Genomic DNA, 72,089 nt, shown 5'->3' with positions numbered 1-72,089 from the left:
CAATTATAATTGAGTAGTGAGCTCTAGGCAGTGAGCCTGAATGTAAGTGCATTCCCCATTTATGTAATATTTATGTACTCTTGGCCATAGTATATGAATATTGTGGGTTCCAGCCCCACCATGGTTTTTCCCTTTCTGGGTTTCCACGTAAAAATTCTGGTGTTGTGGATTTGTGGATTATTTGTTGCATATTTATGTTCTTTTCTGTTATGCATTGATAATCGGTGGATAAAGAATAAGTTTGTGGCTTTGAATTCTAGTAGATCACTGATTCACCGCCCCCCCCCACCTCTTAGTGATCCTTGATTCTAACACTTGCTAAGTGACTAGTATGTTTAATTTTGAATGATTCTTTATTTAAATGTAATCAACTATGCACTCCTACAAGTTCCATGAAGGAAAATTTGATTAAAGAAAAATATAATGGTTGATTAGCTAGTCATTTTTGGGTTGATAAGTTAGTAGCATTAGTAAGTGGGAATTTTTATTGGCCACAAATGTATAAGGATATGATATATATAAACAGTATTGAATCCATCAATTAGCAAATGTTGGAGATCAAAATAGTTTATATTAAACATTGTTGATTTCTAAGAAACATTAGGATGATATAAGTGTGGATTTTGCATGAGGATTATTACAAACATTGAGAAAAAATGATTAAATATTTATTGAAGTTGATAGATTTCAAACATGACATATTTCATATCATGTAAGAAGACTAATGATGATTGAGAACTTTTTATTTATTTTTTGAGATTAAGAAATTACATGAATCCGCTAGAAGCTCAATCTCTAATAAACATGCCAATTTTGATGGTTATTTAATAAGAAAATTGTGGAAGAGAATAGAAACATATTTAAATTTAGTTTAGTACATTGCTTGTATATAGATGAATGAATAAAAGCAATAAACAAGAGTATGGGAAACTTACTAAAATGTTTAGTAGATTAAAAGATGAAAATTTGCGATATGATATTAATGCAAAAAAAAGTTTGCATATGATAATTTAGTAAAAATGAGTATAGGAAAAACAACATTTAAGATTGAGGGATTTCAAAGATGAACAAGTAATAAGTCTCGAAGAAAATGATTTCATAGATCATATGAAAGACTTACATAGGGAGGTGGGGAAAAAATCAAAGAAAATGAATGCCAAGTATAAAGAAAGAGATGATAAGAAAAGAAAAAATAGTGAACATTAAGTTAGAGATGAAGTGATGGTATATTTGAGAAAAAAGATATTTGTAAAAGGAGACTATAAGTTGAAAATGAGGGAATCTGGGTCATGAAAGATCATAAATAAATTTGATTCAAGCGATGCATATAAAGTTGAATTGTGTTGAGGATGGAGATTGGCATTTGAATAAAATTACCTTTCATTTATTACCTAAAAACCCTATCATAATAGTATTAATCTAATTATATGATGAACTATCAATGGATATCTTAGTTAATGATGTATGCATTCCCATTTTTCTTTTATGCATCAAAAAAATCTGTGGTGCTAAAAACATTGTGGAAAGATTTTTTTTATAAAGTAGGGTAATAAAAGGTGATTCAACTCCAAAAAATAGACTTTGGAAGAAATGTGAATGAATGCTTACATCTCAAGCAACTCCAAAATATTAGTGTGTGAGGGAAAATTGTGCTCGAATATGGAAGATTGAAATACCTGCGATGACAACCAAGCAAACACAATTAGCTCAAACACCTAAAGATAGGTATGTTAGAAATAAATGAACAAGACATAATTGACATAAAACAAATAATATGCACTCTATTCAACTCCTTGATTTGATTATTCCATGGTTGGATGTGTGCTCATGACGTAGCTTGTGCTCGATATTGCTCCATGATGTGTGATTTGAGGATGAGATTCAAGATATGAAGATTGGATGAGGGGATATGATGATGAAATTATGCATTATGATGGTGTGATTGTAAAAAAGGTGGATAAAATCCTGCATTATGACATTATGAGTGTATGAAGGTGGAGAGAATTCGGCATTATGAGGATGCAAATGTGAAAAAGTGGAGGATTTGAATGAAAATGAGGGGGGATTAAATAGGGGAAGGGAGGAGAGGAAAGGATTGGGAAAATGAAACATGTGTCCTCAAGGAGGACAAGTGACAATCCCACGAATGACAAGTGGAACAAGATTCCACACTTGGTTCAAGTGGAACAAGATTCCACAAGTGGTTCAAGATGGAAAGACAAGCGTCCAAAAAAGGGACACATGTCTTGGGGAAGGATGACATGTGTCCTCAAGGACACGTGTCTCTTTTGGAGGAAGCCACCCAAAATAGGCTTTAATTTCCTAAAATTAAGGAAATTAGGGAATATTTGTGTGCACACACATGTGAGGGGAGGTTAGGATAAGGTTAGTTTTGAGAGATAGGGTTTGTTAGAACCCAAGGTTTAGATTAGAGGTTAGGTTAGAAGGGGGTTAGTTAGGTAGTTAGAAGTTAGGAGACATGTGATCAAAAGGGAATATTTGAATTTTATTAATTAAAGTAAAAGGGATGAAAAGGGGAATTAATTAATTTGATTAATTAATTCATGGATTGGAAAGGGGGAAATTAATTAATTGAATTAATTAATTCAAGGCATTGGAAAGGGGGGAATTAATTAATTAGATTAATTAATTCAAGGGATTGGAAGGGGAAAATTAATTAATTAGATTAAATAATTCAAGGGATGGGCTTAATTAATTCAGATATTTAATTAATTAAATGGCTAAAGGAAATAAATTTGACTAAATTGATTAGTCAAATTTAAGTGTCTACATTTTGTCCCTCTTCACAATGGTGCTAGAATAGCGTCGATGCGAAGACAATAAGACACTTATGAGGGAAGAAAAAAAGAAGGGGGAGCGAGAAAATGCCCCACGTGGATGAAGGAATGGTTAGGGATGCCCCCTCGAGAGGATGTGCGGGGAGAAAGGGTCATGCAACATCTCGAAAGAAACATTGCCCTAGTGGACAGGATGGAAAGCGAGAGGCACAAGAAGAGGAAATAATGAAAAATACAATGGAGATTAAGATGAAAACATGATGGAGCGTGAGCACCTACAAAACAGGATGTCATGTAGCACTTATTTTGATTTAGCAGTGTATGTGAGTCGCCAAGGTATAAGGAACCAGGGTGGAATTTCACAACTAATGCATGGATTGACGCATATAAATAAACACACGGGTTAATGTAGCATCACATAGAGTTACAGAGATCTTGTAGGAAACAGTGTTAGAAAAACCCCAAGCAGATATATGCCCCAGTGTAACATGAGATAATTGAGACCTAATGAGGGCACAACAAGAAACATGTCACACCCCGCCATGAAGTCCAGAGGACAAAACAAAATAGAAAATGAAAAAGGGAATAATTTTTTTTATAAAGATTACATTACACATGCATGGAGATACATACTACAAGATGAATAATGATACACATATAACAACTAGCAACCATCCTCAAGGTCCCATAATGATGCTACACAAGGTTGAACATCATCCAATAAACCCAACAAAGAAATGCTATACAAATTACAACATTGATCAATTACATAGGTACAAGATACATATTACATTGTTGGAGAGTATACATATGAACATCAAATACATTACAATGGATCCACGTGATACAAATCTCCAAGAGTCCCATGATAGGATGAATACATGAATCTGGTACAATAGTAACAATCTTCAATCTTCTCATGAGCCTCCTCGAACATGAAGCAAGATGAGCCAAAACCCAATGGGTGCGAATAGCACTCCACCCAACCGTGTGGTACCATAAGGTCCACCCCCCGTGATAGGAGGTATCAACCAGACCCATAAGGCGGAAGCAAAACATACAAGGGTGCCATCATGAATAGCAAACGAATCAACGAAACTATACTCACAAGAGACTCACGGAAGATTCCACAAAACAAAAAACACATGAGGCTCACAACATAAACATCACAAGAGCCACAAATGCTAAACCACTTACTTCCAGAGGCTCAAAGCAATCCATAGGAGAAAGCATAAGTTACCACTAGGTAACAATAGGGAAGAGTGTCATCACTAGGTTGTCATTAGTTACTCTGGTAGGTCTTCACTAGGTCCCGACCCCCATCCTGGGTTATCCTGGTGACCTCTCCCGACCCCCAACCCCCATACATACACTAGTGGACCACACCAACCTTTCATGGAGACAATATTGGTGGAATTCATTTCAGACCCTTCTCTACTTACTCCAAACCTAAACAAGTGTTTGCGGGAAAAAGAGGCAATAGAGAATTATCTTTATTAATGTGAACTAAGTACCCACCCAAGTTCTTTAATTATGTTTTCACTTGAGTACAAACTCTCATCGAGTTACCCTAGCGATCACTTTGGGTCCTAAACCCCAATGAAAGCCACTCCCCCTTGACTTGCTCCTAGGAATCAAAATAAAATACAAGGTCATGATACCCAAAACACGAGGTGACAAGGTTCCAACCATAGCAAGGCTTATCCCTCTTTCTAGAAAATGATAACTATCCAATTGGTTCAAAGCAACAAGGAACAAAGAACCCAAGCAAGACCAATCTCATAACATTCAGGGACAATGAGAAACATGCACAAAAGGGACTCTAACACTATCCTAGCCTTTGGAGTTAAAATGCATTTAAACATCAAAACCAAGAGACCCACAAAATAGACAAAAAAAAATCAAGCGAAACAAGGTCTCATGAACCCAAGCATAAAAGAATACAATCTTAATTAAGATACCAAGAGAACTTAATCTTGTCTAAACAATAATTAATTCAAGTCATTATTAATTTCTATAAACCAAATTATAAACCATCATAGCTCATTTCATTCCTACTAATAGCATAATACAACTATTATTCGATCATTTATGAAAGCAATATACACTATTACCATTCACTATCATTATTAGGTCACTACATAATGAAAGAAGGAAACCAGAGTTGAAATGATTAAGTGAACATTTTAATAGTCTTAAACAAATCTTAACCACATGATGAAATAACATTAAAATAACTCTAATTACATTTACTCTCACAAGAATATGTCTAATTTATAATTAAGTATGTTTTCATATATAAATATATATAAAATTAAGGCATACGACAATCTCACAGTCTGGAGTAGCACCCCCACAGTCGTGGAGGGACCCACGGTCTGTGGGTGGGGCTTACCATAGCCGTGGGAGCCCATGGTCTATGGAAGCGCTCCCCACAACCATGGGAACCCACGATTATGGGTGAGCTCCCCATAGCCATGGGAACCCACAGACTGTGGGTTGAGCTCCCACAACCATGGGTGATACCACGGTGTGGGTGCTCCCCACTGTCATGGTCTCCCATGGTGTGGGTGAAGCCCCATGCAAATACACACACACACACACACACACACACACACACACACACACACACATATATATGTGTGTGTATATATATACATATGTGTATACATATACATATATGTACACACACACACACACACACACACACACACACACACATATGTATATATATATATATATATATATATATATATATATACGTACATGTACATGTACATATGTACATGTGTACATGTACATGTACACATGTACACATGTACATGTACACATGTACACATGTACACATGTACACATGTACATGTACACATGTACACATGTACATGTACATGTATGTATATATGTATACATGTATGTATATATATATACATGCATGTACATGTATGTATATATATATATATATATATGTATATACATGTATGTATATACATATGTATATATATGTATATACATATGTATATATATGTATATACATATGTATATATATGTATATACATATATATATATATATACATATATATATACATGCATGTACATATATATATATATATACATACATGTACATGCATGTATATATATATATGTACATATATAAATGTATGTATATGTACATGTATGTATATATGTATACATGTATACATATATGTATACATGTATATATACATGTATATATTACATGTATATATATATATACATGTATATATTACATGTATATATATATATATACATATATACATGTATATATACATACATACATGTATACATACTTGTATATATATACATACATGTATACATGTATATATATATACATACATATATACATACATATATATACATATATATACATACATATATACATACATATATACATATATGTATATATATGTATATATATGTATATACATGTATATACATGTATATACATGTATATATATACATGTATATACATGTATATACATGTATCTACATGTATATATATACATGTATATACATGTATATATATACATGTATATACATGTATATAGATACATGTATATACATGTATATACATATATATATATATATACATATATATATATATACATATATATATATATATGTATATATATATATATATATATATATTGAATCCAGCAGCATAGATTTTGAATAGAAGAAGCTCAAATACGCAGATTTATAAAAATACAAGATGAGTCTTTCTCATAAATAAATTTTAGATCTGGAATTAAATTTCGAAAATCTAGAAACCCCAATTTCTCCCATTTTCAGACAAAACCAATTCATTTTTTTCATTTCAAAATAAAATAATCAGACTGATCTTATTTCAGTAAAAACAAAATTTTAACATGCACGGGAGGGAAAAGGATTTGAGACCTACCTTATTCGCTATCCAGGAAACAACACAGAGAAGGAAGCTAAAAATTTCCAAGAGATTCTCAACAAGGCACACAAATCTAGATAAGAACTTCACAAGGAAAATAAATCCAGCGCTTTGCTAATTTTCTCTCCTCCAGATTACTTCCCAAAAAATTTCTTAAGAACCAAAAAATGCTTCTTGCAGAGAAAACTTCACGTGAATCCCCTCCATTTTTTTTCCAAAATCAATAGATGTGTTTTTTTTCCAAATGCAACTCCCATACACATGCAAGATTCCCCATTAATTACATGTCATTAATTACTTTATTTTAGTAACCCCCACACATGAAATCAGGAAAATAGAATAATTAAATATTATTCATTTTCTTTAAAATTAATTTTTACAATAATTAAGAAATAATTGTACTTTAATAGATTATTACAAGAGTGATGAAAAATACCAATTAAATATATATAATTTCCTATTTAATTATTCTTTCCAATTTAGATAAATAATTTAAGTCCTTAAGCTTGTCAGTTAATAAGTCAAAAGAAGCAACTATAATAAATTATTAATTGATTAATCTTTAAATACAAAAATAGATAATATTATTAATTCCCTTAATAAATACACTTTTTGAATTAATTAAATAATTTTAAATAATTTAAATCTTTAAGTTTCATAATTTCAACTTATTAATTAATCAAATAACGACATTCAAATATCATTAAAATATAATACTAATCTTTTTCACAAAATATTAAATAATTAATATACTACACATGGGAGCAGCAAAATACACCAAATCAAAACATGGAGGACCAACCGGGCTAAAGACTGGAATGACCAGACAAACATTATACAAGGATACCTAACAGGGGACTCGCTCCATAGGAACGATGGTACGACAAGGTCTGACTGATATCTCCCTTTCCACTTTACCATTGGGTTGTAGAGCACGATCAGAGCTGAAGATTCAAGTGGAGTCAATGCTCGGTACCCGCAACCCTGCATCACTGAGAAACATATATATCGATATCCAACATGAACAGGCACGCCGGTAGAGGAGAGTCATGACAGTCTGTGCCCTGTCAAAGTGGGTGATGAAAGATCATCCCCTCGCACCCCATATAGACTCATACCCATACAAGAAGACGAACACAAGAAATATTTCATACATAAAGAAGATATGTCAGTCCAAGGTTAGTATATACACATATAATCTAGCATCTAACTATCCTTCAAGATAAAATGCATAACCTACATGATAAAAGCCTTCACATAAGGGAGTATCATCTAGTCACATAAACCACTGAAGAAAACAACTATAATCAAACTAAGTTAGATGGAGTCTGATCAAGGGAGGGGCACTACATTCTCCCCCCTAGGATTCGACTTACTCTTGGAAGTCGCAAGGCTAAGGCAGGAACACATTAGTCATAACACATTAACTAATCCAAAAAGTCACCATTCCACAAATATTGTCACAAAACATAAATTCTCTACCGAATTCCTTATCCAAAAGTAGACATGTCATAATGTAAAACATCAAAATTTACTCTTTAAAAAAAATAAAAAAAAATGAAATCACTTCCTTAACACCTATAAGCACACACCAAGCAAAAAGCAAAAGTGACAAGATCACATCCTAAGCCTTGTTATTCCCAGTGCACCATGATATAAAGGATCGTGGCGACCAAGAGGAAACAAGACTCGAGGAGCTCAACAAGATAAACAAAGATAAAAAAGAATCAAAGCCAACATGAGGGCCTCAAATATCTTTTGCCAAAAGGATAACTGATTTGATGAGGATTTGATGATGTCTGACTTGAGGAAGGATACATCCTGCACAGACTAATGATGGGTGTTGTTGATTCGAGAATGATATATCTCAAAACACCACTAGGATAAAAGACTAATGATGATGGAACAACAAAAGATACCTGATGCGATCACGATGACAAAGATGCTCTAGGATGATTGTTGAAGAACCAGCTGATAAGATATGATCTCGATGACGCGATTGACACTATGTACAACACTATTTACAAGATGAACAAGAGTTATGGATGGCAGAGGAAGACCTAGGGATAGGCACAATGTTGCCCCAGTCAAGATGAAAAGCCATGAGAGATTGATGATTGATGGGGTGTTGTTGATGTGGGAATGATATCCCGAAACAAGACAATGATTGAGAAAGATGCATCTCGATGATGATGATTTAATTGCGATCAAGGCTGGGAAAAAGACCAAGGATATGATTGGATGATTTGAATGGCATTTTGACCTTGGATAGCTGAGGAAGATGGATATGATTAGATTGCAAGGAGAAATCAATTGATTGAATGGATGGCATCAGATTGTGTGGGGGTAGCTTAGAGCTAGATACCAATGACAAGGGATGCAAGAGGTGATGGAATGATATGAGATGAGGGATGGAAGGATGGAGGATAGTATGAAAAGTATTTGGAGATGCAAATATTGTGGATGTGGCTGCGAGATGAAAGGATGAGGGATGAAGGGATGGAGGAACTGAGAGATAAGGATTGGTGGATGGATGGATATGATAAGATTAGTGACAGAGGGATAGGAAGTTGAGGGGAGTGGATGGATAAGGATTATGAAGGTATGTGAAAGGATAAGTGTGATAGGGAAAGGGAGGCCAAGAGGTGTTCAAATCATGAATACATGGTAGCCTTTTCTTTTTATCAAGATCCAAAGGAGGATGGAGAAAGTAAACTGGATAGGATATGATGGGTATGGTAGGTAGATGGAGATGGAGGAGAAAATGGTCAGATGACCAAAAGAACTTGCCCCCAAGTGTGGAGAGAAAAAGAACGAAGGGAATTATGCATGACGCCTATTTGCCAGGTTTTCATCATGGTACTTATCCAAGGCGTCTGTTTGCCAAGTTTTCACCATTGGACGGATATTTCTCTTTACTTTTTTTTTGCTTTTTTTTTTTGTATTTTGAGAGGAAATTTATGGATGAGGATAAATGGATTTGGAGGATAGGTGACAAGGGAGATAGATGGAGGGATCGAGCATCAAGTTTCATATCAAGGTAATGGGAGCCCATTTGGAGTGATCACCAGGTGTTGGTACAACTTTATTAGGAAGGGGTGGATTATGCAAAGGCTTGGATTAGATGGTTTTGATGGGGGATGTATGTGGTGGATTAGATGGTTTTGATGTATGTATGTGGGGGACATGCTAGTGGCAAGTGTTCAGATGGAATGAAGGAAATTGATTGTGACGGGGGATGTTGTCAGGACCGACATTGGAACATGTTGTGGGGGATGTGAGATGAGTGGAGGGGAGATAGATGTAGCATGTGGATATGACAGAGGAATTATGATAGGGAGCTTTGGGACATAGGGACCCAAAATAGACTTAGGAGATGGAGGGGAGAATGTTTAGCTGGAGGACTAGCAACTTTGGATGCCATTGGAGATTTTTCTTTTGGATGCATTGCTTCTTTTTGCTTTGGGATTTACATTGTTTTTGCTTTTGATTTGGTGGGCCTTTGCGGCCATTGGGATTCATTGCCTTTTTGTATTAGCTTATTCTTTATGGTAGCATGTCTCTTTGAGTGGAGATGGTCATCTTTATATTGTTGTGGACGTATAGATTTATGCATTTTTGATTTGGCATCCAAATTGTTGCTAGTTAGCTTTGGAAGAAGTGTGCAAAGGTGTAGGAGATGGAGAAAATATGGATGAAGTGATGGATGTAGGATGGTGGATGGAATATGAGGATATGTGCCTTTGTTGATCCTGATTAGGAATAAAAGGAGAAGAAGGTTTATTGTGGGTGATGGGGATATAAGGGCCCAAAATGGATTTAACATGTGGGTGATATATGAAGGCAGATTTTGGGATATAGAGACCCAAAATGAATTTAGAGGATGAAGGAGGAAGTTGGATGGTTGTTTTGGCTTTATATAATGGAGAAGGGGGGATGATGATAAATGATTTGGAGGAGCGATGGGGAGATACAATGGTGTGTTTGGAAGCATACTTGGATTTTTCATTAGTTGTACCAACATTTTTGGATGAAGTGCCTTGGGATATGTAACTAAAACCATGAGATCTTGGATGTGCTTTGACATGGATGGGCTCCAAAGTACCTTGCTCATGTAGGCCCAAGCCCTTTCCTTGATAGTTCATTTTTTTGAGCATTTTATCTAAAGTAGGATACTTGTTCTTTAGGTAACAAGATGTGAGTCCATTATCAGATGGAGGAGAATGGGCGGTGTATATGAGATGTTCTTCTGCTACGACTGAACTGTCGTAGATGAATGCAAGTGTACCAAGGGGGTAGAGTGAAGGTGGTGGGATGGTTTGGATAGGAGGAGATGGATGATCAAGAGGTGGAGTATATGGGATGAGAGGATCTTGACTTGGCGAAGGTGGAATGGTTGGATCTTGATTTGGATCAATAAATTTTTCAGCATGCTCTAGAACAAGATCTTGACATGAGGGGATTGGTGTGGATGGTGTGATGAGGGGTGAGTAGGTAGACTCTTCAAATGGAATGGATGAAATGATGGAAGGTTCAATGACTTGGGTGGATGGACTGGATGGAAGGATGGGAAGTTATTCAACTAGGATAGATGGAGTAGATGGAAGGGTGAGAGATTCAACAATTGGGGTAGATGAGGTGGATGAAAGGATAGGAGATTCACCAACTGGGGTAGATGACGTGGATAAAAGGATGGGGGATTCACCAACTAGGGTAGACAAAGTGGATGAAAGGATGGGGGATTCATCGGATTGAGTTTGAATGATGGTAGGAGTAGGTGATGGGGATTGCAGTTGAACAGTCTCAATGGATGGGAGGTTTTTGATGGTGTTAGGAGGTGGGAGAGGAATGATAGTTGTGGGAGTTGAAAGTGAAGTTGGCGGATTGGAGGAGGGAATGGATGGTGGAGGATTGCAGTAGGATGAAGTGGATGGTGGTGGATTGAGGTAGGATGATATGGATGAATGTGGACTAAGGTAGGATGGGGGATTGTGACCAGTGCCACTTACTAATTGATGAATGTTTGTCACAATAATGGATGAAGGTGGTGCTTGTAGATAACTAAATTGTGGTCGTGAAATAACAGGTTGCGATATCACTTGAGGTTGGTATTGGAGGGCACTAACAACTTGTGGCACTGATTGGATGGGCGGGGGCACATATGATAATGGCTTTGTGTAATTCATGCCATCAATCATAGCTTGTGTGATAGATGATGGTGGATTAGGATTAGATGGAGGAGCGAGATAGGATGGGGGATTAGGATTGGATGGAGGATTTAGATTATGGATGTAAGTGGTAGGGTTTCTATGAAAAGATTGAAGTTGAGATAGGACCATGGGAGAAGATGGGGGTATGGATGTTGCATATGAGGGATACGTGGAGGTGATATATGAGGGAGTTGTAGGTGGAAGACTTGATGGATTTCCCTTGTTAAAGGTGTGATAAGGATTATGAGTGGATGCACATGGAAAAATGGTAGGGTAGCTAAAATGAAAAGATGGATTTTGGTATCTGACACTTGATGCAAGCTTGCTAAGGATGAGGACATCAAGATTTTCAATTTCATATTCATCTCGATCAACCATACTCTCATCATCATCATAATGGGATGCAGTGGAAGAAAATGAAGGACGACCAAACTCATCATAATAAAATTGCGACATGATGATTAGTTGATGAGTTGGAGAGATGAAAGATGAAAAAGGATGACCAAACAAAGCTCAAAATAGGATGAATGACAAGCTCGAGCTAGGATGGGGATTGACTTTGAGGAAATTGGAAAGAGGATGAAGTTTGATTTTCAATCTCTAACTCAGGAAGAAGACAATGACAATGCAAATTAGGAGACAAGGGATGATGATGGATGATAATGATGATGCAAGCTAGAAATGAGAATCGAGATCTAATTAGCGATGTTCGATTGGAATGAGGGACCAAAGTTATGACTTCTAATTGAGATGACAAAAGTTTGATTATGTAAGTCAAGATTCTTAGAGGACGATAGTAACGATGCAAGTTTGAAACAAATGACAAGGTAATGACTTAGCAATTGCGATGATGAAAGTTTGATTTCGCGAGTCAAAGACGTTAGTAGACGATAGTGATGACACAAGTTTGAAACAAATGGAAAGGTAATGACTTAGAAATTGTGATGACAAAAGTTTGATTATGTAAGTCAAAGACCTTAGTAGATGATAGTGACGATGTCAGATTTGAAATGAGACCAGGATGAAACGATTTGACACTTGACCTAGGTAAATTTTGACAGCGTAACAGGACAACTGACACAAAATTGATAGATCAAAAGGACAAGTGTTGAAGGATGAGACCAAGCTAGGACCTAGTGATGTGAGATTGTTTGATGTTTTGACTTAATATTTGCCAAAGATTATTTTGACACCAAACATGGAAAACACGCAAGTATGATAATGAAAAGTAGATAAGCACTTCCTAGGATAGTCAAAGACGATACTTGTTGAATCCCCTAACCATAAAATACCACATCCAACATGATAGACAAAAGCTTAGCAACACTGGCTCCACCCTCGACACACATTTCTTGGGCATGCCAAGCTTCTAATTTCTAGAGATCTGAGGATCTAAAGAAATTTTCTATCTCCAATTGGGGGGTACATGAGGGGTGTCTTTGGCATGCGCGTATCACAACGCCTGAGCCAACAAGTAGAAGGATTGGGGCCACTATAACATCAGTTCATAGTAATTTGTTGATGAGTTCAGTCCAACAACGATTTTGTGAAGCAAGCCACTAAAGACTCTAATTGAGCTTATCAATGCAGAGAAGGCCTCCACATACGACTAATTCACTCAACAATCCGATCGTTTGACCAAGTATTTGTATAGCAGCTCGAAAAACACCGCTCGAGTTCACACTAGGAGAGATGTTATCCCCAACATGCCCTTGTTTTGAAACACTGCCTTGATGTGATGAGGACCCAAGAGGTGATTCACTATTAAAGATAAAAGCGGACATCGTTAACCACCTTTATCATCACCCAAGTTTCATGAAGGCGAGGGGAGAGGATAATAGGTGTAACTGTTAGTCCACCCTATGAGTGCACAAGTGTGCCAAACACAAAGGACAAAAGGTTCATTTTTAAGCCCACATGTAAAGTTGTTTACTCTAAAAAGGCACTCTCCTAATCTACCTCTACAAGAAAAGCATTAGTAGTTTCATAATTGTCTTTCACTGCTCGAAACACCCCTGCAAGCAAAATGATTAGAAGTTTCAATGTAAGTCTTTGGTTGATCGAAATGTCTTTGTTATCCTTGCCACATGCTATCGACAAACCATTAGTAGTAGAAATCAAAATTACAACATCAAATTTTTTTGGGGGGAAATTTTTAAAATTAGAAACTTGCTAAAAATGGAAACTTGCTTAAATAGAAACCTACTAGATTTAGAAACCTTCTAAAAATGGCAACCTGCTAAAAATAGAAACTTGCTAAAGTTAGAAACCTACCAGATGTAGAAACCCGCTAAAAATGGAAACCTTCTATAAATAGAAACCTGCTAAAATGACAGCCTGCTAAAAATGGAAATCTACTAAAAATAGAAACCTACCAGATTTAGAAACCTGCTAAAAATGGCAACATGCTAAAAACAAAAACCTAATAAAAATAGAAACTTGCTAGATTTAGAAACCTGCTAAAAATGGCAACTTGCTAAAAATAGAAACTTGCTAAAAATGGCACCCTGCTAAAAATAGAAACCTGCTAAAAATGGAAACCTGCAAATAGAATTAAATCAACCCATGAAGTGGGTCCCACCGGGGGCGTGCCAGAAAATGAGGAAAAATTGCGCTCGAATATGGAAGTTTGAAATACCTGTGATGACAACCAAGCAAACACAATTAACTCAAATACCTCAAGATAGGGATGTTAGAAAGAAATGAACAAAGCATAATTGACATAAAACAAATAATATATTCAAACTCTATTCAACTCCCTGATTTGATTATCCCATGGTCAGATGTGTGCTCATGATGTAGCTTGTGCTCGATATTGCTCCATGATGTGCGATTTGAGGATGAGATTCAAGATATGAAGATTAGAAGAGGGGATATGAGGATGAATTTTTGCATTATGATGGTGTGATTGCAAAAAAGGTGGATAAAATCCTGCATTATGACATTATGAGTGTATGAAGGTGGAGAGAATTTGGCATTATGAGGATGCAAATGTGAAAAAGTGGAGGGTTTGAATGGAAATGATGGGGGATTAAATAGGAGAAGGGAGGAGAGGAAATGATTGGGAAAATGCAACACTTGTCCTCAAGGAGGACAAGTGGCAATCCCAGGAATGACAAATGGAACAAGATTCCACACTTGTGACTCAAGAGGGGAAAACAAGTGTCCAAAAGAGGGACACATGTCTCTTTTGGGAGGAAGCCACCTAAAATAGGCTTTAACTTCCTAAAATTAAGGAAATTAGGGAATATGCATGTGCACACACATGTGAGGGAGGTTAGGATAAGGTTAGTTTGGAGAGATAGGGCTGGTTAGAACCCAAGGTTTAGATTGGAGGCTAGGTTAGAAGGGGGTTAGTTAGGTAGTTATAAGTTAGGAGACGTGTGATCAAAAGGGAATATTTGAATTTTATTAATTCAAATAAAAGGGATGAAAATGATTCGATAAAAAAAAAAGGGATGAAAAGGAGAATTAATTAATCTGATTAATTAATTCATGGATTGGAAAGGGGGGAATTAATTAATTCAAGGCATTGGAAAGGGAGGGATTAATTAATCAGGTTAATTAATTCAAGGGATTGGAAGGGGAGAATTAATTAATTCAAGGGATGGGCTTAATTAATACAGATATTTAATTAATTAAATGGCTAAAGGAAATAAATTTGACTAGATTGATTAGCCAAATTTAAGTGTCTACAATTAGTAATCCCAAAATATATGTTAAATTAGGCACCCAAATCAAAGATTCTCAAGTAAACAAGAAATGCAAAAAATACGAATACGAATGTTTTATTCAGATCAAAACCCTCCTGCTCATTCATGTAAGGAAGAGTGGCATACGGTTTTGAGCAAGAAAACCTGGCAAGATTTGTGTTGCATGTCAAAAATGGCTACTGGTGCCAACGCAGTTCCTATTGGTAGTAGGAAATTGTCGCTTTGACCTTCCCCACTCTCTTCACATGGATTTGTTAACAACTCAGATCAAAGCCTGCTTCAAAGGGGCTTTAGAGATTCAAAGGGGAACATTCAAACCCACACAGTTAGGGCACAACACACAGGGTTTGTGGCCAAGGGGCTAACTTAATCCCCCTTGGCATAAAAAATAAGCCTTCATTTAAAAAAAACCCTAGCAAGGCATCAACCTAGGGTAAGTCATGATAAGATCTCAGGAATGAAGTATCTTGCGGTCCCCTTTCAGAATTCAGAGTTTGGTAAGCCAAGGGTGTTCAAATGTAACAACTCTTGAGAAGGATTACATGGGTGGGATCAAAGAGCGGTCATTATGAAATCTGTCATGATGAAACCAAGTTGGGATTATTGTTAAGCTCATGGTCTCTTTGTAAAATGGAGTGGTTGGGGTCAACCCTTCCATAGCATCGTCAACTGGTGAAAAATGAACTTTCCACAACAAGTAAGTATCACTGAACTTTCCAATCATTTTCTCTATATAGAATGCAAAGATAAAATCTTAAAAAAGAAATTACTGGAAGAGGATCCTTTAATTTTTAAGGGTTACAGTTATATTTGTCTTGATTGGTGCCCTAACTTTGATTCTCAATCCTTTAACCCTAGTTGCTTCCCAATTTGGGTTAACATTGGTAAAATTCCCATTGAATATATCAATTTTAACATTTTAAAATCCATTGGGAATGAGTTCGATAAATTCATTGGGGTGGAGGAGGGTTTTCTGCTAAACAAAAAAGGGGAAGCTAGGTTGCTAATTGAATTGGATCCCAACAACCCATTGGAAAGTTTGGAATTCATAATGAAGGTTGGCATCCTCCAGATAAAACCTAAGCTTCATTGAGAGATCATCAAAGGCAATGTTGTAACTAATGTTGAGTGTTCTCCCAAACCTCAAATTCTAACAACACTAGCTTCGGAGCCGAATCTTACAATATGTTTCAATAAAAATAGGGGTGGCTTTGTTCTAAACAACCAGGCACAAAATAACATTAGCCCTCAAAAAGAGCTCCTTTCAAACTCAGAGTCAAACAAGGAAACCCTTAAACAAATTTATTCAGGATCTAAGTCCATACAAGCAGTTGTTGAGGATGAGTTACTGAAAGTTGATATACAAATCAAACATATTGAAAACGAGGCAATAAATGTTTTTCCTAATACAGTTTCAGGGAATGCCTCAATGGGTTTGATTGGCCAGAAGGCAGATAAACAAAAAACAAACAACATTCCAATAGAATTAGATTCAATGTTTGATTTTGGTGACGATATTCTCACTGATGAGGAAGATCTAGATGCTAATCAAGAGGTAGAGGATAATGAAGCTATTATAAAGGATAAACAAAAACTCATTGAGGCTATTATCACCTTAGACGCTACAAGTTCATATAGAAGATATATGCGAGCCAAAATGCTCTAAACATGTATTGCTCTGTAAAAATGACCCCTGACTATGGCAAATAAACAAAGAAAAGGGGAGGAAATCCCTCTTTGAGTTGAGAGATTTGGCAAGGCAGGTCGATGATCAAGCTAAGATCACTGAAATGTTGAATGCAGAGAAGGGGAAGGACCTTCCCATCAGCCAATGAAGATCACAATCTGGAACGTTAGGGGCCTTAATGCCCCTAACAAACAACGCTTACTTAAGTGCAATATCTCTACTTTTCAATCATAAGTAATAATGATTCAAGAATCCAAGCTAGATAGGAACGAGATGATTAATCTCAATAAGAAGCTTTGTGTTTGGAATTATGTCTGTGTACTTGCCGAGGGTGGTTCTGGGGGTCTAGCTATTCTTTGGGACCCGAGTAAATTATCTTATAATAATTTATCTTCTAACAAACATTGGCATTGTGGAAGGATAACTAGTATTTTGAGTAATTCAAATTTTATTGTCATTGATATCTATGGGCCCCCTCAAACAAAAAAAAAGAGAGAAGTATGGTTGGAAATTGAAGCTCTCCTTAATCTTTATTACAATGAAAATATCATACTAGGTGGTGACTTTAATGCCACACTGCTAAAAAAAAAGAGGTGGCAACCTCTTTGAATCTCAATCCCAAAAAGATTTTAGGGAATGGGTTCATAGGAATAATTTATGGGATATTCCGACATCAAACAAAACCTTCACCTGGAATAATAGAAGGGTTGGTTTTAGTATGATAGCTAAAAAACTTGATAGATTTATTTTTAAAGGAGATCTTACCCTCTTCCAAAATCTCTTCTCAGCCAAAATTTTGGCTAGTGGGGGGTCGGACCATTTTCCAGTTCAACTTTCAATAGTGGATGATCAGAGACCTAGAAAATGTCCCTTCAAATTTGAAAAAATGTGGATGCAGGACATAAATTTTCTTACTTTAGTTAAGGAATGGTGGTTTGGCATGGAGGTGGTGGGTTCTAGAATGTTCTGCTTCAACACAAAGATAAAGATCCTCAAACAAAAACTCATACAGTCGAATAAGGACCATTTCAAAAATATCTTTACAGAAAAAGAAAGGTTGGAAGGAGAAATAGAAATCCTTAATGAAGAGGTAATAAGATCTAGTATGAACCATGACAACTTTTATAAAGAAAAAAAATATTATGAAGGCATACGAAGATGTCTTAACTAAAGAAGAGATATTCTGGAAATAAAAATCCTGAGAAAACTGGTTGATGGATGGAGACAGAAATACAAAAATCTTTCACAACAACACCAGACAAAGAAGGATTATCAATAAAAATAACAAAGTTATTAAAGATAATGGGGACTTAGTGGAGGATCCAATTGAACTGTCTGCTGAGATAGTGAGACATTTCAATGAAACCTTAAACAATAGAGAATCCTTGGATCTGAGAGCCCAAACTGAAATGCTTAGACATGTTCCTTGAATTATAACTAAGGAGCAAAATAAAATTATGAACCAGAAGTTGTCTAAAGAGGAAGTGGAAATAGCTTTAAACCAGCTACACCCGGATAAAGATCTAGGTCCGGACGGTTTTCCTGCTTGCTTCTATAAGAAATGTTAAAATTTTATTGAGGATGAGTTAACAACATCATTAGAAGGCATGAGAAACTCAGGCAAAATCCCGAAAGAAATCAATAACACTTTCATTACCCTTATTCCAAAGAAAGTCAATCCGAAAAGGCTGAATGATTTCATGCCCATATCATTGTGTAATACACTTTATAAAGTATTGTCTAAAGAAGTATCAAATAGACTAAATCTTGTATTGAACAATATCATATCAAAGGAATAGACTAGATTTGTGCTAGAACGTTCAATATTAGAAGGAGCGATCATTGCTCAAGAAGCAATAAATTCAATACAACATAACGGGGAACCTTGAATGATTATCAAATTAGATATTTCATAAGGCTTATGAAAAGGTTGATTTGCGCTTCTTGTGCAAATGTCTTGAGGTGTTTGACTTCTCTAGACAGTGGATTAATCTAATTTTTAGTTGCATTTCATCTCCAATGGTATTTGTATTAGTTAATGGGACCTTGAAAGGATAATTTAGCATTTCAAGAGGGTTAAGACTGGGGGACCCATTATCTCCCTTTCTCTTTATAATCATGGCTCAAACATTGGGTAGGGAAATTAGTGTTGCCCTTAATGAGAATGAAATCAAAGGCATCAAGGTGACTAATGGGGTTGACAATGTAACACATCAACAATTTGTTGATGATATAATGTTGTTTGGCACAACAAGTTTAGCAAAAGCAAGATGCTTCAATCATACTCTAAACACATATTTTAGGGCTTCAGGTTAGAAAGTTAATCCAAACAAATTGAAAATTTATTTCTTCAATACTAGCCTTAGAGATGAAAATCTAATTTTTAACACATTAGGCTTTGCCAAAGGCAGTCTTCTGTGCAAATATCTGAGACTACCTCTAGATAAAGGCACAAGATCTAGAAATTTATGGCAACACATAAACGATAAACTGAGTAAGAAATTGAACACATGGAAATGAAAATGGTTATCAAATGTAGGTAGAGAAACTATGCTTAAATTTATTTTTATCAACAATCCCAATATATCAAATGACATGTCTTCCCTTATCTAGTGGGGTTAGAGCCAAGCTTGAAAGAATCTTAAGAACCTTCTACTAGCAAGGGAATTTTGAAGTGAAGAAGCTGGCCTTAATTAAATGGGATCAGATTAGTAAGCCGAAAGACCATGGAGGAATTGGTATTAAAAATCTGAAATGGCAGAATTTAGCGCTCGGTGCTAAATTGGTGTGGAAACTCTACACCAAATCTAACAGGAAATGGACCAAAATCCTCCAGAAAAAGTATTTAAATAGCAATAGCCCATGTCCTATATTCAGAACATCCAACCCACCTAGGGGATCCCGAGTTTGGAATTTTATGTTAGATTGCAAAAGTTTAATTACAAATCATTTAACATGGGATGTTGCTGAAGGTAACAAAGCATTGTTTTGGAGGGATTCATGGGGAGGTTTCCCTTCCCTCTCAAATCATCACACCCTCAGAAGGGAAATGGAATTGTTGGAGAATTTATAGGGGAGGCTTGTCCAAGACTACATAGAGATCCCGAGTGGTAACCCTGTTTTGGCTGGAAATGGAAGTCCTTTGTCAACACCCCGTTCATAAATGATGAGAAAGTACTATTGTCCTCACTCCTAGCCAATTGAAATATAACATTAAAGGATGGGGATGATCAACTAATATGTTCAAAAGAAAAATAAGGTGAGTACAATGTTAAAGACGGATACAATGCTCTTTTTGGTGCACAAGCTCGGATGAAAACTGACCTCCCTATTCAATTATGTTGAGACAATATTTGTCTTCCAAAAGCAAGGATGTTTCTTTGGGTGGCCTTGCAAAAAATAATTCTCATAGCAAAATGGTTCACCAAAATGGGTTTTGAAGGGTCCTCCTGGTGTTCTTTATGTGAAGCAAAGCTTGATTCAGTTGATCATATCTTTGTTAACTGCCCTTATGCCATGAAATGTTGGCTGTGGTTATGGAGGAAGCTAGGATGGAAATCAGCTCTCCCTAACAATTTACTAGATTTAATTAAGGGATGGCCTATTATCTATAAATATAGTACATATGGATTATTATGGAAAATTGCCCCATCAATTTTAGTTTGGGAACTGTGGAAGGAGAGAAATAGACGCATTTTTCAAGATTAAAAAATGGGGAATGAAAGTCTGTTGAATAAAATTGAGGCCTCCATTATCGAGACTTCAAATAACAGACTTAAAAACTCATTTCCTAATGAGGTTTCCTTGACAATTTGGGATAATAATATTAAGAAAGAATGGTTGGGATTGCATATCCCCGCCCAAATAAATCAGAATAGTGGTAAAAACAAGGCAAGAAGGGAACAGTGCAAATGGGAAAAGTTGTGTTTCAGATGGTTTAAACTAAATTTTGATGGTGCCTTGAGGGGAAATCCTGGAGTGACAGGTATTGGGTGTATTATTCATCATTGGGATGGGAATACCTGTGCAAGATTGGCCAAACAATTGGTGAAGCCTCTAATAACGAGGCAAACTAGATTGCTTTAGGTGAAGGCTTGCATTTAGGTAAGGGTTTAGGAATTGAAAAACTTCACATTGAAGGGGATTCCCAAATAGTGATAAATGCTATTCGAAAGGGTAGCATGCCAAACTGGAGACTTAATTCAATTCTGGGTAGGGTTATGGAACTTTTATCATATTTCGAAGATAAGACTATGAATCACATATATTGAGAAGGCAACCAGGAGGTGGACAAACTAGCCAATCTGGGTGTTGATGGTTCTTGGTTGGAAAGATTGGACTAGAGTAACTCATCAGACTCTAGATCATTAGGTGAGTTTGACAACTGTCCATTTGCCTAATAAAGACTCCCTAACACCCAGATCTAATAAGCAAAAGTCAGGGTCTAGAAAGAGGATAAATTTATTGTATCTAGATCTATCTTGTGATTGATGAGTTTCTAGAAGGTTGAGATTGTTTTCTTGCTTCTGCATTTAATCCCAAGGTGCACCCTTAAGCCTTGTAGTTAAATCTACGCAGTTATGGATTCATCAGGGGTTAAATATATTGAAAAACAAGCAAATATCAGTATATGAGTAAATTTAGGAAGCTCTTGTTTATATATACGCATACATTTATATATACAGAGAAGCTTCTTTTTTGTCTTACATATTTCCTTGTATTTAATCATATATTGATATTTCCATTTACTTGCATAGACATGTTTTAACCAGCTATGCATCCATTCCTGTCTTATCTTTTCCATCTAATAGCTGACGTTTGGATCGTTGGGTATGGGTGGTGCTCATAGATACATTCACGTAGATGTCTGTTGATTTTCCAGTCCTCTTGGGACGAACTGTATTTTTTTTTATGAATATCATCATGTTGGATATAGGTTGGATCGAACAGGTACAATTTTTTATCGTTAATTTGTTTGTCAAGTTTGGCTAGGATGAAAAATACATAGATTGTCTACAGGATTCTTGATATATACTTCTTTCTGATTAAGACATGCAGGGCAATACCGGTTGCATGCATATATTTGTATCTGGGATGACATTTACATTTTTATTTTCGGGATGACATCTACATTTATATATGAGGTTATATATATCGATAAGATCTTAATTTAATTTAGCTGAGGCACTATTATCAGGTGCTCCTTACAGAAGGATTACTAATATAGCCTAATCCTCTGAGCAAGCATACTTTTTTAGTTCTCAGAGAACATTGGAGGTGAATTGGATGATAGGGGTTGAGATTCTCATTGTTTCAGTTTGTGATCTTCATTGTTTCATGATATAAGGTGCCCCTCTATGCTTGGGTATGATTACTACAGTGATGTAAGAATATTAGAATGATTGGTTTTAACAGTTTATGACTCTCTGTAGCGTCTAAGGTGATACGTGTTGGACCTCAATCAACAATTATGGGTTATGGGCAGTGCTTCTCAGAATTGAAACTTATTTGTTATTGTTTTTCGTGATTATCAGAGATGGTAGAATTTGCATGTTTGTGTAGATGTATATATTATCTACTGACAGTTGTGGTTTGGTAGTAGTTGTGATGTTTAGTTATGCGCAGGTGCAATGGACTATGCCCTTGGGGTAGAATTGGATCTCAAGCGACATTATCAAAATATGCATGCTTAGAGGAGCAGAAGATTGGAAGGATACATACAACCCCTGATTTATCTCAACATGTCTTCTTGCTATTTAATCTAATATGGGCTGAAATAGCAAAAATGATGTACTATATACCTATTGTAATCCTTTTTTGAATTGGACCAAGACCGGAGGTTCGCTTGGTTCTTTCCTACTAGTGCTCTTTGAATCAGGTTTGTAAAAAAAATAAAAAATAAAATTAAAATTAATAAAATTATTGGCCTCGATCTTTTATTGATAAAAAAAAAAATAGTAATCCCAAAATGTCATTTAATGGCAACAAAAAGGAATACCTTGTTTGTCACACATGCCCCCTATTTGGTGAAGTGCCAGAAGAATTTGCAACATGGTATAACAATAATCTAGATAGTTGTGCGAAGATGAAGACTCATGTTGAACATTTACTTCTCCATATTTCTAATTTCTTTGTTATGGATAAATTGTTTTATTAATTTTCCATTTGGACTAGTAGTTATGATTTTTTATTAAAAACTAAATAAGCAACAACCATGCATGAACTATACGTGCTAAATCTTACGCATTAATATGTAGATATATAGCTCTTTGATGTTCATTTTAAGAAACGTCTCTTTAATGCATCTCTATATTATTTTCAAATACACTTGACAATTTATCCAATCATATTGTATGTCTTCGAAGGTTTATCCTTCAAAGAGTTGGTCACTTGATTAGGGAAGCAAAACAATAATTTTAGATAAATGTTTTAATTTTTTATTATGTTTTTGTTGACATGGTTGTTTTTAGTGAATGGAATGCCACGTTTCTATTAAAGTAGATGCTTTTCGTAAATGAAATAAATTGTCAAATTTTTATTTATAGGATAGTTCATTTTGTGAATTGTATTATTTTGTGTATTCTTCAATGCCTATATTAAATCAATGTATTTTATAAAAGGAAAACTAGTGGACAGTTCCATCTATGAACTTTACTCATTAAATATGCTTTGAAGAATTTAGTAGTATAGGAATGATTCCTTACAATAGTTCAACAATTCAAAACTTTATTTCATTTATATAACAACTTTTGAATGCTTTTCCTAATTTAAAATTTTAAACGTTTTCCCAATGCATATTTAAATGTTTCCATATCTCGATTTTGCTTCACCATAAGCATTTCTTTGATTTTGTAGCATTCAAAATAATATTTGGATTGAGATATTTGATTACACATGACATATAGCCATCAGACACTGCTTGGATTGACAATATAATGATTTACTAAAGTACAAGGTTTGATGATGCCTTGCCAAATTGATTAAAGGATATGGTATTCCACTAATATTTAATGTTATCTAATTGTATGACTATAATAAAGTACTAGAAAAAGAAGGAAGTGTAGAGGTGAATTAGATGGTGCAGATGTTAGCACAACAAGTTAAAGAGATTTTTGATATTAGACTTAGAAAGATTACAAGGACCATAGGTTATCAATTATACTTAGTAAAAATGAAGAGATGGACCTATTGATGATTCTACATGGATGTCCACAATTGAGCTAAATTGTCATGGTTTTTGTTTAGTTGATATCATATAATGAATGAGGTGCTTAATTTGTAGTTAAATGGGGTGTCAAGTGTAAGAGCAATTTTGCATCAACCAAAAGTATTATATTTTGTGATTTTCTTTCTTTGGATAGGTTTTCTTAAATGTGGCAATCATTATATTATTTTATTACACAATCACTTTCTTATCACAATCTTCATTTGGAGCACATAGTCTAGTAGACAATAATTCTACTATATAGAGCCACTAATTCATAAGAGTGCCTTCAAATTAATGTCAATATATTATAACAATGTCCTTGACATATCAATATATTTACTCACGTATTTATTGTGGATTAATGCAATGTGATTTGTTACACCTACTTAGTGAAGACCATTTGAGTTGCACAACACACGTTTGCACCTCATGCCAACTAATAATGTCATATATAAGATTATTGTTCCTAGGGAGGTTTGTGGTTAAGGTTGCAAAGAGTTTCAATGCTTACATTTAATCACACTCATTAAGAGGGACATTTACATTTAATCACAATCATCTAATATTGGACACATGATCCTTATTGTTACACCCCATTGTGATATTACTTATTATTGTTATTTTGCTTAGTTAAAACACTCTAGCACATGAAAATGCTTTGAATTTATTTATCTTGATTGGGAATTTGATGAATGAATATGCAATCAATGTGATATTTTGAGGTAAAAAACTATGATAACATATATATATATATATATATATATATATGTGTGTGTGTGTGTGTGTGTGTGTGTGTGTGTGTGTGTGTGTGTGTGTGTGTGTGTGTGTGTGTGTGTGTGTGTGTGTGTGTGTGTGTGTGTGTGTTTAATAATAGCTTACTATTGTTGTGATGTGCTAAGTTGGATGTAGGAATGATCAAGCCTCTAGAAGGGATGAAGAGTATCACTCAGGAGAAGAACTCAGTTCGATAATATTATATATGTGTCTTATTGAGCTATCACACACTCACGTCCCAGTTGGTCAAATTGAGTTAAATTAGTTGGGGAAAGTAGTAAGTTGCCTTATGTCAAATTGGTGATGTTTCGTAATGTTATGGTTTGAACGTCCTTTATTGGAATGTTTGATTGAATCTATGTGATAGGTTAAAATATTTATGCTAACATGTCTTTATATTAATCGATGAATATGTTAATAGAAGTACTTATATATATCGAGGCTACATATTAACTCCACGTATACCACATACGAGTGTGGAAATGGTTGACGAGTATGCTACCATAAAATTAGAAGGCTTGGTCAAAATACCACGTAGAGGTAATACTTGGTTGCCATGATACTTCATGGAAAGAGGGAGGAAGATGGGAGGGGGGTGCTCAGGTCATAAAATGTGGCACACCCTATTCCAAAGGTGTTGGGGGGGGGGGTAGATAACTATTCGTTAGGGGGGTGGGGAATTCTGGATAGGGTGGGGGGGGGTGGTTAATAAAACGCCACTCTTATTAGTCGACACCACCTTTTTATGCATGGGATCTCAAGCTTGAAGGGATATGTGGGGTAGGACCTATTTTATAGCATTAGTAATATAGTCAAAGTCACACCTAATATAGAGGTAAACTTAGTTGATAGGCATGCAATATTTAGAGATAGAAACCTATTTGGTTAGGTAAGTAGTAAGTATGATTAATCATCATTTGACTAAGTAAAATTAAGGATGATTCATAGTAAAATTTTGTTGGACTATTTATGTGTCAACTTTATAGTTAGAAGAGAAGCCACATAGTCTTAGTGATGGCAATGGGAGAGAGAGTGGTGGCAAATTAGAGAACTTAATTATAGCATTAAGTCTTTCAAATTTGTGTATAAATAGAGGAGCTCTCTTTCTTATTGGATCATCTCTTTTCATTTTGCATATTGCTCATTGCTTTTTTGTTATTCTTCATTGGTGAGAGAAAGAGGATAGTTCAAGTATAGTGAGGAAGTAGGATAGTTGTTATCTTTGAGAACTTGTGAGATTATATGTTTATGGATAATTTGTGAAGCCAATGTGATTGTGAGTAGGAATCGGTATCTACATGGAAGCTATAATCCAGGCATGAGGATTCTATCTTTTCTTTTATATCGAAATATGTTATATATAGAGTAAGATGTTGAAGAAGCATAAGTAATCCAATGATTGAAATTATGTTTTCTTGTAGAATGTGCATTCTTGAGCGGATAGAAACTTGTTATTAAACTCTATGATTGGATTTATGTATATACTAGCTAATTTAGAACTATGCAATAGTGTTTATCTTTAGTATGTAGGAATGATTGATTTGATTAATCCTGGGGTTAGGTCATTTTGTGGATGGGAATAACCAAGTATACCAAATAGAGAAATGAAGTGGGTGGACATATGACTCACACTTGAAATACTGGGTGATGAATTCTTTGGCCAAAGTAGTGTAGGTTGCCACTATCTACGTTGTTGATTCATTGTGATCCAAGTTTACATATTAGATAGGGAATGTCATACATGTAGATTGTAGCCAATGTATGGTAGCTCTAGATATGTAGGACACAACATTATGCTTGCAAGGATATTATTATGAGGTCACCACACCAATCTCTTCGTCAAAGGGTCAGGTCGCTTTAATTAGAAGAGGCACAGGGGACTGTAAAGTCTTTGTTGGGTCGAAAAGTGCTTGAGTGATTCTCTTCCTCATGCAGTTGGCAGCCAAAATTTGAGGACGCATGCCAACTGAAACACTGTGAAAATGGAGATTAGTAAAATCAATATGAAATCATGTTTAAAGAGAGCTTTCAATCATAAGCATTGCATGAAGACAAATCCATTCAAAGCATTATCAAAGAAGACTAACATAAGAAGCTAGTTAGGAAATAAACAAAATGAATACAATACTTCCCTATGATGCTTCATATGCCATGACTCATCCTTGTCCTCCTCCTCTCAAAGATCCTACTGTTATGTGAAGTATGCCCTCAGCTCAAGCACTGGCACAAAAGGATGTCAAATGGCGGATGGGAGATGGTTGATTATGTGAAGTATTGAATGCTTGAAGATGTGAATGGAGTATTAATGTCAAATATCAATTCCAACTCTAGTGGAAGAGCTAAAACATAATACAAAGACTTCCTACAAAACATTCAAATTCTAAGCAAAGTAACAATGCATGAATAACTCTTGTGACCTATGGCAATGAAGGAATGAGGTCTATTTATAGGGAAAATGGGCAAATGAAGGGTTGAGATTGAATTGGTTGAGGAAGGGTTAGGATTGCTTGAGGAAGTGTTGATCCTAAATCCATGTGCTCTCCTTCAATCCAATCACATGTTGAAAAGTGTCAACAAGGGAAGGCTTGAGAGGAGGGGGGGGGCGCAAAACATTAAATGCTTGAAGAGACACAAAGATTACCATGGATGGTTAGGTTAATGGATACAGATTTTACCCAAGGGTTAAAGGAATGTGCAAGGGTTAAAGTGTTAGATTGGTCAAAGCCTTTAAGGTTACCATGGATGGTTAGGTTAATGGATAAAGGTTTTACCCAAGGGTTAAAGGTGGGTTAGATTAGTCAAAGATCCATGTGGGTTTACTTGTGGAAGGGAGAAGGCCTTTAAAGTTTTGTAAGAGCCTTAGATATTTTGAGAAGTGACTCTTTCCTAATCCCTTAGTTTAGGAATGTGCAAACACTTAGAGGGTTATTAGGCTAATAATAGGGGTTTATAAATGATTAGGAGGAGGTTTAACTTGCAACTTGCATTTTCTAGAAAGTGCAAGTGGGTGAGAGGATTTTAGGAATTTAAATAAATATTAATTTATTTAAATGTGAGAGAAGAGATTTAAATAAATGTTAATTTGCAATTTGTTTAAATGTGAGATGGGGGTTAATTAAACAAATATGCCTTATTTATTTAATTAATTGTCAGAATATGGTTAAGTGAATTAAATCAAATATATTGAATAATTTATTTAATTAATAGAAGAACATAGTTAGGATGAATTAATTAAAAAATAATTTAATTAATATTGAACGATGGTTAAATAATCAAATAAATACTAAATATTCATTTAATTAAGTGGATAGAAATGGGTGTCTACACAGGCAAGGACATCTGGACCATTTGTTTCTCTCATGTTTCATTAAGGTCATAGAAGCATTGTATGTACTCAAATATTCTTAAAGTAAAATGAAAATTTGAAAAGGAAAATGTAAATACTTTCATATGTTTATGAATATGATATTGTATGTGAATTATGATGCAATGGAAAAATTGAAATGGGTTTTATTTCAAATATGCATCTTGTTTATGAAATGGAAAAAGAAAAATCTTATTACTTGTATGTTGGCAATTTATTTCTTTCAGTTGTGGTTAAACGCTTAGTAAATTGAATGGGTGGAACAATGGGCATGCTACACCTATCTCATGTGCATAGAGTAATGTAGTACACATTTTGTTGGTGTAAAGATACTACATCATCTTCCTCTATTAAAGACTAACAATTCAACATGGAGAGAAATAAACTAACAAACAATGGAGAAGCAATTGAGGTAGTTGGAAGGATGAGAGTTTAGAAGATAATAGAGATGATTACATAGAAGCTCATTTAATCACATTATATTTTGAGTTCAACCACACACTTATTTTTCATTTTTTTAATTGAGGTTTAATTCTAACTTTAAGCCCCATTGGTAGAGTTCACCAATGTATTTTCAAACTATGAATCAATATTGTAGTACTATATATTTCTTATGTGTTATGAATTTTATGCAAACATTTGAATTCTATTACATGGTTTTAAGGAATATTTCTAATAGGTTGCATGGTTTAATAATCCTTCTTTGGATCCTCTATCCATGATTGTATCAATCATGTACCTCCTCATTAGGTATATATCATAATAAGAAAGGAAGGTACTCAAATCACCATCATTAGTCATAGTAGTGAAAACATGGATCTCATGAATAGATGAAGTGAAATTCTCTAACATGGAGCTTGGGATGGTGTTAACTAGCTTGTGAAAGACAAGAAAATAGATACATACTGATTCCACACAATCATAGAGTATGGAACACCATATTTCTAATAAAAGGCTATGGTATCCTCAAGGATTAATAGATAACATACAATAAGTTATAAAAACATATTATGATCTTTGATATAAGAATATAAATAGGCTAAGGATAAGGGTTGATTACATTCCACGAGGAAATATTTAGCTATTGAGAACATGAGATGGGGTATTTGAAAGGTGACAATCAAGTAGGGCCAAAGCCTAGGTGAAGCACTAAGAGGATCAACGAGTTTAAATTATAATAGTTAAAGCATAACGTAGACTTGAAACTCAAAAATTCTACAGACTTGAAATTAAAAAAATTCACCCTAAGATAGAAGCATATAAGTTATGGGTTCAACTAAATGAAGGAAAATTGACTTCAAATATATTTGTGTTATTAGATGAATGAATCAATTCAAAACAATGAACATTAGGTATTAGAGTTGAGTATGTAGCATGATTGAAGTAAGCTAATCAAGATCATAATTGAAATTTTGTTGAAAAGTAAATGAGATAGATTAGGGTTTCATACCTTGAAATTGACACGATATTAAAAAATTTCACCCTAAGATAGAAGCATATAAGTTATGGGTTCATCTAAATGAACGAAAATTGACTTCAAATATATTTGTGTTATTAGATGAATGAATCAATTCAAAACAATGAACATTAGGTATTAGAGTTGAGTATGTAGCATGATTGAAGTAAGCTAATCAAGTTCATAATTGAACATTTGTTAAAAAGCAAATGAGATAAATTAGGGTTTCATACCTTGAAATTGACACGATGCAAAATTTGATTGGTTCGATTTTATGACAAAAGACTAAAATTTGAAATTGGTTTTTGGATCAAAGAGTTTAGAAAATTGAAATCAAAGAAGGTAAGTGTCTAAAACACAATCACGACATTGATCTTGTCTAGGAGGTGTGATTTCATCTGTATTGGTGTAATTATGTTTTAAGGTAGAAATGGACCTTTACCGATAGCAAAACATGTTTGCCTACTATATCTGAAGTAAGGCAAACATGGTGGTACTATTAGGAGGTGTGATTTCATTTGTATTGATGTAATTATGTTTTAAGGTAGACATGGACCTTTACCAATTGCAAAACATGTTTGCCTACTATATCTGAAGTAAGGCAAATATGGTGGTACTAAGGAGTAGTGTGGGAGCCTACTATGCAAGGACTAAAGTTCAAGATTTTATTTTGCCTTAATCAAGCCCCAAGCCTAAGTTTATAGTGATAAAATTGATAAAGAGGGGTAGTGGATGTCAATGTGTGGTGGCAATAGATGCCAATGAGCTAGCTAATTGTAGCTAAAAGTAATTTAAACCAACAAGTGTGTGTTTAGAGATGTACATGGAATGTATTTTGATAGTAAATGTTGATTGTTGAATATTGGTGGTTATTGATGTCCGATGCTAGCATATGATGAATGATGTTGGACTTGTATAGAAAGAAGAAAAGCTCTCATGTTCTTTTGAATTCTAATCATGTAGTAATACATAAGTATTTTAGAATGATATTTTCATATGTACAACCCTAAATACATAATTCAAACTTCAGATACCCATATTGATAGTCATACAATCAAATCTTGAAATTATTGACCTCAAAATTAAGAAAACAAACTAAATTTCGACTCCAAATACCCTATAATCATATCATCAAGCCTAAAAGAAGTACAACCCTAAATACATAATTCAAACTTCGGATAGCCATATTGATAGTCATACAATCAAATCTTGTATTTATTGACCTCAAAATTGAGAAAACAAACTGAATTTCGACTCCAAATACCCTATAATCATATCATCAAGCCTAAAATAAATAAATAAGTGAAAGAAAATAAAGTTCGTTCTATATAGAATGATGTGACATAATGGAATATCTAGTTAAATATATTCTATTTTGAATATATACCATTCATAGTCCACTATGAAGGGACCAATGTTTAAATCGCCAACGGGCATTTTTGACGAGTCAATAACCAACGTTAGCTGACAGCTTTAGCTACTTCTAAATATTTATTATTATTATTTTCCAATATAACATGAATGTCGTTGATCTTTCTTCACATGGTAAAAGTCGAGGGTTTAGAAAGACGTCAGAAGTGTCCAAAGTAGAAAACTCCAATAATGAGAATGATAAAAACTAGGATTGGTCCAGCGCGGAACTAAATTCCCCCTCTCAAACGGTAACGCAGGCAGAACACCTCATCTCATCTATGCTGTGTGCTTCTCCGCATTTTTGCAGAGCTATTTATTGCAGCTATAATTTATCAGGATTCGACCTCTAGGCCTCTCGAGTTAGCTTTGCTGCAGAAATTTTTAACAAATTGTGATCGGCAGGTTCTTTTAGGGTGTGTCTGCTCACGGTTGTGCTTTCCTTCAGAGCAATTTTTTCGTATCTGAAGAAGAATTCAGTGCAAGAATGGATCTTTTCAGAAGGAAACCCACGGCTAAAGGTAATCCTGCGTTGATTCCACATGTTGTAATGCCATTTGTTTGTTATTGAAGTCGGAATGGGAAAAAACGTTTGTTAATTATGTAGACTGCAAATTAAACTGTGTAAGTGACTTGTGTTCCTGGAATGCAGATGCCCTCCGCACAAGCAAGCGGGAGATGGCGGTTGCAACAAGAGGTATCTTCTAGCAAAAAAACTAGGGTTGTTCTTTTAATACAAATATGACTGTCGATATCGCTCAGGTTTGATTAGGGTTTGCCTTTTCGAAATTATGCAATGGAGATAAGGCGTAAAAATGGCTTTGTTCTGTGCAAGTTTGTGTTTTTGGCTAGCATTTTGCTTGCCATCATGTTAAAGTTTTAAAAGAAGCATATCTGCAAAGACATCTGACACGTTTTTGTGAAGCAATTCACATTTTAGATCACTCTCTGTGATCCATCATCAGGATGAAGAGAGATGAAAATCTCTTCATGGTTTCATAAGTGTGTGCCAGAGGCTTTTTGACTATTGTTAAGGACTGTGGAAGCCTTAAAACATTTAGTATTATATGTTTTTGGTGGAAGCCTTAGAACTCAAATGTCTTGGTAGAACCCCTATTGAAGATATGTTGTCAGAATATTCTGTCAAAGATGGAATGTTATCTACCGTATGAGATAGTTGAAAGCAGCCTCAAAACTAGTATCTACTTCATCTATGTATTAACTTATTTTTTCATAGTATTTTTTTATAGCACTGTTACACGTTTATCTTGTTCAAACTATTATGAAGATATCCTAATCTCATCTCTTTGCTCTGGCGAAAAAGTTAAATACAGAGGGAAAATAATTTTTTGGGGACAATAGATTGTGTAATCGCATCTGTTATTCTATTACTTGTGGTAGCATGAATCTATAATTAGAAACTTAGAAAAGTTTTTTCTGTCCATGTTTAAACGCTTGGAATTTCTCTAATTTTAGCAAAGTTTTATCAAGCTGTGAGAGAAACCAGCGCAGAATCCAGAACCATGTTGCTGACCCTAAGGAGTTTCTTCAAATGTGGACACTATGAAGTAATCCTTAAAACTTAAAATTGAAGTTTGTGGGAAGGTCTCCAACATGAGTAATCCTATACTTGTAATTTTGAATGGCTATCTGATGAATTTTCTTTTAATTCTCATTAGGGTGAATAGCTTCATATACTTTTTCATTAGGTTTTTCAATGAACTGTCTGGATTGTTTCTTAAATCAATATGATGAACTATTAAATATGAATAACCTGAGAACTGGAAGACAGTTCTTTGAAGTATGAGATATATAAGAACTGGCAAACTGTCACTAGTCACAATAAAGTATTTCTTTACAGCCCTATAAATGTATACTGACAGTGCTAACAACATTTTCTCATGTTCTTGAAACATACATGTAATGATAGTGTTGTTCTTCTTCTCAATTTTATAGATTCATAAGATTGACTGTTTTACCCTTCCCTCATGTTAAATTTAAAGTGGGTTTTCTTTATGACAATGCTGGTTATATCTTTCAGGTATTGAACGTGAGATTACAACACTGCAATTAGAGGTGCGTAAGAAATATGAATCTCTGTGTTGAAGATTGGTAATTACCAGATAAAATCTAATATAATTTATTAATTTCAAATGAAGCATTGCAATTTGTTTGTGAGAGATAAAAACTTGTTTGTGATTTGACTGCTTAATGGCAGGAAAAAAAACTTGTTGGTGAGATTAAAAAGACTGCAAAAACTGGAAATGAGGTGAGCTGTTTTATATGTTTGAAGTAGATCTCTAGACTGGATTGAGAAGTTAAATAAATTTTTGGTCTGATCAATAAATCTTTGCTATGTGCAAAGGCTGCCACAAAAATTTTAGCTCGCCAACTTATTCGGTTGAGACAACAAATTGCTAACCTGCAAGGTAGCCGTGCACAAATGCGTGGAGTGGCAACACATACGCAGGTTCAATCTCTTTAACTTGCCATTTGGTGTTTTATTTTTGTAAGCATTCCAACACTATAGTTTCTTGGAAAATCATTTTTTCTGAGCGGTTTACCTTATTCTTGCAGGCTATGTATGCCAATACTTCTGTTGCTGTGGGTATGAAAGGTGCCAGCAAAGCAATGGCAGCTATGAATAAGGTATCACTTCTATTTCTAGCAAATTCCTTTTCAATCCAAAAATGTACACTATGAGTGATCTTATAATCAGCAGAAATATTGTAATTACTTGCCTTTTTTCTTTGGATTGTCAAAATGGAGGGAGCACATGCAAAAAGTACTCATATGAATGGCTATTTTTCTCTTATAGTGTTCTGAATGGGACATCTATTCCTCCCTTTCAGAATTTGTAGTTTTGTTATGTTTACCACCATAGATTTTTGTAGACTATCTACAGCATTTCAAAGAGTGCGCTTGCATTTAATCTTTATGTCCTCTTGTGATGATTATCAGCTCATTACATGCTTTGTATCCAAATAACCTTTAGCAGCGTTCTAAATCAAAAAATCACAGCATAGACATGGAATAACCTTGTAATTCTATTTCTAATGGGTGGACAGCAAATGGAACCGGCAAAGCAGGCAAAGGTGATGCAAGAATTCCAAAGGCAGACAGCACAGATGGATATGACGGTAATTATTTGTGATTATTTATATCTAATAGTATCATGCCATCATATTTCAGTGGTACCATTTGCTCTGTTAACAGGAGTTTGTCTTGATGTTTTCCTAATGATTTTTATTGTCATTTATGATTTCTTAAAAATAAAAAATGCATGGTTTTGTAACATTCATCTCAATTTCCCATTGATTTGTTTGCTGTTTTTTCCCAATGCATCATTTTCTGAGAAATTGTTTACTGTTCTCGCATTTTCAGGGTTTCTTTTAAAGGAGTCGTAAAAAAGCAAAAGTTTTCTTGTGAAACAAGTCTGGTTTATGATCTATAAACCAGCATGGATAGTTCATTGTGTTATTCATCACAGACGAATCCTTTCTCTAATAGTGTTACTCCAATTTTATGGCCAATTAAATAACACAAATTCTTGAATATAGATGTGTTCTACAAACTCTTCAATGGCTACCATCTTTTATTCACAGGCCATGCAACCCGTCACATGAAAAAATCATGCTACATACATTGCATACATGAGTAAACTGTAAAATCTTTTATCCATGCCTCCAATATGCTGTGCTATGCTTAATGGAAGTAAATTGACGGCTTCCAATTTCTTCAACAGAATTACTTGTATTCTTTGTGTTAGATTGATTTAAGAACTTGTAGGAATTGGAAAACAAGTAATGGAACATTGAAAGACACTTGCAAATGAGAGAGCACAATATTTATTCTAGAGAAACCCATTCAGGAGAACATTTCAAAGAAACCAAAATCAGGAGAAAACTCCAGCAAAGGGAAGATTAGCATCCCCTAATCTAGTATGAACATGCAGTTATAGGTTTGTTGCCTTCATGAGGTCTTCACAGATGCCAATTACAATCAACAACATCCTAACCCCAACATTGACCTCTGCAACTTAATGGAGAGGCGTCCATCACATTTCACTTCACCAACTAGCATTGTGTACACTTAACTAGCCGGTCCAAACTCCCAGAATTGCTCATCTTTAGTTCTAATGGCTATGAAAATGGCTAAGGACATCTCCTATGCATTCGTGGGAAACAACATGCACCTTTAGACATGTTAGGTGCTCAATTTGAAAGCCCAAATGACAAGAATACGAAGACATCACTTTCTCTTCTTGCAGTCTAGCAGCTATGGAAACAAAGTATTTTCCCTCCTGCAAGATAACTGCATTTATGAGGCCAAAACCATGCCCAGACACTTCAAAACAGTCGCTGAACTTGAAGAATTGGCAGCTACAGAAATGAAACTTCGATTGACAGAAATGAAGCTGCCTTTTTAATGCTCAATTTGCACTCCTGTTGATGATTTATAGCTTCAGTCGGATAAAATTAAATGTTAAATTGGCCTTAAGGCCTTCAACATTTAATTATATATATCATTATGCTATTTATTATTATTATTGTTAAATTGATTAGATAATAATAATTATTACTATATTTAATTAATAACATTATTATGTAACTTCGTGTTTAGTTAGTTTTTCGATTATTTAATGAGTCGATACAGGTTTATCTAGCCACCTCTTCATGTTAAAGGGACACGGCCCTTAAGGAAGTCCGGAGATATATTAGTGTGTAGATAATTGCGATACACAGAATATTACATCTGTGCGAATTCTAGACTGCTGTGCATGAAGACCTCTGCACTTATATGCTATGTGAAGACCTCTGTGGTTATATGCTGCGATCAGGGTGATTAGCCTGCCAGGTGTGATCGGGTAAAGGCTGCGAGAGAATTATATATGATGTGTGCAATATATATATCCTGTGATACATATATATACTAAGTGCAATATATATACTGCAATATACATATTGTGAGAGCAAGAATAAATAATCAATTTATTTATTGAAGTTATCTAGCACATAAGAAATTAATTGATAACTTAAAGATATTGATATATATATTCAGATATTGCTCTGTATCTCTGTAGTATTAATTCTGATCCATAAATTTAACAACTCCTTTCAGAATTTGCACAGAGACTTGAAATGAGGTGCTATTTTATTTGAAGTGTGTAACATTTCTGGAGGAATTTGACATATACCAATGTATTTTCTCTCCTGCAAGATAACTGCATTTATGAGGCCAAAACCATGCCCAGACACTTCAAAACAGTCACTGAACTTGAAGAATTGGCAGCTACAGAAATGAAACTGCCGTTGAAACAAAGCTGCTGGTTCATGCAGATTGGCAGCTACAGAAATGAAACTGTGATTGACAGAAATGAAGCTGCCTTTTTAATGCTCAATTTGCACAGAGACTTGAAATCAGGTGCTATTTTATTTGAAGTGTGTAACATTTCTGGAGGAATTTGACATATACCAAAGTATTTTCTCTCCTGCAAGATAACTGCATTTATGAGGCCAAAACCATGCCCAGACACTTCAAAACAGTCACTGAACTTGAAGAATTGGCAGCTACAGAAATGAAACTGCCATTGAAACAAAGCTGCTGGTTCATGCAGATTGGCAGCTGCAGAAATGAAACTGCCATTGATAGAAATGAAGCTGCCCTTTTAATGCTCAATTTGCACTCCTTTCGGAATTTGCACAGAGACTTGAAATGAGGTGCTATTTTATTTAAAGTGTGTAACATTTCTGGAGGAATCTGACTATGTCAAAATACTCAACTTTGGATGTGACTAATTTTTTGCCCCCCTGCAAGGTAACTGCATTTATGAGGCCAAAACCATGCCCAGACACTTCAAAACAGTCACTGAACTTGAAGAATTGATCTTGATGATGATTCAGATCCATTTTCAGCTCACATGCCTCATTGGAGGCTTTTGTTCCTGCAAAAACTTAAAGTACGAAAAAATAGGAGTTTACCATTTAATCTTTTAGTGTTAGGATGCTTGCCACCATCGCCTCTTTTGAAATGCCAGTTGTTTCTTCCTCGAAGAATGTTGTACGAATCTGTACTTGCCTATAACCAATATGTTCTTGGACTGTTGAAATTCTTCCAATGCATTCAAACCAACCCCCTGCATTCTTTGATGCCCTTTCTTGGCTCTTGGTACTTGTTTTAAACTATGTTGCCGAATTGGCCTACTTACCTACTGATTTCAGGTACAAAATATCCCGGAATCGGAAATGACCTTGAAACGCCTCTGAAATTGGTAGTTTTTGCTCGAAAATGATTACGCCTTACATTTCTCAAACCTGCATGATTCTAGCATTTTCAAAACAATTCTAGGGCGATTCCAAGCATTAGTTGAGTTTTCAAAAACACAAAAAGGTAAAAACTCGAAATTGAAACATTTAATGAATGCATCGATGGTTTTCTCATTTTTAACACCATGAAGACGCGAAAAAGGATGGGTGCAAACAACATGAACAATGATGGATGCAAATAGGAATGAACACGAGCAAGGAGGGGTTTTTAGTTTTCATGCAAATATAGCTGATTATTTGCAGATTAAACCTATTGATTCGTTTTTTAATTTTCAATTTTAACTGCCAATCTTAATTTCCTCCAGTCTTCTATCCAGATAGGGCACGGAGGTATGAACAAGCAATCTTCCATTATGTAATTTTCTAAAGCATATATTATTATATATATAATTTATTAAAATTAAACTAGTATGATTAAATAGTATGATAAAACTAAAATACATATTTATATAGTAGATTATATTTAATAAAAATAAAATTAAATATATGAATATATTTTATTAAATTGAAATATAATGATATATATGAATATTTATAATTTTCTCAAACACAAAAAAATTGTAATTTATTATACAGTATAGTAAAATATTATAATTTTAATTTTTGTTTTTGCCGAAGCCTGTATTTTTTATTAATAAATTTTAAAGTAATTACATGCTCCGTTCAATGCGGGCACCGGTAGGAAAGAACGGAGTCAAAAAAACCTCCGGTCTAGCCCGGGACTTGTCAAGTTCAGCTTATCATGTTACATTGGATTACAGCAGGTTACTAATATGCTTTTCAAATTCCGCCCTGGACTGGCAGACCAATTAGATGAGAGCCTTTGGGTCTCATTTACATGTCCAGTTTTGCAAATCTAACCTTATGTTACAGAAAATCAAGAGGATGAGAATATCCTCTGCTATTATACAGCTCAGTATACTGATATATTGCTACAATACTGAAATCCCTTATACATAGTGAGTAGTCTGATCTCATCATCTTAATCTTTCAACGCTATTCCTGCCAGCAGCTCTTCAATGGCCTGTCATGCAACCCTAAACCTGCAACAGAAAACAGCACTACTCCATTCCCACTCAATTATTTGTTAGCCACTTTATTTCTGAAGATATTCCTGTCATACTATAAAAAACAGATATAATGAAATCTGAATAGAGGCATAGATTTCTGATCAGAAGAGCTTCACAGATCAGACCCAAGGCATACCGAATTGTGGCATACCATTCCTCGAAGAATAACCAACATACCGAATTGTGGCATAGAGAAGCAATGCAAGAAGCAGACATTCCAACAACATCATATATATTCCATAACAACAACTTCAGCTTCTAAGAAGGGCGAAGTATGTATTCCACAGTAGTCGCATATACAAGAACACATATATAACTAATTCCATTTTTGAACTCCATTGTCATAGATATATATACATTTTATATATGTTTATTCCAGAATATATACTTGAGGGAGGAAACAACAGTAGCGAACCACAATCAATGATTAAGCCAAGCAAGCGAAGTATAACCATTACATTATAAGCCAAAATAAAGTTTTTCGGTGCCAGGGTTAAAGTTTTAGCTTAAAAAATTGCCAATCAAAAGTAAAAGTAAGGCTTTCTATATGTATATATTAAGTGTCATATGTGTGTGTGTGTGTGTGTACGTAAAACAACAACAGGGTACCAAATATGCATTATGAAAAATGACAGAAGAACTAATGAAGTATGCCTTATCCAAAGCCTCCCAGTGGTATATTAAGCCTTAGAAAAAGAATCTCTGCTAGATTTATTCTATGGGCAGCTAGTTGTTTTTATGATAGTTTGGCCATCCTCCCCTAGGTTAGCCAGGCAATCAGCCCGGGAGTTTCCTTCCCTGTAAATGTGATTATATGTTACTTTAGTGAAAGACTGGATAATGTGTAGTGCCCTAGCAAGTATTCCATTTAGTTTCCAGTTAGGCATGGCACCCTGTCTAAGGGCATTTATAACAATAGCTGAGTCTCCTTCAATATTTAGTTTCTTAATCCTCATTCTTTTACATAGTTGTTATCCTTCAACAAGAGCCATTAGCTCAGCCTTGTTATTTGTTTGCAAGACTTGCCACCTCGGTTCCATCTGAATTGTGAAGGCATCAACCTATACCCCCTTTCCCTGGATTACCACGAGAGGCTCCATCGAAGTTAATCTTGAACCAACTTTTCTTGGGTGGGTGCCATTTACAATCTATCCTTTTTAACATATTATCCTCCGCCCCTGGGCCAACAAAAGGAGGGATTTTCAAACCTAGCCCTCATCTTCTCATCCCAGTAAGTCATTTCTACATTCGTTCTATGACCTTTCATGATTCTGCTGTTCACTACCTCAATGATGGCAGCCTCCATTTTATTAGTTAATATACGTCTATTACGCTCCTTCCAAAGTTTCCATATAACAATTGATGGCAACCTTTATTTCTGATAGGCCAAGCTTGGAACATGCTTAGGACTTCCAAAGTTTCCATATAACAATTGATGGGGAGGCAATTCATAGGCCTCCATATAAACAACCTTTATTTCTGATAGGCCAAGCTTGGAACATGCTTAGGATTGACTTAGGTGTTGCTGAACTCCAGCTCAACTTATTGTTAAGCTAGCCCCAACATTGGTGTGAGAATTTGCAAGTTCGTAATAAGTGATCTGTACTTTCTTCCTCCTCTTCACATAAAGGGCATCTACTTGGGCCTTCATACCCCATTCTTCTAAAGGTGTTGGCTGTAAGGATCCGGTTTTGTAATGCCAGCCATGAGAACAACCCAGCTTTTGGTAGACACATCTTATCCCAACATAGTTTCAGCGGAATGCCTGTTTTAGGTCTAAGTTGTTTTCTAATTAGGTAATTATAGCCATCCTTGGTATTGTATTCACCGGTTTGTCTTCCCCAGGGTGAGAGATAATCCTCCTTGAATTGAGAATTCTAGTTAACTCTTCTCTTTTGGTATTTGGGATGTTCAATTCATCTAAGGACCTCCATCTCCAGCGAATAGCAATGTCCTCAGCTTCAATGTAGTTATTAACCATTTTGCCCCATCTTGCCTCGAGGATAGATTTGGATATTTCAAAGTTGAAAGATTTGTCAATGACTTTGTAACCACCTCATGAGTCCGACCAAAACAAAGCTTTATTCCCACTGCCAAGGTTCCATGTAAGTCTCTCAGTTATAGTGCTTCTGCATTTCAGCATAAAATTCCAAATGCGTGAGCCTTGGGGAGGGGAAGCAGTTATGAAAATACTTGTGGGTTCATTACTTTTTAAGTATTTATTATATAAGATTTTGGCCCATTTTAAGTGAGGGTTTATGAACATTCTCCAAACTAGTTTTGCTCCTAGGGCTCTACTCTTTTCAGTGATGTTTTTAATTCCCGCTCCGCCTTCCTCCTTAGGTCTACATATCTTGTCCCAGGCAAGTAACGCCATTTTATTCTTCTCTCCTGAGCCCTGCCAGAAGAAGGTCCTTAGGTGTCTATTTAGTTCCACCTTTCTAGTAGCAGGGAGGTCTACGCATGATAATTGATATATAGGCATTGCTGAAATAACAAATTTAATCTTAGTGACCCTAGCAGTCGAAGAAAGCCATTTTCCTTTTCACGTCTCAATCCTATTCTTAAGTTTTGAAACCACTTGATCCCATAATTTTGATGACTTGCAACCTTTATCCAGGGGAAGGACAAGGTATTTACATGGAAGCTCACCCTTTTTGAAATTCAAGATGTTGCATATTGCCATCTTTGTTTGCTTGTCAGTGTTAAAGAAAAAGATATCGGTTTTTGCCTTATTTATTTCCTGTCGAGAGGCAATAGTGTAGGAGTCAAGTATATGTTTCAATGCTTTAGCCTTAAATCTGTTTTCTTGACCATACAACATGGTGTCATCAACAAACTGCTGATGCGTAGTGGGGTCAAGTTCACTAGTGATTTTAATTCCTTTGAGGATATTTGATTCCCTTGCTTTTGTTATAGATCTGCCTAAAGATTCTGCCATTAAAATAAATAGGAAGGGGGATAGTGGGTCCCCTTGTCGTAGTCCTCTAGATATACTGAAACGCCTTCCGGGGTTCCATTTACTAGAATGGAGAACCTGGGAGATGAAATGCATTAAAAAATAAGGTTAATCCATTGCCTTGCAAAGCCAAAAGCTTCCAGGCATTTACACAGAAAGTGCCAATCCACTTTGTCATAGGCTTTCCTAATTTCCAGTTTTATTAGCATACTCGGATCTTTATTTTGTTGAATTGAATGGATAGCTTCTTGTGCAATGATCACCCCCGTCATATATGGATCTGCCCAGAACAAAGCCCGTCTACTCTTCACTAATTAGGAAGGGAAGCAGTTTCTGTAATTTGTTTGCCATAGTCTTAGTAAGTAGTTTATAAATTGTATTACATAGAGCAATAGGTCTAAAATCCTCATAGCTTTCTGCCTTGTCTTTTTTTTGGGACAAGGGCTATAAAGGTATTATTTATCTCTTTAAGCATGTTCCCTGAGTTTTTGACCCCTTCCAAGGCCTCAACAACCTCATCCCCAATAAAGTGCCAACATTTCTGAAAAAAGGCAGCCGGGAACCCATTTGGACTAGGTGCCTTATCCGGGTTCATTTGCCTTAGTGCTATTTCAATTTCCTCTTTAGAAAATTTAGCTCTTAAAAGTTTATTATGCTTTTGTGAAATTGTCTTGGGGATATTTTCTATTATGTCATTCCTGGTTTTTAGATTGGACCCATCCCAGTTATTGAGGATCCCTTCCAAATACATGACCGCCTCATTCTTCCATAACAGCACAAAACAAAGAAGAATAATAAACATAATAACTAAGATTAAAACTAGCAATGGCACTTTTACGGAGGATCCAAAACGAATTGCGTGTTCTTATCTCTTGCATCTTTCTATGTTTCCCTAGATTTCTGTCGCCAGTAGATTTCTTCCTTCGCTAGGATATCCTCGTAATAAGCTAATAACTCTTTTTCCCTATGATAGAGGAAATCATCCATCCCATATTTAATGACTGCATTATTCACTTCCTCCATGTCTTTTTCTAATACCATCTTTTTCTCAAAGATATTACCATAGTGGGTTCTGTTCCAAATTAGTAGGGTGTTTTTAATTATCTTCAGTTTGCTTACTATTTTAAAAAGTTTATACCATCCTTGAGCCACATCTGTTCAAACTTGAAAGGGCACCTTGTGGGTCTAATGCCTTTTAGGATTGTTAGTTCCACTGGGTAGTGGTCTGATCCCGAAATAGGGAGGATATCTGCTGATACGGTGTTGGGGAGGTCAATCATACTTCCCTTGAGAAAATACCTGTCCAATTTCTCTGCAATGTTGCTGAATCCTCTCCTTCTATTATTCCATATGAAGGAATCCTTGGCAGTTTTTATTTCCATTAAATTGCATTTACGGACCCAATCCCTGAAGTCCAATTCAGATTGAGACACAATCTTCTTCCCTTCTCGTTTCTCATTATTGTTAAAAATAGCATTAAAATCTCCACCAATAATGCAAATCTGAACCAGCATAGAAAGCAGATATTGCTCAATATCATTCCAGACTCTCCTCTTATTTTTATTCTGTGTTGGACCATAAACATTTATTAACAAGAACCGCAAGTTGTTCTTTATGCCACCGACCCATCCACTTATCCAATTATCAAGGCTCTTATCAATTTTAAAGGATACCAATCTTGGATCCTAGATTACCCCTAAACCCGCAGACACACCATTTGCAGGATGCCCAACTATTTCTCTCACTCCCAATTTTTTCCCGAAGGTCCCTAATTCTTCTCTATTTAGTTTAGTTTCTTGAATTAAAATTATCTCTGGATTATTAGTTGTAATATAGAGTTTTATGATCCGCTGCTTGTCAGGGGCAATCATGCCCCTAACATTCCAGGTAAGGAGTTTCATGGCTCCTTGGGAAGGACCTTCCCCTTCCCAGCATTAAACAGAGATGTTAATTTAGTCTGGCTAGCAACCTCACCATCTTTGGTTCTAAGTCTGACAAGGATTTCCTCCCTTTTTTCCTATTAACCTTTGCACAATCCGGAGTCTTAAGGCCATCCAAAGTTTTTGCAATGCCTAAGATCTCCTCCTTCTGGTCCAAGTCCGTCTCATTTAATTCAAGCATCATTGCAGCCTCGTCCTCAACCAGCCTATCTTCATTAAGATTCTTGATATTAGCGACGATCAATTGTTTTTGAAGTGCCAACTCTTCTTCATCAGCAATTTCATCTATAAATTTCTCCATAAGATCATTGACCACCTCATTACATACATAGTTTAAGATTATCTCATTTTCTTTTTCAATTTTATTATGGTCCTCAGGCAGATTCATATCCACCGCCCCTCCTTCATCCTTAGACTCTGTCACATTGCTCGTAGAACAAGGGCAAGAGGAGGCAGAGTTATCATCATTATTAGAATTCTCACGCCCCTCCAAATCATTTCTAATCTCTTCTGACACTCTTAAGACCGAATTGGGGGAGACACGATCAATAAGCTGTTGGACGAGAATCCCAGAGTCCAAATGAGTTGCCCCAAAGTCTTCATACACCATATCCTTTCCTGATGAGGCATGGATCCTACTATCATTACAGACCTTAACTTCCTTGTTTGTAGCGGAGACATCTACTTCCTTCGACCCCATATTGGAAGGAAAGCATTAATTTCAGTGAGGTCATAGTCTTTACTCACTACCTGGGCAGAATCAGGTAAAGAGGCATCCATCTTGAGACACTTCAACAGCGAATCAGAGGTATCCTTGACCTCCTTAGTGATAGGTTTTAAATATTCCGGTTTAGACCCAGAAACACGAGGGGGGGGCCTCCACCCCCCGAGTCAAATCAGGGATAAGAGTAGGGGGAGTCGTAGAATCACCTTCCACAATCTCCCCTTCCTCAACCACCAGATCTGGTTGGTGCTTAACGCTTAGGTGAGCCTTTAAGGATTGAGCAGAGTCCCTAGGGATGGTTGAGATGGTGATTCCACCACCATCAGGGTTGAGATTAATGGTGATATTTTCATCATGATTGCAAGGGTTAGATTATCCTTACCGAAAGTTATGGTTTTGGTATTTTCATTTTTATCTTTAACAGGTTTGTTGATCACCTCTACCTCCTGAATATTTCCTCTAAAAATTTCTGGTTTCAACAGATATATAGAATGATTTGTTATAATTTTAATGGGTTTTATCGCTTGAGTTTTTAGTTTCAGATTAACCAAAATCTTAACGTTGGATGATAAGAAGTTTTTATCCAAACCTTCAAAACCACCTAAAAAATTGCCTATTTTCACCAGATTATGATTATGAAGTAATTCCACAGGCAAATTTGGTATAATTACCCATCTAGGCATGATTTCATTATCAAATTTTTTTGGATTAAAGTTAGGTTTCCGTTCAAAAAATTTAAAGTTATATCCTTTGAGATACATAGGGTTTCCATGTAATAACTGGTTTTTTAAATTTGTAGTTGCACAATAAATAAACAAAAACTCATCTTCCAGGGTAGTAATACTTACCTGGCCTTCGAATGTTGCCTTAAGCCATTGAGTGATGCAATTTATGGAGAGGCCGAAACCACACCATTTGCCAAATAAACCATTAGCTTTACACTTATTCCAAAGGCCAGTTGTGCAGATATTGCTAATGATCATTGTATCATGCTCCTCAATTGGTTGAGGGCCTAATTCAGGCACAAAAATGCCCAAAGGACCCTTAGTCGTAGGCGGGCCATGAAGATTCAGCTCAGAATTATTTTGGATTTTAAGAGATCTTCGCCCATTGATTCTGCTTTCTGGGATAGATTTTTCCAGAGGCCATTTATGTGGGGGCACGTCGTTGGCAAGCTGAGCGGAGCCACAAAAGCATTGGAGTGATAACCCAACGGAATTCGGTTTGCGCTGGAAGCAAAATGTGGAATACTGCTTGAGATGGGGATGGCCCATAAACCCATCCGACCATTGCCAGAGGTGCCATTCAACCCTAAAGAAGCCTTAGCCGAAAGGGGAATCAACCTTCTGCGACCCCGCTCAACCTTCCATCCGACACTTCCCGCCGAGTATCAGTTGGGTTCCAAACATGAAATTTTAGGGTTCCGTTGCCCCCATAGCCATCCATTGGCCCTAACTACAGGTGGAGAGCCAAAATCGCAGAATTTACCCAATTGGTCTCTTTGTCTAGATGGAGGGGGACTTGGAACCCTAGATTGCAAGAGACTTGCCGAGCAATCAAATAAATTCAAGGGCTTAGATTTGCTATCAAGATCAGTCCTCAAAGCCTCCTTCCTTCGATTATTGAGGTTGCCATGAATCAGATTGGCCTTGTTAGCGCAAGGAGGATGAGATGAAAGGATGCTAAATCGGTTTGCAGAGCATCCGTGGTTGGAGTGAGCCACATTTGCCTGAAAACTAGATTGCCGATTGTGTGAGTTTCGCACTTGTCGTTTTTTGTGCAGAGCCATTTTTTAATAATATATACATTAAGAATTATAGTAATTTTATATTTATTTTTAATACTTTATTATATGCTTAAATTAAAATAGTAAAATTAATTAGAATATTTTATATTAATATTATTAAATATAATTATATATGTCAATATATATAGTCTATATATAATATTTACTACTAATATAATAATATTAATTATATTGATATTCTATTGAATAAATAATATTCAAAACTTCAATTTTTGAACAAGCAATCTTCCATTATGTAATTTTCTAAAGCATATATTATTATATATATATTTATAATAAAAATAAATATAATGATTAAATAGTATGATACAACTAATTAGTAAATACATATTTATATAGCAGATTATATTTAATAAAAATAAAATAAAATATATGGATGTATTTTATTAAATTAAAATAAATATAATGATATATATGAATATTTATAATTTTCTAAAACACAAAAAAATTGTAATTTATTATACAGTATTTTTAATACCCTTTTATATGCTTAAATTAAAATATTAAAATTAATTAGAATATTTTATATAAATATTATTAAATATAATTATATATGTGAATATATATAGTCTATATTTACTACTAATATAATAATATTAATTATATTCTATTGAATAAATAATATACAAAACTTCAATTTTTACATAAGTTTAAAACTAATTATTAAATAATATTAAACAATTTTCATTTTAAAATAATTGATAAATAATTATAAAATATAGTTTTCTTTAGTATATGCATTGTATATGACATTCTAAGTTTAATTTTATTTTTAGACTACATATATATATATATGGATGAACCCAAACCCACTCCAAAAATGTTGTATCGATGTTTCATACCCACATACTCATACTTGTACCCATACCCGATTTGACAACTTAGGTTTTAAACAATACTTGCTTATAAAGTGATAATCCCTTCTTTTTTGAATTTGGGTTTGTATTTTCATGGTGCTATAGGTCAAATAAAACTTTGTTTGGACAGCCCAATCCATGCTCAGGAATCCCAAATCATTTGTCTCCTCTTCCAATAGAAGATATGACCTGAATTGAAAATCCCTAGAGGGGGTAAAGTTATAGTTTTTGAAGACAAAGTTAAATTTATTCTTCAGTCTTCCACACCCTGTAGAAGCAAAAGGAGGGTGTCCGATTCTGTTGACAGCTATTTGGAAGGTGCGGCTGATTTATAGGGGAATACATTAAGGAGGCTGTGGCTGCTATCCTGGCCTCCACTTGAATGAATATTGTGTAGGTAAAAACCAACCTCAATGACACTAGGTCTTTTTGTCAGGGGGAAATGGAGATTATTGCTGATCATTTAAAACAAGGAAGGGAATCAAAGCTAGTGTTAGGAGTAGGAGACACATTTTGTCAAATAACTGTTGGTGGAAATGCTATCTCACAAAGAGAGATAGTAAGGGATTATGAGAAATTGACATGGCTCATACATTGGTTGTTTTTGTGGCATTTTGGGAGTAGTTTTGGCTTCTATCTAATGCAGTGCTGATAAATGAACAACCAGTTAATTTATGTGTAGAGTATGCAACAAAGAAAGCAACACTAGAGATGTGAAACATCGTCACCATGATCATCACAAAATATCATTACAAAATGATGCAATTCATTCATGGTAGGGTACAAAAAATTATGTTGGCATGAATGCAAAAGAGTGATGACCATGAGTGCAAAAGGGTGATGATCATGAATGCAAAATAGTGACGATCATCAACTTCATCTTATTTTTGCCCAAATGGTGATCCCTTCACAATCAATATATGTACAAGTAACCTATCTGAAAGATGAACTATCGATGCCAGATTGTATTACTAACCCCATGCTAGTATCTAGTGCCAAACCTATTTTTGTTCTAATTCCAGGCATGTATATATAGTCTCTGGAAAAACACTGCTTCACTGCTTCATCATTTGGTATGGTTCTTAAGATGAAAACCCATTGACTTGCTCTAGGTGTTTCATTTTCCTGGATAACTGCTTGAACTTCCAAGGAACATAAACTCATTTGACATCAAGTAATGTCTTCCTTTGCACAAAGCCTGGACAATGACATAGAATTCTCGGTCATTGACAGAGTATTTATGCCTAGTCTCATTCAGTTTTTCCACAAACTTAGGTTTCTCAGAAAAGTGATACATACCTTGCCACATGAGGGCATTCTTTACACCAAGAAGTCGTGGGAATCATTATGATGAAGCCACATTAGTTCAAATTTGAAAGGTCTTCAGGGCAGAGGGGCATCAAGCTGAATAAATAGACTAAGAGGATAGTGATCTGAACCTGCCACCGGAAGCACAAAAGATTCAGACAACCACTGATCCTATAAAGCCAAGATGTGGAGACAAGAAACCAATCTTGTCATTCTGCAATGCAACAAAAGCTTTTCTGCTGATTGTTCCAAGTGAAATTTCCTTCTTTTGGAACTTTGAACTATGTCCAGCAGAGGATTATAATCCAAAGATCTTTGAAATCTGTTTCTTACTGGGTGGTGTGGCTAGCCTCAGCCCATCTATCCTTTGCATCTACTATGGCGTTCAAATCTCCTCCCAACTGAACTTCTTGATCCTTGAGAAGAAAATGTTGCTCTAAGAGATTCCCCAAAGCTTCCATTTTTGGATCAGACTTATAAGTTCCTAAACATTAAACAAGAAACCAAAGATGTTTATCTTGAGGGATTTAAAAGAACAACAAATCCAGTTAGGAGATTTACCTATAACAATTCCTTGCCACAACTTTTAGGAAGGGGAGAGAAGATTAAACAACTCCACTTCAGAGAGTTTTGCTTCTCGAAGTAGGATAAAATCATGTTTCCAATTACTTGGTTTTAAACTGACCACTTTTTGTTAGCGGCACCAAGGTTCCTACCATTTCCCAAAAGGCATTTCCTTGTTTCAGTAGACGGATCTTCTTCCTCCACCCTACATTGCTTGGGTCTGCTAGAAAACCATCAAGAGTTTTTTGAGACCCTTCTCCAGAATCTTTCTAAGTTAAATTAAATAGGCGAACCACCTCTGATTTCCTATCTTTTTTTCTGTCATTCTTTGGAAGTGCCACTTGAGAGAGCCTAACATCTGAACATCCTAAGAAATGTTCCACATCTTGAGGCACCAAATCCAAAGGCGAACTAGAGTTGAGCTCCTTGAAGACTGTAAGCAGTAATTTCTTAGTGGGAGGTAAGACCAACATGATTTTGAGATTCTACAAACCTATTCCACACCAGTGAAAAAGGGTCAAAAGAGAAAATTATTTGTGGTTACAAAGCTGGAAGAAATGTTTCTTGATTTTAGATATATATATTTAATATTTATCGTCACACCACCTTTACGATATTCTTCCCATTAGCTTGATGATTCTGCAAAGATCTTTTTACTGAATTGTGACAATCTTTTGTGTCATCTCCCACCTTATGACAAATCAAGCACTTGAAAGGAACACCTTCACAGTCCACCTTCGTAGAGATATTTTTTCAGTAGAGGAAGATCTAGATCTTGCACAGCCTTTAGCTTGGCATAATTTGTAAAAGACTTATTCAAGGATTGAGATCAACTTTTATCAACTCACCCAAATGATGACCTATAGAACTGTCACGACCCTAGTATTCCAATGGTAGTGTATAAAGTCTCACCCAAACCTCCAAAAAGGAAGAGGGAAAGGATTCTTGGTGAGGCTATAGAAAGGACTTTCTAGGGAATTGAGCTACAAAAAAAAACATTGGGAAGAATATTGGGTTCTGTTGACGGGTGTTTTATGACCACACCAACACAGAATAAAGTTTCCAATGGTCACTCTATCCTCTTTTGATCATACAGTGATTCCAAGGTTCCAATTGCGTACTTGCGACTTTATATTGGATATGAGCTCGTTTTGCTTGATGTGATATACTGGTAACACAAAGGGACTTACATTTGGATCATTCTTTCACTTCTGCAATGCTGGCTGGAACTTCTTTTCCTCAAATATTGCAGTCTTGTGATGTTTCTTCTCCGAACGGACACAACCAAAATGAACTGAAATTAAAGGGGGAAAGGGTTAGAGAATCTATTCTACTCCTAAGGACAATGATAGCAATGGATAGTGCTCTAATGGACGAATTCCAAATAAATCAAGTTCTGCTTCGCCAAGATCAACTACAACTGCACAAGAACTGGTGCAATCTTCCAAGGGTTATGCAAAGAATTTTCATATCATAATGAACACCATCATAACGAACAATGCACATTCAATGATTGAAGTTAAGCATCCATATAAAAGGCTCAGGCTTACTTTACACAACAACTTATAACCAATAAGATGCAAAGAGTATGAGCCATGGGAATTCATCAAACACCATTACATTCTCCATTGAAATCAAAGCACTTTATCTTGACAATTGAGAAATTGGAAGAACACCATGCAACAAGTTGAAATAAACATGAATCCACCATTGAAATCAAATCAAATTTTATTCCTCCAAGTCTTACAACAATGTCTTCTCCTTCTCCTACTCTACTTCTACTCTAAGGAGCAAGAGCTCTCTACTTGTAATGAGTTAACTATCTAATGAATTACAAATGACAAGGTAGGGCCTTTTATAGATATCCTCCCACAAATGAACGACCAAGATTGATTTGAAATCAAGGGCCAAGATTACGGTTTTGACCAAAATGAACCCTTTGTGGCACCAAGTAGTGGGCCTGTCAATTAATAAGGCATCATGCCCATCATGTATTTAATGGCTCATCACTCCAAATGAGGCGCCCACTATGCATCAAATAGCCCACCACTCCATTATGCAATAAGTAGCTCATTGCCCAAAATAAGGTGCCCACTATCCCTTTCCTTGGCGGCCAAAGCAATAAATCTAGTCATGACAGTTGGGAGACATTTGATTGGCCGAAGAAGGTGACGAGGTGCCACTTCAGCATGTCGGACGCCATGGGGACTCGGTGACTCATCGCGAGGGATATTCCATTTTGCATCATTTTGTGATCAAGGTTCTAACTTTCATTAACTTTTCTAAAATTATTATTTTCCTTGATCATTTTCTTCCTTCCATGTACTTGCTTGGGAATTCACCTTCTTGGAATATCTTTCCTTGTTAAGGATTCTGTCATTCTTGAAGTCTTTCATACTTGAACTTGATCTCAGAAACTTTGAATGTCTTCCTTGAACGTCTAGAATTGGAATTATTCCTCCCTGTGCTTTTCTGACTGGGATCTTGGACTTTCAGAGGAGATTCAAGGTAGTCGTAAATTCTTCTCATCTATACTTGCTTGTATCTTGAGGTCTTTCAACTGGCATTCTCTGGAATTGGAATTCCTTTATGCGTTTCAAACTTACTTGGTCTGATGCCCTAGAGATGAATCTTTGATGCCCCCATTTTGTCCTTTGACTTGCCAAATGCCACCTTAAGCATTAAATTTCTTCCTTGCCAATGATATTGTCATCCTTGAAGTCTTTCATACTTGAATTGGATCTTAGGAACTTTTAATGTCTTCCTTGAATGTTTGGAATTGGAATTTTTCCTCCTTGACTGGGGATCTTTGACTTCCGGAGGAAATTCAATGTAGTCGTAAATTCTTGTCATCCATACTTGCTTTAATCTTGAGGTTGTTGGGGATCTTTGACTTCCGGAGGAAATTCAATGTAGTTGTAAATTCTTCTCATCCATACTTGCTTTAATCTTGAGGTTGTTGGGGATCTTTGACTTCCAGAGGAAATTCAAGGTAGTAGTAAATTCTTCTCATCCGTACTTGCTTGAATCTTGAGGTCTTTCAACTGGCATTCTCTAGAACTGGAATTCCTTTATGCTTTTCAAACTTCTTTGGAATGATGCCCTAGAGATGAATCTTTGATGCCCCTATTTTGTCCTTTGACTTGCCAAATGCCACCTTAAGCATTAAATTCCATGCCTCATGTCATTTCTCCTCCTTGGGTGTATATGAGACAGGCAGAAGGAATTTTCAATGCCTTAGCCAAATTTCCATGTCTTGAGTTCGTAGTGCATCCTAGAAGGATAGGAGGAAATTTTTCATACTTAGCCAATTTTCGTTCATTCCTTGACTTCATGAAGTTGGGCGCACTTGAAGCCTGGAGAAGGAATTTCTCCATGCTTAGTCAAATTTCTTCATTTCTTGCCATTTTGGAGATGGGCGCATTTGGAAGGGAAAGAAGGAATTTTTTTATTAGTGAAATTTCATCCTGTCTATGCCCTGAAAGTGCTTGGGCGCATTTGGGAGGAACTGAAGGATACGCATTTGGGAGGAACTGAAGGATATCTTTGCCTTGGAAAAAGTTTCATGATCTTTTCCATTTATGAGGAATTCTTGTGCGCATATCAACCCCGGAGAAGGAAATTCCTTTCCTTGTCAAGTTCTGCCATTTCGTGTTTTGTCTTGAAGGAGGAATTTTTTGACATTCAACCAATTTTTCCATCTTTCAAGAATTTATCCAATCTGCAGTCTGGAGGAGAGGAATTTTAAACACAGAGACAATTTTTCACTTTCTTGGAATTCTGCATACTATTGCGCATTTTGGCATGGAAGGAGAAATTTTGGCATTTTTGAAAAATCCTTCACTACCAGTGAAATACGCTCCCTTCCTTGTCCTGGGCGCAAATTTGAGGTGGAGGAATTTTGATAGGGAGGAAAAATCCTCCTTGACCAAGGAAATGCGCTCTCCTCTTGTCCTTGAGTGCAATTTTGAGGTAGTGGAGGAATTTTCCCAAGGAAGGAAAATCCTCCTTGACCAAGGAAATGCTCTCTCCTCTTGTCCTTGAGTGCAATTTTGAGGTAGTGGAGGAATTTTCAGTGAAGGATGATTTCCTTCATGCCCAAGAATAGACTTTTTGTGCCTTTGCCATTTTGGGAAAGAATTTCAAATAGCCAAAATTTTGATCGTCCGCTTGCTTTTCCCGGATTTAGAACTTGGATATTCAGGAATGTTCTACCGTCAGTTTCTTGCTAGTTGCTAGAGATAGACTTGCCAAAAATAGACCTACTAAAAATAGTAATTTCTCCCAAACATCAAATTAGGGCAAATCAGGGCACAGTGACACTAAAAATAGACTTACTAAAAATAGACATTGCTAAAAATAGTAAGTTTGTTTAAACACAAAATTAGGTCAATCTGAGATACAGTGAAACTTACTAAAAATAGCAAGTTCTCAGAATTTGCCCAAATTTCATTGGTAGCTTCCTTGAAGGGTTCTTATTTCATTGCTTTGTTCAAATTTCTCTAAACCCTAAGTTACTGACCTCATTTCTAAGTCTGGAGGGTAAAAACCCTAAAATAGACAATACAAGCTTCCAGACTCTGCCAAATATTCTCAAAACACTTGCATACTTAGCCAAAATTTGGTTGTTTCTCTTTCATTTCTTCATATCAATTCTCAAGGTTATCCTGACACTTAGCCTAATATCCATCATTCCATTCCTCTGCACATGCATTCTTTGTTCTATCACTGCAATCTCTTCCTTGGATGATGATATCATTCGCTCAATGATGTCCTCTCAGCATTCAAAGTCGTGCTTCTTGCAATGTACCAGAAAAAGACAAGTAAACGTTGTGAAGTACGAGTATCAATCAAGTTCATAGTTAGCAAAATGCAAAGTTCAAAGGATAAAGCAATAAGCACAATTCATTTCTCAATACATCAAAACCCTAATTATCGACTTGATGACAATATCAAGATTGTATCTCGTCTAGGTAGTATATTCCTCAATCATCCATCCCTTGCTTAGGCATTTCATCACCTCCAAAGGCCAGAATCCAGACCAACAAGACCTTACAACTCATTCCTTAGGGTTGGGAGACGACACAGACTGCAAAAGACTCGATTTATTTAGCAAAAAGAGGGGGTCCCCATTTACAATGGGACGATGTGTGAAAACATCGCAACAGGTTCCAAGTTGTTTGAATCCATTTATTTACAGAATCTATAGATAGCCATGTCTCTTGAGTATCTTAGAACCAACTTTGGAGTTCAAGAGTGGTATCATTATAGTAGAATTTGCAAACAACCCTCTATTGAGAGGAATAGAAAAATGAAGTATCTACGGTTTTTGTTTCCCCCATTCCCTAGAGGTTTTGCATTGGCCACCAATGCCACTTGTTGCTCCAAAATGAAGAAACAATCTTTTCTCACTTAAAGATAAATCTGAATAACAAGGTATTTGCAAAATGATTTTTCTAGGAAGGCTTAATTTACCTTCTAAACCTGCCCTTATTTTGATGCCACTAAAGTAGACCCTCCTAACACCGATGGAACTTGTTGGAGTTCTTGTAACACAACCATAGAGAGTTGAAACCCTCACCACCATATCAACACTGCGCTATGCTACATTTTGGGGTTTTTAATAATAGATTCATATATATATATGTCATCTTTCTTATGCTTGTGGTTTTTTAATTTAGCATAAAGATTGTGAGGCACATTACAAATCAATCGTATTCCTCTTTGTATCATGATAGACGAAAGATCCAATGTTTAAAATTGAGGTTTGTCGTCACCTAGATACTTAGTTTTACAGAGTCTTAGTAGAACTAGTAGAACCTCAAGATTTCAAGGATATGGTGTTCGTATTTTTGAGCATAAGATTTATCAAATGGGATTTTGATGGGACATGCAAATGTCACAGTTTTTTAACTTCATTTTATGCTATTGTTCACCTTTGTTGTTTTTATTTTTTAAACTTTTGCACCATAAACTATTTGAAATACAATCCTATTTTATTTTTGGTGCATGCTTTATTATTTATTATTTACTATTTAATTTTAGGATGCCTTTATAGCTCATTTGATTAACGTGAAGTGAACTTGTTATGGAATTATTAAAAAAACATAATAATGCTTGATAACTTATTACTATATCTTTGATAATCTTGTACAAGAGAAGCTACGCTAACATAACCCGAAACCTAATAGAAATTAAGCAATGTCACACTCAAATATGCCATAAGATTTTTCCTAGAAGAAATCTCGCAAAACAACACCACTCATTATATTAACAAATAATGATCACAATCCAATGAGATTTTTCCTATCCTAGTCCTCCAACATTAGCTAAACTATTGTATTAGGACTTTGTCCTAATTGATACCTTTTCTTGTGTTTTCACATAACAACATCTCTTGGTTTGACTTTACAATGCCATAAGATTTGTATTTATAAGCACCCAACTTATAAGAAACCACCAATTGGTTTTACAAAACAATGGGTTCTAAATCATAGGCCATGACCCCTCCTATTCCGCACATCTTCTTGTGCTACACATGATCCTTGACTCCTCATGTCCCACATGACTCTTTATATTTCACATGTGAATTCACATGCTCACATGTTTTGTATCCATGGCTCCACACATGACTTTTCATATTCCCTAGCCTACTTTTCATATGGCTCCACTAGGAACATGAGGAATCACATGGGCATGTGGACCCATGTATGGAACATGGAGTCACGGGGTGTAGATTATTTGTGGAACATGAGGAGTGATGTTGTGTGGATTATTCATGGAACCCAAGGAGTGACATGTAGAACATGAAGAAGCACGAGGAGTCATATGTGAGGACATGGCCCATGGTTTCTAGGAATATAAGCCATTACTCTCTTGATAAACTTTTACAAGAGAAGCTAACATAATTTGAAACGCTACAGAAAGTAAACAATGGCATACTTAAGGATGACACAAGACTTACATTGAGAAACCCTTTCGGGGAAAAACTCAACAAAACAAAATTTACTGTATTAACAAATAATGATCACAATACAGTGAGATTGCTCTTGCACTAACATACACTCCTTGGCTAACCTAGAGCTCTATATCTTCTTGTTCACACTCAACAACACTTCTTGTTATGATTTTATATTGCCATGAGATGAGCATGTAATTTTAGGCACACTGCCAAATGGTTTTACAATACAATGGATACAAATTTACAAAACCATGGACCATGAGCTTTCATATCCTGCAGGTCTCCTCATGTGTTACTCCTAACCCCTCACGCTCCACACATGACTCCTCATGTTCCACGTGATTTTACACACCCCCCACTTGACTTCTAATGTTCCGTACATGGGTCTACATGCAAGGTATACCAAAGGGCTGGGAATGCTGGGGTGCAACATATCCCAACATGAAGTGCATGCAAAGTATAGAATACAAACTTAAACAAATTTAACATCTTTCTAAAAATTGTTTGAGAATTTTTTAATAATTTTTTTTTTAACATCTCAAGTTCTTGATGGGTTTTTTGAATGAATAACCTTGTAATTTGACTATATACAAGCCCCAAAGGATCAATTTCTTTTAGATATGGGTTTTATCTGAAACATGATATTTTGTGGAGCTATCACTGGTAGTGGTTGCAATTGCTTACAATGTAATCTTTTTCAGATCAGCTAAGTTCTTTTGTTTTGAAGGTGTGTTCTTAGATGCTGTATTGTCCATTGATAGGCTTAGGTTTTTTTTATTGTGAAGGTGTGTTCTTAGATGCTGTATTGGCCATTCTATCTTATAGTAAATCATGCTACTGTCTCATAATCCTGTATAAAATGTGTGCAATTCATTTGATCAGAGTGCCTGAATTTTATGCCATCAATTTGTTTTTCTTGTGCATAGATTCTTCACTGGATGTCTTCTATCTCCAGTTTGATGTCTTTTATAATTCTATTTAATTTCACTAGTTATAGGGCAATTCCTGCATTGGTGGAAAGTGGAAACTAAATTGGTCTAAAAATTATCCAGATTGGTTTTGTTAGCATATTATTAATCACTCAAGGATAATAACATGTGTTGTGGTGCTTCTTTGCAGACTGAGATGATGTCAGATTCAATTGATGACGCTCTTGATAATGATGAGGCAGAAGAGGAAACCGAGGAGCTTACCAACCAGGCATGCTTTTAGTTTTTGTCATTTGTGATTAAATGTGATATTTTTCATGCCTGTAATATCACTCTTCCTGACTGTGTTTGATCTGCATTTTCAGGTTCTGGATGAGATTGGAATTGACATTGCTTCACAGGTTATTTATCTCTTCCTTGTGGCACTGTTTTTAATGAATCGACTACTATTTTGAACTTTTTATTGGATAGTTGATTTTAGCTATATGCATCTGTGAATGACTAACTTGATTCCTATGGTTGAAAATTGTAAATAGTTGTCAGCGGCACCAAAAGGGAAGATTGCTGGAAAGAGAGCACAAAATGTTGGCAGGTATAATGTAGTTTCTATTGCTACTTTGTTAAAAAACATCTCAATAATTATGGTTTCTAATCACGAATTTGTGTGACATGCATAGCGGGGTCCATGTAATCATTCACAATTTCAGAATTTTTAATGTTAGGGGATGATTATGGGATGCCCAGTTGCCAAGCTTGTTTCCCTTCCTTTTTTGGCATCCCAGGTTGATCAATATCAGTTTGTGGGGCGAGGGGATGCCTAGGGATGTCTTTTTGAAAAAAGCTAACAACTTATCAATAATGCAATAGAGGGCAATGAGGGGAAAACCAATCATGTGATTGATGATTTAATATAATCTGAAGTGATTTGAAATTGATTAACTTGACTATGCTATGTGCAAGTGGGCTAGCATTAGTAAAGGATAAAAGATCATATATTGGAACTGGAAGGCTATAAAACCTTATCTAACAGCATGTGCATATCTTTCCTTTATAATGAAGCCAATTATTATGTATCCTGCTCCTCCATTAATTACCAACCTTATGGTCCATAATGGGGATGACAGGAAATGATGGGACATGTTTTTGAGGATGATACTGCTGGGAGTCTATTTTGGGAAATACCAATATATTAAACTTAAATATATATTAGATTTAGTGAGAATATTACATGCTACAATTCAAGAACTCCAACACATACTACAAACACTTGCACTTTTCTTTTGCACTATTGATGTATGGAAAAAAATGCATTAGGAGTTACACTGATTATTATTTGGTCTCTCTTGAACCATATACCCAAATATAGGTTTGTATATGGATATGTCTAGATACAATATCAATATAGGAGTTACATTAATTATTATTTGGTCTCCCTTGAAGCATATACCCAATTATAGGTTTGTATATGGATATGTCTAGATACAATATTGATGTCCAAAGTATCCTTCAACTTTGCAATGACATATGCAAAGTTGTTTTCATGTTTGTTTGAAATGAAAATTTGAATTACCAGCTCTAAAATCTACATGCAGTGACTGCACAATGTACCTATAACATCAATCTCAAGAGAAAACATAAACTATGATAGACCATAGGCTGCCATGGGATAACAACAGACCTTTCAAATTCTGAAATTGTATACGGAAAGAATGAAGAACCAAACTGAAGTCTAACAAAGACCTATAAAACAAAATGTAAGAAACAAAATTAGTGGGAATTATTATTATCTTTTTTTTTTAAAAAAAAATTATTTTTCAAGTATAACAGCCATGGGAATGCCTGGCTGCCCCTGGGATGTCAGTTCTGCTGTATTTTGAGCACATGTCTCGCTTTCTCAACATTCATTGGAGACTACCAGGGGATGCTTCCTGCTCATTCCCTTTACTAGAAATGTGAGGGGGACAGGGATGTGTAGGAAAGCCCCAGGATGCATCCTTGTGTAACCTTGTTGCTAAACTTTTCTGTGAACACTGGAAATTGTTCTTTTGAACATTAATGATTAAAATGATGATAGTATAGTGCAAAATATCTTACATGGTTTTAACTCAAAACTTCCTTCTCTTGTAGTATTAGAGAATAACTTCTGTGGTATGACCAGCGGAATAACTACCATTATCCAGAAATGTGCTTACTTTGTTCTCAGAAATCTGAGAAAGGTCAACATTGAAGAAGCAAATGATGTTTCGATCATTTTAAAAAATCATGGTGTGACTGACAGGTTCCAATGTCATACTGCCTAAACAAGGCAAAATATATTATGGAGTTTTTGTTGCAAATTACAAATGATTGGAAGATATAACTTGCTTCAAAGATGGAAAAACATAAACTAACAAGTAGCTAAAGAAGTCATTTTTAATTTCTATATAGAGCAATAATTTGAAACTGGAAATTGATATTGTTTAGAAAATTTGAAGCCTCGACACTTTCCTTGAGTCCATTCCCTCGAAAATAAGAAACTTGTGCATTTACTCAGGACCTTCAGTCAATGAGAAAAAACATCCTTTATTCAGGAAAGGGGCCTGCTTCCCACACTAACATTGTACCTTGGCTGTGATGCTTAATTATTTCATTTCTCCTTGATACAAATTAGGGTCTGAGAGCCTACTTAAAGTATGTCAACCTGAGTAGTAAAACACAACAGACTTGTTGCAGAAAACACCAGGATGCAGAAGACCACATAACTTTATTGCAAAGTTATGAATAATGGGCGCAAGGCTTGACCAATTACAGGACAGAATTGATCTCTTCTCTTAATAGGAAACTTGCAGATCTAACTCCCTTTCTGAGAGATGCCTTTGCATTGCATTGTGTATATACACACACACTTAGGGGTCCCAACAGAGCTTGTTGCAGTACCCTCACGAATTCAGACAACCCTCTATATTTGGGACACATGAATGCCCAGGCAGTGTATTTGGGACACATCAACCCACGTTACATTTAATACCGAGTGATACGTTTCCCTCTAGTGCTGCTTTTCGATTGCATTCTGGTCGGGGAAACTAGGCTTACAGAGATTCCTGATCCAAATGTGTGCGAATGATGTGAGAATCCAGCTTTCCAATAACTTCTTGACACATATCTCCTATGGTGCAAATCCTCAACACAAAAGGTCTGTAATTTGAATTCAACAAATCCTCAATTCAAAATGAAAAGGTCTGTAATTTAATTAAATGAGTGCAAGAAAGTATTCCTCATTTGATGAAAACAAAAGATGCATGAGGAATTCTTAACTTAATCTGATTTCCGAAAGAACAATGTAATGTCCCCTACCTGATTAACATAATTAATCTATTTCAATATACTTATGATTTAAACTAAATTGATTAGGAGACAAATCTGTTTTTTACATGAATCAAATCTGTGCTATCCATAGTTCAATTAATTTATCAATTATTAATAAGTAAATTGTTCATCAACCATATTAGATAATAAAGGTTGTCTTCCATAACTCTTAATGCAATTACCAACCCTTGTTACTACTTCAGTTTTAAGGAAGGAGGATATGTGTGTTACCAAAGCGCTTAGAGACCAACTACAATAGGTTCCCTCAAAGTTCACAGATCCAAGCCCTTACCCTATCTTGGGACTATGCCCTCAAAGTTTACGGGACGCTGATCCCTACCCCTCTTTGGAACATCTCATTCCCATCTCCTTAAATACTGACAGTAATAGCAAGAATGAATAGTATATTCATATTCTCTTTAATGTTTATTTGAGAGTTCTGTCTGATTTACACACTATTATTGTTATACATATATATATATATTCTTTCTGATTTTCAATATTAAATTTTTCTGATTAGAAGACTGTTAAATTGTTTATCTTAATTATTTTATATATTAGTTTGCATTACATGTCAGATATTTCTGATATTTCTGACTTATATTACTGTTTATATTGCTTAAAATAGACAACTTATATACCTAATGAGAGCATCATATTATATGGATCAGCCAACGTACCAGGCTGTTCCCTTTTACCAGGTTATAATCCTTGGCAAGCAGATCTCAAATCTCAAATTGTAATTTTAATTTTCTGAGACACGATTCTCAGCCTTTTCCTTCGATGCCTTCAAACTCCATTTCTAATCTTTATTTATATCCTTCTAAGATATATGCCTTTTCAGATTCAAGAGACGTATCTTTCTTTTTGTTGATTGTTTGTTGTTAGTCACAACAATAATATAATCTCTAATGCAAATCGTACCCTTTTTTAAGGAAGACAATATTCTTTTTTTCTTTAGGAATCGCACCTTTTGGAAGTGCACATTGGTCAGTACATGGATCGTGTCCTTTCACTTACTTATTCGATGCTTCTCTAATAACTACTTTTAACGCACTGCTGTATACTTTAATACTTCTTTCATGAATCGATCATGCTTTGGGGTTTAGGGTATTATTGATTATAAATTAATATTTAGTCATTAAATTAATTTATTAAATATTTAGACATTAAATTAATTTATTAAATATTTGGCATTGATTAAATATAAAAAATGGAAATTGGTTATATAATAAATAAATTAATAAGGTAGGAAATATTAATATTTACGTAAAGATATTACAAACAGACATAAAGATCCAACTTCTGAGCTGACCATTATCACGCAATTCAAACTATTCAGCAGGGTGAAGCAAGTGATCTTGGACCATCTGTGAATATGTGCAATGGATTGAAGAAGATCATAGCACATCTATCCTCGGCAGGCCATTCATATTATCTCCTGAATGCAACAAGCAATAGAGGTAACAAGAATGAAAAGAAGTTCCATAGTATTAGAGGCATTATAGGGGTGCAATAGAGGAAGGAAGAAGCACCATATTAACATCAGAAGAGGTGTTCAACAACAAACAACCCAGTAGTGTACAATGGAAGCCCACTACAAAATAAGATTGCTGCAGTCAACACTTGTGTGCATATGACCTGCATAATGACTTCTGAGCAATATTTGGTTGCCAAGCCAATTTCACTGTGCTTGCAAAGCTTCACTGCTTCACCACCTTGTGGAAACAGTTGTTAAAAACTTGTGTTGCTTTGAAGTCTTGTTGTGACCTTTTTCACACATCGCCCCATTGCAAATGGGGACCCTCTCTTTTCTTGCTTTCTAGGGTTTTGTTAGTCTCCTATGGTCTTCCGCTTATTTTTACCAAGCCTTGTCCAGTTTTGAGCAGTTCAGGTCTTGACGATTGAAAGTTAGTTTTTGCAAATCATGCGATTCCAGAGTACAAACACCACCAAAGTGCTTAGAAAGGCCGGGGGACGAAGATCGCAATTGATTTGGGTGAATGCAGACAACTTTCTATTTTTTAGAAAGTTTGCTTTTTTGCTTTTTCCTATTTTTTAGGAAGTTTTTTTTTTGGCATTTTCAGCCCAATCCCCGGTACGGCTATTTCTAGAAAGTTTTTCCTATTTTTTAGGGATGCCTGCTTTTTGCTTTTTCGGTATGGGAATCTAGGGTTTGCACTAACACCATTGGCCAACTTCGACCGGGACCCAAAATTTCCAAGTTTCGACCTAAAAACCCAGTTCCCTACATTTTAGGGGTTGTGTCGCTTTAGAGGGTTTGCCTAAATATAGATTTCAAATTTCAAGTTAATCTGGTTAATTTTGGTTAAAATGTGAAATTTTGAAATTTTCCAAAATTTTTGTCTAAGTATGGCTAATGGATAAGGTTGAGTGTCATGACAGGTGTGGAAGCCTCAGCAAAGTCTGCCATGTGGAAGCCTCAGCAAAAGTCCGCCATGTGGAAGCCTTGTCAAAAGTCCGCCCATGTTGGGGACCCTCCAAAAGGCCGCCATGTCTTGGATAAGCCATGAAGAGGGGTTCTCAAAGTCCGCTATACCTTGGAGAAGCCTTGGGAGTGGTCTTAAAACTCCGCCCTATCCTAGCAAGTTGATGGCCAACACTCAAAAGTCTGCCCTAGGGGATGTGTTCGAAGTCCGCGCTATGCATTGGGGGCATATCAATAAACTCCACCATGTTAGAGTTGAATGAGCCTAAAGTCTGCCATGCAGAGTTTAAGTTGGGGAGCCCATGAGGAGAAGCCTTCAAACTCCACTCTCCTTGGTGCCACCTGTAGACTCTGCCCTATGATAGAGAGTCATCAAGAGAGCCTTCCAAACTCCGCCCAAGCATGTCAAGTGGTGGTCACGCTTTGTCAAAAGTCCGCCCATGTTGAGGACCCTCTAAAACTCCGCCCTAGGCCTTCAAATGTTGAAGAGGTGTCTTAGAAGTCTGCCATAAAGAGGTTGACCAAGAGTCCGTCATAGGTTAAGAAGACTAAGAAGAGGGAGCTCAAAACTCCACCCTCCTTGGTGCCACCTCTAAACTCCACCCTATGACTTGTGGAGTGAGGAAAGAAGATATGGGAGTCTTGCCTAAACTCCGCCCTATCCATGAGACCCTCCAAAGTTTGCCATGAGGAGATGCCATAGAAGTCCGCTCTAGGAGAAGGTAGTTAAAACTCCGCCATGCAAAGGAAGAGCATCAAAGAAGATCTTCAAAACTCCGCTCTAGGCCATGTGAAGGCCTTCTCAAACTCCGCCATGCCTTGGAGAGGTAAGGAAAGTCCGCCCAAGTTTGAGGAAGATGAAGGTAAGCCTCCAAAGTCCGCCTACACATGAAAGTCAAACAAAATCAATAAGAATGCAAGTGATGTCATGAAAATCCTTCAAGATTTCGAACTTAAATCCAAAATAGAAAGTTTTCAAAAGGAGAATATTGGAGGATTGATAAGGATTTCGAACTTAAATCCAAGATAGAAAGTTTTCAAAAGGAGAATATTGGAAGATTGATAAGGATTTCGAACTTAAAACCAAAATGGAAAGTTTTTTTAAAGGGAATATTGAGGATTACTAAAGATTTCGAACTAAGTTCTAAATTAGAATCTTTTGAAGACATTCTTTTTACAAGCCTAGTTCAAGTTAACCAACTGAAAACAAAATAGAAACTTGCATTATTGAAAGATTTTCGAATTAGAGGACATGACAATACTTTCCCAGAATGCGAGCTGGATTTGGAAACGTGAGTTGGAAGATTTTAAGTGTTTCTAATCAAAGATTCAACTTTATTTACAAATACTTCGTTGTAACTTCATTTCTACACCAAGAAGTTCGAGTTATTAAGGAGAGCGTAGTAAAATACTTTCAGTTTGGAGTTCATCTAGAGAAAGTTTTGATATTGTTGGAGGTGGACAAATTTCGTGGCGAAGGATTCGCAGATTTGTGAGTGAAGCCAGCAAGTGTAAGGGAGAATTATCGAATCTTTTCTGGATTTTCTGAGTATTCTTGAGAAAATTCCAGCCTTACTTCTATCCATTCGAAGGTGAAATTGAATTCATGATGCAGATTTATGTATTTTCCGAGTATTTTTTCAGAATTTGAGAAATGATTTTTAGTGAATTTACTCGAATTTCTAGGGGAAGAAAATCATTCTTTTTGGCTAAGTAAGAAATTTTCGGAATTATAACACTTGGTGTTGATTTATGATCACAACCATCCTTGGAGATTGAAGGGTTTTAAGATGAAATTTCAGTTTTTATGGCTAAGTATGAGAATAAAGTGAAATTTTCCGACACTTAGCCATTTTGCAGCCCCGTCATTTTCTTCAAATTAATTCCTAACTTGAATTTTCATTGTTTGCTTGCAGATCCTAGGCATTATGAAATTTCAAGTGGATAAAGATGCTCCTCTGGAGTCAAGGATGACTTCAAAATGGAAAAATGTTAGCGACACCAACCTCGGACACATCAATTTGAGGGAATTTAAGAAGCGAATGTTTGGTCTGGACAACCTTGTGCCTACCACAATCGCACGAAAGATGATGAAGAGTGGGATCGTGCATGCTGCTGGTTTTCTCCCCACCATGCAATGCACTGAATTAGTGGTTGAATGTGCTAAACATTACAACCCCACCAGTAAGGACATTGTTGCACCTGATGGAAGAGTGCTAGCGAACATTAGTGATGAGGCCATCAGAGAGGCCTTCAGGATCCCAGAGTATCACAACACGATATATGTGACAAAGGACGAAGCTGACAGTCTGTATCAGGTGCACCTAGAGGAATATGATGCCATAGTCAACCATTCCTGGCTGGACAAGTCAAGGAAGGGCGCCTCAAAACTTCAGAGGAAGAGCCTAGTGCGAGCATACTTCAAGGAGGACATTGGAGACATGATCTTCCTGCTCAACAGAATAATGGGAAATCCTCAGGGAGCCCCATTCGAGCCATGGATGTACTATTTCATTAATGAAATAATGAATGGAGTAAAAATGATAGACTGGGCCAGGATGATTAACGACAACCTAGATAGCCAGCTGAGGAACCTAGAGGCGGATAGGACTTTCTTCATGAGTTCGTACCTATTTTATTCCTTGGCCAGGACCTACAGATACAAAGGTCTCACTTGCAGAGGAGAAATAGGGAACAAGGAGAACCAGTTTCCAGTGTATGATTGCTATCCCCAGCTCCACATGGAAGAGAAGTTCCATTTTAAAAGAGTGAATGATACCTTCCTCATGCACATCACTCGGACATTGCAAGGAGGACTGCACCAAAGACTCTCTCAAGAGTCTATGGACTTCATCAGTCGGTTCGGGTATTGGTATATCCAATATCCAAAGTTCACCTACCTTAGATTTCAGGGATTCTCTAGGCCTCCATACAAGCTTCCAGCTTACCCTACCAACCGAGTGGTGTTGCTCAAGGTTGTAAGGCAATTGGAGGAATATATGGTGATTCAAAGGGATACACAAAAGAAGGTAGGGACTTCCTCACTCACAATTGGTAATGGGTTGGAAACATGTCCATCGGCACAAGCTGCTGCGACAGCTGAGAAGGAGCTAGCCTGGTATCCCTTTTATCAGTGCAAGGCGAGAAGGAATTATGATTAGTTCCACAGGATAAAGAAGGTCGAAGGGACAACAACGTATGAACTACTATGAACACATGGCTGATCTAGAAGATTATTGGGCTAACGCAGTCGATAGCTTCGAGATCAGGAAGAGATTATGGTCGATAATTCCTTTGAACATGGTGAGGGCAACAGAGGTATTCAGAGTTGCCGATCAATTAAAGGATAGCCTTGAGCTTCAGCAGTCGGGCTTCGAAAAAATGAAGAATGAACCACTGGTTTTGATAGATTGGACGAAGGGAGAAAAGTCAGATCTAGCCGACCTCATGAGGACAGTGGTCGAGTATTCCAGGTGGTGGACATCTGAAAGGACAAAGCAATTAAAGTCCAAAGGTGTAACCTTGACTTACAAATTGATGGGAGTGGATGATTCTTTGCCCTCCAATCCTTGTACTTCCGCAGGTAATGCCCGAAATCCAAAAAGTGTTGGGTCTCGGAAGAGGAAGGAATTAGTTAGGAGCTCCGTAAAAGTCACGGGAAAGAAGTTTGTAGGGGAAAGAAGAGAGTCCAGCGAAGGCCAGTCCATCCTAAGTGCCGCTTCTATCGTACCTGATCAGAATGCAGTTGAGGAACAAGAGATGAACATCTGCATGGTTAATGATGAAGAGAGAATGCCTTCTCCTTCGATTGAGGAAGTAATGAAGGAAGTTGTCCAAAGTCCAGACAGAGAGCAAATTGAAACGCCTACATCTCCCGTAGTCTTCTTGGATGGCATACCTGCGAACCCGGGAGGGACAGATGATCGATTTGACCAAAACACCATGGAGCAATCAACTATCCCGGATTGGCTAAGGGAAAGAATAAAAGCCAAGGTCCCCAAGGAGGCCTGTTCTGAGAAAATTACAGCAGCATTTCTGGAGAAGGTAAATGAGCCAGCTGTAGCTAAACCGCCTAAGCCCGCCAGAAAGTTTTCCTTAATCCAGAGAGACAGTGCAGGATACAGGACAGTCCAGATAGCAGTGCCCAAAGAAGGAAAGACTAGGGACAATGTCGCCGCAGATGATTACAAGATCACCACCATAGAGAACCAGCAGTGGAGAAAGTATGTTCTCCATCTCACCAGGCCACTCAACCATGAGATCCCGGTTACCCCTCCACGACCTCTTCAATAGGAATCGATGAAGGATTATGAGGATATGAAGGGAACATTCACACAGGCTAAGGAGTGGATTTCAGATGCCTCAGCACGTGCAGATATACTGGTAGAGAATTTAGTGTCAGCACATGAGTCGAAGGTTATCCGAGGCTTGTCGAAGAGAAGCCTAGTATCAGACCGAGGAGAGTGTCAGGGATATTTTGAGCAAGGTGTTTCGTGAACATCCGAGATTTGGAAGAAAGAGAGTATAAGGGAGAAACACTTGCAGGCAGAGAACTTGAGAGCCAGGATTCAGTCAAGCTTCTTCAAGGATTCAGGGACGATTGACAAGGGTGATCTTTCAAAGATTGCAAACTTTCTTGCCCAGGCGGTTGAGTGGGAAGGCATCCTTGCCACATGTATCGATGATGTGGACATCATCGACTTCCAAATTAGCAGTTTGCCAAGTGTCACGATGGAGGAAGTCAGGCTTATTGTGTCCAGGTACATTGAATCTACAAAGGAGGAAATTAGGCTCACCCCAGTGAGATTAGCAGCTGTGCCATGTGTCGCTTTCTTATTCATTCAAGCTGATAGTGTTTTGGGAAACCCTAATTAGTGTTTATAAATTTCAATCTTGGCCCTTGATCACCGTTTGATCTCGGCCGTTCATTTATTTTGAAAACTATATAAGGCTACCTCCTCTCATTTGGAGAGTGTGAGGTTTTTGATGTATTGTTGCGTAAGGTCATTTCCAAATAATATATTGCATGTGCGCTTGCTTTTTAATCTCTATTGTTTGAATGATTTGCATGGTTTCAATTTCCTCAACACCCAGTTAAAATTAATCTAGATTTGCTTTCATTGTTAATTTGAATGAAGGATTTGAAAAGTGTCAATCAATGGTGTATCTCCGCTCATACTTTTGGTGAATGGATGATTTCCATTTCACCGTGCAAAGTTAGCCTGAGCCCATCCTCTGTGCATCCCAACATCTTAATCATAAGCACAATCCATTGAAGATTGCCCCGGCTTTGTGTAGCTGTCCCTAGTGTGGCGAAGCGAAGTTTGGTTTCTCGAGGGCACCCAATTGATACTGTCTCTGGAGTTCGAACCCCCCCCCCCCCCCCCCCAAAAAAAAAAAAAAAAGAGCTTAAAATTGCTAAATCCATCTAAGTCCAGCAGTTCAAGACAGTTGTTAAACGTAAGTCCCCCTTGAGATTTTCAGCATACACTACCCAAGAAGCTATTCCACTAAAGTCGCTTGTTCGCACATATAGACCTTGGAATCAGTAGTGATTTTTCAGGAGAGGATAGAATGCCTTCGGGTATCCTATCCTAATGTTTGGTAGATGATAAAACAAACACCAACAAGTCTCATATAGGAGTCTATCTGACGGGACTTGCTAAGTTTGTCGTGTTTGGTAGACTCAGTGAGTCCGACCAGAGTCTAGCAGCCTCGTTTTGATTGGATTGCATTGGGACTTGTTGAATCCGGTGAGTTTTGGGTGAGTCTGGAACCATGGTTGATACCAAAGATAAAAAGTTAATGATCAGTACCCTTCAATAAAATAAACTTTGGCAGTATTTCAAATAGAGGAGTAAACCAACCATGTTTTACCTTTAAAAAATCATTAATGTTTCCTAAGGCTTGATGAACTCCTATGTGAGCTTATACCTAAGCATGCTGCTAGGAGTAAATGCTGAATCAAATGGGTTGGGAGGATGCATTTTGTCTTCATGAGTGACATTGGATGTCTAATTCTCACAGTATGCATTCAGCTATCCCACTATTTCTTGATATAGTGGGATAGATTGATAGTTTTCCTAAGGCTTGATGAACTCCTATGTGAGTTTATACCTAAGCATGCTGCTAGGAGTAAATGCTGAATCAAATGGGTTGAGAGGATGCATTCTGTCTTCATGAGTGGCATTGGATGTCTAATTCTCACAGCATGCAGTCAACTATCCCACCATCTCTTGATATAGTGGGATAGATTGATAGTTTTCACTTTTCCCTTTGTCCTCCTTAAGGGCCCAGCACATACTATAGATAGATTGGGTGGATAGGACTCGCCTGAAGGGGTGTAGCCCTATTGGCATCATCAGTCATGTTATGGATCCATAATATAATGTACAACTGTTCCCAGGCCTACCATATTGCCTTGGGGGAAAATGGCATACTGGAATTTCAAACCTGTATACAACCGGCAACTTAGATTTAAAGTTTGCCAACTGGTGTTGATAATGCTTGCAGAATCTTATGCAGATGCCTCCACATAGTATTGCAAAGATATTCAGCCACACCGCTGCTGTGTGAAGATATTCAGATGGCCCCACAATGTATGAGAGTTGATTTTCTGAAATTTCTTTGAAATGTTTTGCAGGGCAAGTATTGTTCTGATGGACATATACCTTAAACCTTCTCCATTGTGGAGAGTTCAATTACTTTCATGTGCCAAAAAGTTCAGCGAGGTTTTACCAATTCAGTTTTCCATAACAATCTTTGCTCAATGGCTTGGTCGTGGTGGCCGTTTCTACCTCTACTGCTTAAGAGAGCATATTTTTATTGTTTAACCTGCAGATTTTTTATTTAGCTCTCTCTTTTTGAACTTCTAGGATAATTGTCAATTCGAATGTTGCAACAGACATATCATGAAATATGAACAGCTTCCAGGAAAATTGCAACATAAGTTATGGTTTTTGTGATGCTAGATATTCCAGTTTTCACTTCTATTGTGTATCTTTTGAACACACTTTATTGTCTTGATGATGAAGTTACTTTTAATTTTGTTTTCTGAACCATTTTTGGCTTGTTTTTTTAGTAAATCTCCTATGGTCTTTATAAAATCCAATTTGTGTTGCCATAATCAGCATTACAATACCAAAAGTGGCATGATATTTGAACTTTAAACTTGAACATGGCAGATTGTGAATCATGGTTACTTCTTGCCATAATCAAATTGATTTTGAAACTAACAGTACACTGCCCCAGTTTTCCAAACTATTCATTGAAGAGTACATAAAGTTCAAATACGTATGTGATCAATTGTCAACAGATAACCTACGTAATAACCATTTGATGGATGCTGTTTTTCTTCTGGTGCTGAAGGGGTTTGTGAAATGAAACGCTAAGCAAAATTGCATGTATGATCTTATAAGTGATAATATTACAAAATTTATTCTTATATTTGTTGTTTGACAAGGAGACCACCATCAAGCTTAAATTTTGTTTTGGCTAATAGAGTTGGGAATTGGGTTAGATAAACTAGTTTCTAAGAAAAATCAGATTTATGTGCTTTTGGACCCGTTTGATAGATTGTCTTTTTATGTATTTTAGAGTTAGTTTTTTTGCCATCCAGTTGTATTCTGTATTATGTGAGAAGCAACAAGGAAAGAAGCATCAACGAAAATGATTTCATTTTTCTCATGTTTTTTGAATGCAGTTCAGAGGTGGACGATCTAGAGCAGAGGTTGGCAGCCCTTCGAAATGCTTGATTGATGGTGTGCACTTGTTATGCTGTGCGATATTCCCCTTTGTAAATGGAGAAACATGCTTGGAGATATTGACTTTGACAGTAATGTGAGGAGAAAGTTGAAAATGCCTTTCTTTTGTAAATGAATTAGCCAGTGGTATATTAATGTTTCTAGCTAGACAATAGAATGCAATGGATACTTATTCACAACATTGGGATGCCAAATTACTTCCATTTAGACTTGAGCATCATAATTTCAAACATGCTTGGAGATATTGAGAGTAATGTGAGGAGAAGCTTGAAAATGCCTCTCTTTTGTAAATGAATTAGCCAGTGGTATATTAATGTTTCTAGCAAGGCACTAGAATGTGATGGATATTTATCATGTCACAACATTGGGATGCCAAATTACTTCCATTTAGACTTGAGCATTATAATTTCTCACAGGAGCTGTATGGTTTTATGTTGTTGCAACTTTTTGGTTATCCTTAAACTTGTTATAAGCTTCCCTATTGTTATTTGGAACATTACTGTTTACATCTAAATTTTTTGAATCTTGTAATGAAAATTCATTAACACAGTTTTTTCTGGTGCGGTATTTTTTGAATCAAGGACTTTAAAACTCTCACACATGGCACTCAATGCCACCATGGCCTGAACTGGATCATTTGCATGGAAATATCCCTATTAAACTATTTGACTGCAGCCTAGTGAATTTGTCCCATGCATCATATAAAAAACCAAGTTATGATAGATGGATGCAAAAGGCAAGCTAGATACAGATACCCTTTGACGTTTCAAGGGGATAGAATCAAACAAATTACATGCTTGCATATGCTTTTGTTTTGTCTATTTTTGGGTTGAAGAAATAGTGTTTTGGTTTGGAGCACTTTTTGATGAGTATTAGTTCTTGTAACAAAAATCCATTAGCATGATTTTTGTCTTGCTGCACTTTTTATTTATTTATCAAGTATGCAAAATTCTTACATGATGCTCTGAGTTCACCATGGTTGTTTGGCCATGATTTGAACTAGGTCATTCGAACAGTAACACTTCACTTAATCACTACAACATAGTGTAGTGGATTTGTCCCACGTACTAGAGCAAAAGTCAGTGTTTACTGATAAATGATGCAGTGGGCAAGCCAGATACTTTTTTCTGGCTACTATAATTGGTTCTGTTTGAAGGGCAGGGAACAGAGTCAAATCAGTTTTAACTGCTCGCATTTCCATTTGTTTTGTTCTAGTTTTTAGTTGAAGAAATTGTGTTTTGGTTCAAAGTATTGTTTGATGAGTATTTCAGAAAAAGGAAATTCATTGTATTGCAAACCTTTAGTTGTTATGTACGATTATGATAAATGCATTTATTGGTGAGTCATTTGTTGCTTTTGTGAAGTAACTAAGAGGGATCTTTTGTGACCTAATCCCACATCACCCCATTCCAAATGGGGACCCCCTACATTTTAGGTCCACTTGGTCTTTTGGTGGTGGTCTTTTGGGTTGTTTACTTGTAGTCTCTTTGATCTCCCCAGGTCTGCAAGTGTTTTGGCAATTTTTGGT

The 72,089-nt window shown here is 36.2% G+C and overlaps 1 protein-coding gene across 1 annotated transcript; it reads left to right on the top strand.

Moving 5' to 3' along the window:
• Nucleotides 1-31,664: 31,664 nt before the first annotated feature.
• Nucleotides 31,665-70,974, top strand: LOC131066495 (vacuolar protein sorting-associated protein 2 homolog 3). Its single transcript, XM_058001266.1, has 12 exons — nt 31,665-31,810; nt 31,965-32,080; nt 32,212-32,256; nt 33,601-33,635; nt 33,778-33,828; nt 33,925-34,029; nt 34,137-34,208; nt 34,628-34,699; nt 57,195-57,275; nt 57,370-57,405; nt 57,541-57,596; nt 70,501-70,974. Exons 2-12 carry the CDS (start codon nt 32,047-32,049, stop codon nt 70,550-70,552), a joined length of 639 nt encoding a protein of 212 aa, XP_057857249.1. The 5' UTR covers nt 31,665-31,810; nt 31,965-32,046; the 3' UTR covers nt 70,553-70,974.
• The last annotated feature ends 1,115 nt before the right edge of the window (nt 70,975-72,089 follow it).

This window comes from Cryptomeria japonica, chromosome 8, assembly GCF_030272615.1.
Source record: "Cryptomeria japonica chromosome 8, Sugi_1.0, whole genome shotgun sequence".
NCBI lineage: Eukaryota > Viridiplantae > Streptophyta > Pinopsida > Cupressales > Cupressaceae > Cryptomeria > Cryptomeria japonica.
This window is presented reverse-complemented; position numbering and strand designations above follow the sequence as displayed.

What these genes read in the sequence shown, in the direction of transcription:
- LOC131066495 (XM_058001266.1), top strand. Translation starts at nt 32,047, where the DNA reads ATGGATCTTTTCAGAAGGAAACCCACGGCTAAAG. An exon ending in GAGTGGCAACACATACGCAG is followed by an intron (nt 34,030 to 34,136) that starts GTTCAATCTCTT and finishes TTATTCTTGCAG; the next exon opens with GCTATGTATGCCAATACTTC. An exon ending in CAATGGCAGCTATGAATAAG is followed by an intron (nt 34,209 to 34,627) that starts GTATCACTTCTA and finishes ATGGGTGGACAG; the next exon opens with CAAATGGAACCGGCAAAGCA.